General features: G+C 40.7%; 1 protein-coding gene and 2 pseudogenes across 1 annotated transcript; all 3 read right to left on the minus strand.

The window, feature by feature from the left end:
• Nucleotides 1–40,173: 40,173 nt before the first annotated feature.
• LOC100765894 lies at nucleotides 40,174–42,969 on the minus strand (annotated as a pseudogene).
• Nucleotides 42,970–52,518: 9,549 nt separating this feature from the next.
• Nucleotides 52,519–53,080, minus strand: LOC100768123 (annotated as a pseudogene).
• Nucleotides 53,081–55,423: 2,343 nt separating this feature from the next.
• LOC113838764 (zinc finger protein 431-like) lies at nucleotides 55,424–57,371 on the minus strand (the record flags this gene model as incomplete). Its single annotated transcript, XM_027434300.2, has 3 exons — nucleotides 57,263–57,371; nucleotides 57,004–57,064; nucleotides 55,424–55,619 (listed from the first exon to the last, which is right to left on the minus strand). Coding segments are annotated over exons 1-3 (291 nt in total), but the record flags the coding sequence as incomplete, so codon positions are not given.
• Between the last annotated feature and the right edge of the window lie 7,807 nt (nucleotides 57,372–65,178).

Genomic DNA, 65,178 nt, shown 5'->3' on the forward strand with positions numbered 1-65,178 from the left:
TCTGTTCGTTTAATCTCTTGTCTCATCATTTCAGGCCCTGTGAGGGTCAGGCTCCCGTTGATGCCCTGTTGGTCAGGGCAAATTTTTGTTACAACGCACTATATATTGTTTCTACTCTTGCTTATTTTTCTATATTGATAAAAATTCAAATTTTTGGTTAAAACATTTTGTATTCATGTTTTCACTTATGTTGTTTTGAATTTCTAATTTTGTTTTAGCTATTTCATCCATAAAGATAATTGATTGTATCTCTGAGTAAATTTTCTATTCCAGTCTGAATTGCAACCAAGTACTCATTTCTAGGTTTCTTGTTTTGTCAAACAATAACGATTTTAACAATATTCGTTATAGTATTACCTGTGGCCTTTAATTGGTGAACTCTGAAGAAATGACGTTGTGCTCCTACTGCAGGAAAATATTAATGGAGGAACCCATCCTATGCTAGTCATTGGATGCTTCTATACTTTTAAACAGGAAATACTTTGTGATATGTGTATGTCCCTCACTCACTGAAAAATCAACTTCACAGGCTCTCTCAGATTTCTTGTATATGACCTGAAATCACTCAATGAATGTGTCTTGAAGATTTCTGCAAGCTGCTATGGTAACATATTTGCATCTTAATTATAGTTCCATTACCCTCTTCAAAGACAGCATATTTTGCAAGTGAACCCTGTATTGTGAATATTATGTGTCTGCTCATTTTTATTATTATTGATTACATTGTTTATAGAGGGTATATAAATAATGTTCATATAGCTATAGGATACCTTAAAATAAAGTTGCATGTTTATGTGATTTTCTTGAAGTTAGATACCACATTAAAAAATACCCATCTAGTTGCTGTAAATAATAAGGTTAAGTAACTCGACACCTTTAATTTTAACGTATAATCATTTATCTATTTATTTATTTGTGGGCTTGCACACATATGCATGCGTGTGTGTGTGTGTGTGTGTGTGTGTGTGTGTGTGTGTGTGTGTACACCAGAATACAGCCCTCAAGAATCAATTTGCTTTTCGACCAACATAGGTTCAAACTCAGGTAGGAAGGCTTGAGAGCAACTACCATCATCCACTCAACCATCTCCAAATACTCTTTAATATTAGCTAGATAAAAGTGTTAAATTTAACATATTAAAAGTAACAAATCACACGACTGTTTTGCAATCTGTGGGTTTTAACACATTTGGCAAACCTGTATCTCCAAAAATTTTTGCATTACAATTCATAGCAGTGCCGAAATTGCAGTAATTAAGTAGCCACAAGAATAACTTTATGGTTAAGCATGACCACAACATGAAGGTTTATAAGCATTGATCTAGGAAAGTTGCCCGTCATTTTATCTTTACTTTTCTTTTTTTTATCGAGACAGGGTTTTTCTGTGGCTTTGGAGGCTGTCCTGGAACTAGCTCTTGTAGACCATGTTGGTCTCAAACTCACAGAGATTCACCTGCCTCTGCCTCCCTGGTACTGAGATTAAAGGTGTGTGCCACCAATGCCAGTCTTTACTTTTCATTGTTTAACCAAAACACGGTCAGTGTGAGCACACTTTTAGTTACATATAATTATAAATTTAGCAATTTATTCTTACTACTATTTAAAATTTATTTGTTGTTATGCCTATGTACAAGTATCTAAGTTATAGACATTGAGTTTGAGACGTACCCCTATCTGTGCACATATTTAACTCTTCTGATGATAATCTCTAGTACCCAGCTTATATTTCATAACAATGTACTCTTAATAATTTAATATGAAATGCATATCCAAGGTTTGAATAATTTATAAATGTAAGTAACACACTCTTTAGATCTAATTTATCTCACATGAATTTCACAGTTCTATTTTCCTTTTAAGGATGAGAACAGATTCTCCTTTTTATGGTTTTATATATTTTTACAATTTCAGGATATGATATTTAGTCATTATCTTTGTTTTTTTAACATTTAGAATCTAGATGTGAGCACAGATGATGTAATGTGGAAGGTTTGGGATAGAACCAATAGTTAGATAAGGTGAACATGCAAGGAGAGAAAGAATTGCTGAAGGTAAATTGTTCCTTCAGACTTCTGGTTGCGGTGAATTTAAGGGTTCTACAATTTGATGAATATTATCTTTTTATGTATTCTAATTTTTAAAATTTGAATTAGAAACATTCTTACTTTATATACCAATCCTAGTTCAATGTCCTTCCCATCCACAAATACGCCACATAGAACCCAATCCCTCTTCTATCCAACAGAATAGGTGAGGCCTTCCATGAGGGAGATCATCAAGGTTCATCACATCGTTTGGGACAGAGCCTAGGCCCTCCATAGTGTGTCTAGATGGAGAGAGTTTATGGGGAGTTGCCTACTAATGTCCATTCCTACACTAGGGAAAATACTGTTCCATAACTAGAGGCCCCAAAGACTGTTCAACATTTCTAACTGAGACCCACATTCAGGAGGCCTAGTTATGTCATATTCTCATTATGAAGTCTGAAGTCAATGAGCTCCTGTTTTTTAATATCAACCGATTCTGTGGGTTTCCCCATCCTGGTCATGAATACATTGCTCATTACACCTCAGACTCTACGACTGGATTTCTTGCATTCAGCTCAGTGCGTAGCTGTGCTTGTCTGCTTCTGCTTCCATCAACTGCTGGCTGAAGGATCTAGGATGGCATATAAGGTAGTCATCCATCTTGTTATCTGGGAAGGACATTTAGGATAGCCTCTTCACCATAGCTTAGAGTATTACTTGGGGTCATCCTTGTATATCTCTGGACATTTCCCTAATGCCAGGAAACAGGAGAGCATATCACACAAATTGAACTTTACAAGACTCATAGAGGATCAGATAAAGTGAAGCAGCTATCATGGAGCCTGCAAGGTATTGTGGCAGGAACTCTGAAAAAATGCTTTGGTTGTTTAACTTGGTTTGTATGTGGAATTCCTACCAATATCTCCTGTGGTGTCTCTGACTCTTCTGCCTGCTCTTGGGACACTTCCTTCTACTGAGTTACCTTGGTGAGGCTTGCATGAGGGTTTGTGTCTGGTCTTATTGCACCTTGTCATTATGTGTTTGGTTGGTATCCCTGGGAGGCCTTCTCTATTCTCAAGGGAAACAGAGTATCAGTGGATTTAGGGGTATGAATATTGGAGAGAGTGCTGGAAGGATTGGAGGTAGGTAAAGCTGTGAATGTATAATAATTTCATTGATTCTCATAACATATAACAGCCCAAAAAGCACAAGTTTCCAAATACTATTCTGATAATCAGTACAATGCCTTGATTGACACATATTGTATAATCAAATAAGTAATTAAGGACATACTTCTGGACCAGAGTTCATGTCAGCTATGCAAAATACATATTGGTTCCTCTCTAGTGGATCTTCTCCATTCTTTCAATAACCCTAAACTTTATTTGCAATCATATTTCCTCCTCATGTCTATGTTGTAGCCTCCAACTTAAGAGGATAACCTGTGGTCAAACAAAGGATACACCATCTTCCAGAAGTCCATAAGGGCCACCAGACCACAGAACACTCCCACTATTTCCATGCTTTCTCAACACTCTCACCAGGGTCTGTCCTCTCTTCCCTTCTTACAATTTCAAGCTTTGGCAGATACACCCTGCTAGAACAAAGACTACACCTACAGCAAGATTTCCACCCCTCAATGTGGGGTGAGAAGCTGTGTTAAACAAAAGGACCTCAGATCAGAAGATCAGAGAGCAAATAGAAGTCAAAGAAAAAAACACACTTCCAACAAAGAAAAACAGAGAAATCAGCACTTAGACCCACAATCAGCTCAAAGCAAGATAACTGGACACCAGTATAAAAACACAAACAACCACCAGAGCAATAAGTCATTACCAGATTCCAGTGATCCTACTACAGAAAGTCATGAGTATACCAACACAGTTGAAGCATAATTTATTAAGATTATAGAAGTCCTGAAATTTGAAATGAATTAATCCATGAAATATCTCTAGGAAAGGATGAATGAAATACTGTTGCTGTGATTAAATTATCTAAGTAAAAGCTACTCTGGTAATTTACTGATTTTGTTGATACACTTAGGCCATTGTCTATCTTTTGGGGATCTTAGGAGAGAAACTCAAGTTAGGCACTGAAAGAAAACATGTCGTACCATTGTTTTTTTTTTAATTTACTCTTTTGCCTTTTCACTGTATTGTATTCAGCTAGTTCTCTTTAGCATCAAGGGCCCATTTGCTAAGGGACATTTCTAACTCAGTAGAATTCTTCTTCCCACATAAATCTTCAGTCAATACAATGTTTTCCAGGCAGAAATCAGACATTCTGATCTAAGAACACACTCAACTGATGTTTGCTCAGATGGCCCTAGGGTGGGTCATGTTGATACCTGAGGTTAACTACGAGACAGAGACAGTAATATATGAGAAGGTAATAAAAAATCCAAATCCAATGAATTAATCATATGAAGTCATTTAAGCAGCAAAGACTCAAAAATTAAGATAGCAAAAACTGGAAAACACAGTATGCCAGGCAATAGGAAGAGGCAAGCATCTAAGATAACGACAAAAAACCTAAAACTGTCTCTCCACAGCAACTTCGCCCAAAATAAAACCTTCAGGAACTGATAACATAAGAAATTGTATGAAGACAAACTGGGGAAGGTCCAATATTTTTAAGAAAATGAATATAACTAGGTCACCATTATATATTACAGAAAATCAGTACACAAATTCACATAATATGATGTGTATATTTGTCATAAAGATACAAAAATCAAAAGTGTGTAAAATATTTTCAAAGAATGACTCGGTAGGGTAGAAAAAAGGCAAAAAATAAGGCAGGAAAAATATTGTCAACTTTTAATCAAAAGAGCAAAGAAAACATAGGATAGGAAAAAGGTGATGTTGAAAATATTACCCAAATACCTATAATCCCATGGGTATGAAAGAATAAATAAACACAGACCTCACAATTTTCATAAAATTACCTCAGATGACTCTTGAACTGTTGTTTCTGACCCCTGGGCTACTGATATTTGTTCTAAATCAGAAGCACCATGATCCAGAGCTCTATCCAGAAGTGGAGGTGACCTCTTTCTATGGATCTGCATTTCCTTATAATTCCCTTTGTTTCAGGTAAATACATCCCCACTGATGCTCAATCACAAAAAAATATGGACCCACATACCTACAAACACCGGATGTAGGACAATGAATCTAAAATTATACAAATGTTACAGGTATAACTAGATGAAGGCATGTTATAAAGACTGCAGAGTGTTAAATAATTATCATCATGCAGAAAACATAAGTCAAAATGGATCAAAATGTTGGTGCATTCCTTTAATCCCAGCACTCGGGAGGCATGGGGAGACAGAACTCTGTGAGATCAAAGCCAGCCTGGTGTACTGAGCTAGTTCCAGGAGAGGTTCCAACACAATACAGGGGAACCCTGTCTTTAAAAACCAAAAACAGCCAGGTGGTCGTGGCACACACCTTTAATCCTAGCACTAGGGAGACAGAGGCAGGTGTAACTCTGTGAGTTTGAGACCAGCCTGGTCTAAAAAAGCTAGTTCCATGACAGCCTCCAACGCCATAGGGATTCTAGAACTGCAATGATATGCATTTCAAACGCACTGGCCCCTAGCTCAGATTGCAGACCCTGCTATCTTCCTGGTCTCCATAAGAATATCCCCTTGTCCTCCTGGATAGAACTGACAAGTTTTTACACCCAAATAAAACCATCTGAGGATGCAGGGATCCAAATCAGAATAAATCAAAACTAATTACAAAAAGCTCATGTGGGAGATGGAGCGTGGGAACAGATTGGAGGGCTTGCAATCCACAGCTTCCCTTTGCTTACTCCCCTCCCTTCCTGTCTTTACTGACCGAGGTTCTAATACCATTGCTTGGTAGGCAGAGCCAGGCAGATCTCTTATGAGTTTGAGGCTAGCTTGTTCTACAGAGCAAGTTGCAAATAAGGATCCAAAGCTATACAGAAAAATTTAGTGTCAAAAAACCAAAAGTGGGGCTGGAGAGATGGCTCAGTGGTTAAGAGCACTGCCTGGTGTTCCAAAGGTCCTGAGTTCAATTCCCAGCAACCACATGGTGGCTCAAAACCATCTGTAGTGAAATCTGGCGCCCTCTTCTGGCCTGCATATATACATGCAGACAGAACACTGTGTACATAATAAATAAATCTTAAAAAAAATGGAAAGTATCCAGGCAGTGGTGGTGTACGCCTTTAATCCCAGCACTTAGGCAGAGGCAGGCACATCTCTGAGTTCCAGACCAGTCTGCTATACAAGATGTAGTTCCAGGACAGTCTCCAATAACCACAGAGAAACCCTGTCTCAAAAACAATTCATTTAGAACATGGACAAAATGAACTTCAAATGGCTCTTATCCCTAAATGTTAAATGTGAATTGCAAGACTTCTAGAAGACACTGGAGAAATTAGGTCTCTCCAAATTAGGCAAGTCTCCCTCCATATGGGACAAAATGACATTGGTGATGAGTACAAAGATGTTTGTACAGAAGTCTTAATTATTCACACGCCAGGTGTTGGTGGCACAGGCCTTTAATCCCAGGTCTCGAGAGGCAGAGGCAGGTGGATCTTTGTCAATTCCGGACCACCCTGGTCTACAAGAGCTAGATCCAGAACAGCCTCCAAAGCCACAGAGAAACCCTGTCTCTAAAAACCAAAAAAAAGAAGAAAAGAAATTATGATGCTGGAATAGATATTTGTTCAACATCATTATCTACACATTTGGCTGTAAGCAATTACAAATGAGCCACCCCTGATTTACAACCAACCATGAGACCCATGTTCATGTAAAAGAATAGGACTGTAACAAGCTGCTCAAGGAGCCATTACAAGGTCACAGAAAACCTTAAAGCAGACTGTGCCATAAATTTCCAGTTTTCTTCTAGAGAAAGGCAGAGTTCTACCAGGAGGGGAATAGGACATCAGGTGACAAATACTTGAAATTTAGAACTCAGTAGTGTTAAGGATTTTCTAATCCAGCAAGGCTTTAATTTAGGCCACAAGGCAGGGAAAGGGAACATTCTTGGGTTAGTTAGTGACAACGTGGGGCCTAGGCTTTGGGAGCTTTCCATAAAAGCCTGATATATTGACAATAAAACAGAAGGCCTTGTCTAAAACCAGGAAATCGCTTGGTGGAGCTAGTCATTTGCTGGAGCAAAGCCATTGTGGAGAGGTTGCTTCAGATCTGGTGACAAGGTTATGTAATATTGACATTCTTGTCTCTGTAGTTTTTTAAATGCCTCAGTCTGGAGTAGAAGTCAGGGCCACGGACCTCCAAAAATTGGGGTAATCTCTTGTTATGGTTCTGCAAATTCTCATGTCCTCTTTTGGTTTGAGCAAATCCAGCACAACTGATGCACACACAGAAAATAACATAGAAGAATAATTTAATGTCCAATTTCTGACACATGTATCATAATACAACATGTGGAATCTGCTCTGTCAACACACCCAATACCATGCACACCTTCTACAGATCATTAATTCCTTTTCTTCCCTGGAACTCAACTTGCCTGAGTGATGCCATTGTAGCTAGAGGTTGCAGAAAGTTTAAAGCACTCTGATCATGTGTTAATGAATAATGAAAACCATCACCTCAGTAGGATCCATATGGCACTAATTTTTTGGACACTATAAACAGTTTCTCCAACAGTGGTTGTATTTTGTTTCTGCTTTAAAAATGAAGCTTTTCAGGTGGTGGTAACACACGCCTTTAATCACAGCACTTGAGAGGCAGAGGCAGCTGGATCACTGTGAATTCAAGCAAGTTCTTGATTAGGATCCAAAGCTACACAGAGAAATCATGTCTCAAAACAAAATAAACAAAAAACCCACCAAAAAAGAAAACAGAAACACAACAATTGCCTGAAGACACGAGTGTACAGTTAAGCAGTAGTTGGCCATAGAAGCCAGGCCACGGTGGGGCAAAACTTTATACCTTTTACTTTGGAGGCAGAGGCAAGTGGATCTCTCTGATTTCAATGCATCCCCGGACTACACCAGAATGATCCAGTCTAAAAGAGAAACAATGCCAGGGGGTCGTGGTGACTCCCAGTACTTGAGAGCTTGGGACATGAGTAATATGACTGGGTGGAGAGGGGAATACGATGTGGGAGGAGACTTTGTGTATTCAGTATGAAGGTTCCTAGACAGCATCTTCCCTTTTGTCTGAGGTTTCATTAGAGGTAACAACTAGGGGCTGCTTTCTCTGCTTCTCTGATCTTTCAACATTAACCCCTCTATCTGAATCCAGGTTTTCATTATTAAGACCAACTAGAATTAAAGCTACACTATCCTGTCAGGAGAAGTGTGCCATAGCAAAACTGTGGGGTAGTAGATTTGAAGTGATGTCAATAGAATTTATATAAGGATTTACAAATTTTCCTAGTTTATTGCTATATTTTGCATATGTTTGAGCATGAGTGAGAATGTTTTCTACACAAATACATGATATGGAATGAAGATAATATCTTCTTGAGTGTAGGTAACTGAACTCTGGTCATTGCCTAAAACAAGATGTGCTGAGCAATCAGCCAAGATCCACAATATGTTTTATCCAATGAGCCAAAACTCTATCATGGCTTAAAAACAACAAGAAAAATAGAACCCAAATAAATAAAGAAGTAAATGAGTGTTCCTTGGGAACATGGAGCATCAGAATTAAGGTGTTGTGTGTGGTAAATCTGCAGCATAAAATGAATACAATCCAATGGTATTGCTCAACAATTTATGACAAAATATATTTTAAAACAAAATTAAAAAGAAACATTGCGTGGTTTGTATTATGCACCCAAAGTCACAGGTTTTGTATTCATTTCTCTATAAGTAACAAGGATTTTGAAAAATAGTGTACCTTTTTCTGTACAGACATTTTTTGTGTGAGAAAGGTTTTCCATGTATGTACATGTGACATACCAGAGAAGAATGAATCGGATAACCTGGGTCTGGAGTAGCAGCTAGTTGGGAGCCTCCCTATTTGGGTGTTGGAATTTTAACTCAGTTCATCCTCAAGAAGAATATGTGCTTAGTCATCAGCCAAGCCCCCTAGTCCTCTATAGGCAAAACACTAAAAGTCTTTCACAGATTAAACACAACAAGAACAAAAGAACCTCCATAAATAAAGAAGTAAATAATCATTGGCAAATGGATCCATTGATATTAAGATAGAGTATAAGTTCAATTTGCAACATGATCTGAATATAATCCAAAAAAATCCCAACAATTTATAACAGAATATCTGAATCCAAAGTTATATGCAAAGTGGAAACACAAAGAATCCCCAAAGGGGTTAACAAAAATAGGTCTCACATTGACAAAGTATGACAAGATAGAATCAGCTTCTCATTAAAAGACTAAAGGAAACTCATCTAGATAAACTGAAATATTGACCAATATTACCCAGCTACCCATGATTATATGTGTTTAGAAATTTTAAAAAACAGACTTCACAACACCCCCAAAATTAAATCACATGGACCCTTAAACTGTTCTGCTTTTGACACTCCAGCTATTGTTATTTCTTCCAAACAGAGATGCCCTATTGTCCAGAACTCTCACCAAAAACAGGAGTAATCTCTTGCTATGGTTCTATAAACTCTCATGTCCTGTTGAATTTTGAGGCAAACCCAGCGCCTTTCATGACCACACAGAAAATAAGGTAGAAGGATAATTTAATATCCACTTCTTTCCACATGTATCATGTCACAGCATGTGGAATCTGCCCTACTCCCCCAATTCCATGCACACCTGAGAAACTTCTGCAGAGCACACATTACTTTTTTTCACCTACAGCTCAACTTTACTGATTCACATCATTGTAGCTGGATGTAGCAGAAAGTTAAAAGCATTCTGATCACATATTGCTGAAAGATGATCCCCATCACTTCCTTCAACCACTTTCTAAACTATGTGCAACATGTGTAAAACAAATCTGAAAATTGAAAGAAATTCATAAATTCCAGAAACCAATCTTTCAGATTTCCAATGGATGCACCCAGGACATACCCAATGAAACCCTTAGATGCACACTGGACACTGATATTAAAAGTATCACATCTTCACACAGCCAGGGCTCTAAGCTTTCCTCTCTTTCCCTAGGGAACCTACAATCAAGGAGGCTTAAAGGACAAGGGACACTGTACAGTAGAGCACATGGCTAACTGTCCTTCCCCATCATAGCATCAATGACAGGCAGATCTTCTGCTCCAGCTCTGAATCCCCAACATTCACCATGCTGTGACTGTCATCTTCATTATAGCTCCTACAAAAAGCCAGCAGAAAAACCTGGCTAATATTCTGTTCAGCTTCCTACAGAATTGAAAGCTTACTCGGTGGTGGCGTGGAGACACATGGCTTTAATAACTGCACCAGAGAGGCCGATGCAGTAAGATCTCTGTGAGTTCAAGACCAGATTGCTCTATATGGTGAGTCCCAGTAGGACATGACTTTTGAAGAGTGAAACCCAGTCTGGAAAAACAAGCAGCCAATAACTAACTAAATAAATAAATGAAATGATGGCTCAGCAGACCTGCTACGAACACCATACACTCACTTTGGTATAGATCATGATCTTTCTTATAACTCATTTCAGCAAAGGCAGAAGAAACCATGACAAGAACCCACAAATTACCTGACCCTAGTACTCCTGAAGGCTAACACCTGCCCCCAAAGAAAACCCACATTGGCTAAAGCCAACCAGGCAGGACTCATATTAGCAGCTTCCCTACTGGTTGATCAGAGATCCAATGACTCAGACAGCACAGTCCTTCCATCTCTGCCCTTAGAGCAGAGTAGACCAAGCCTAAGTCTAAAAAGTTTGTATTTTAGTATCAACTCCTACTCTCTCATATAGTGCACCCTGTTCCTCATCAAAAGCACAGGGTCTTATGTGCACATTCCATTAGACACTTAATATCCTGTGCAAGAAACCCATTGCCCCAGAGCTTGGAAAACCTGAGAGCAAACACAGGTTACATCATACAGTAACAGTTTTCTCTGTGTAACTGAGTTAAAGGAAAACCGGCCACAGAATAGAAAACAATGGAGTATTGATAGTGCTTAGAGGCAGAAAACACAAGGTGAACATGATGCATTTAAAATGTGAAAAATTATTTTGAAAACGTGAAATACATTTTATGATGGTGCGTTCCAGAGACTACAGACTAGGAATAGGGCAGATGAAAGGTTTCTCATATCTTCCTATAAAGATGATCGCCATAAATCAGACAGATTCCAGTCCTTAGAAGTAGATACTAGTAGTTAAGTAAAATACCATCAGACAGCCATGATATTCCTTAAGTAAATTCTTAAGTACAGCATTGACCTGAAACAATGGGTCATTTTTCAGGGACAATGTCCTGAGGTGAAGGTCATGCAGATTTGAAAGATATCACAAGAAGAAGGTAGCAAAGATAAATGCTAGGTTTGTGAGGGATTGCAGATGATATGCCCCAGACTAACTAAGCTTCTTGAAAAGAATAGCATCCTGTACACCATATAAATTGAGTGGGAGGTTAGAAGTATATGGGAGAATCATATGAAGTCATCAAAATATCATATAATTGGAGAAATTCAGGTAGAGACTAGTCAAACAATTCCACACAACAGAAACAAAGTATCTCAAGAACATTACTGACTTAAGACACAGTGGCCTTAGGACAGAAAACAATAGCTCCAATGCTAGTAAGAGTTTGGTTCTCAGGATTTGAAGAGACACTTCCAAAAGTTCCTTACCCAGGCCATTAACTACTCTCCCAAACATATTGCAGATTTTAGAAAGGAGTCCTGTTTATTGTCAAAACATCAGGGCCCAATGAAAGCTCCCAATCCCAAACCCCAGGTTGTTACTGAGTCATCCCAGCCTGAGGGCTTAAATGAAAAGCCTTGCTTGATGAGGTGAGTTCTTTACACAACTGTGTTATATTTTCAAATAATTGTAACCTGGTCTCTCATTGTACCCCTGACAAAATTATGGTTTTTCTCAAGAAAAATAAAAACTTAGAATTTTATGACACCAGGGTTTGGGATTTTTGTAACCCTGTAATGCCTCCATGAGCAGCTTTCAGAGGCTTGTTCTTGATATGGGGATGGGATTCGTGTTTATTATAATTCAGGCGTGGCTTCCTTGTAACATTTTTGCTGACAAATGTCTAGACAATCCTGGTGAAGAAATGTGTATCCTAGCATCCAAAATAGGCTGGTTAGCTTGTGCTTAAATTTTGGGTGTTTCAGATACAGTCTTTGTCAGCTCAATTCTATTTAGGGAGACATACTATTTTCCTAAGCATTGGTAAATCATTTGTATCACCAATTCTACTCTTTTAAATTAGGGCATCATGGGGAAATGGTACTCAACATATGAGATGCATCGGTATAACCTGAACACAATTAACTAATGATGTGTATTACTTGTAAATGTTGAATGCAAAGTGTTGAATTTTAAGATGCTAGTTGAAAAATACGTCAGACTTAGGAAACCTGCTTTCCATATATGCATCAATATTGTTGAAGTTGACTAGAAAAGTGTTCCTAAATACATCTCCCTCCTGCCAATTTTCTGATCAGATGAAGACCACGGAACAAATTATTGAGAAACCTCCCTCTAGGTGAAATAATTCACAGAGACTAGATGGCACTTCACAAACAGGGAATCTGGTTGCAGTTTCCCAGCCAGATACAGGGAGGACCCACCACACTATCTGCCACACCTCACTATCTGCTTCTCCCCATTTACAGATAATATCCCGTAGCTCAGCATCTTCTGGTTTCCTAGATCACTGAAACTCAGCACAGCTCCCTGCAGCAACTGTACCACAGCACACAAAACCACTGTTTCCTGTTCAAAGTCAAGCCTGAAGGCAGGTAACAGGAAGATCCCTGTACCTCTTCTGACAGGCAGATCACATGGAAGGCCTGTTTGGATAGTGAGTCTTGAGTGACAAAAATACCTCCCACAGGGTTAGAGTGTGCTTAAAGACACAGTATTGTGGTTCCTGGCCTTACCACCCACACATGAAAAAAGTCTTTTCTAGATCTGCAATAATATGCATTTCAATAGCACTGCCCCTGGCTCAGATTGCAGACCCTGCTATTTTCCTGGTCTCCATAGGAACATCCCCTTGTACTCCTGGATACAACTGAAAAGTTTCTACACACATATAAAACTATGGGAGGAGGCAGGGATTCAAATCAGACCAAATCAAAACAAATTAGAAAAACCTCATGTGGGAGATGAAGTGTGGGGACATATTGGAGGCTTGTGATCCACAGCCTCCCTTTGCTCCCTTCTCTCCCTTCCATCCCTTCCTACCCTCCCTTCCCCCCTCCCTTCCCGTCTTTACTGACCCAGGCATTTAATCCCAGGGCTTTGGAGGCAGAGCCTCCTTTGACTTTGAGTCTAGCTTGTTCTACAGAGCAAGTTCCAGGTAAGGCTCCAAAGCTATACAGAGAAACAATGTCTCAAAAAACAAAATGTAGGGGCTGGAGAGATGGGTCAGTTGTTAAGAGACCTGCCTGCTCTTCCAAAGGTCATGAGTTCAATTCAATTCAATTCCCAGCAAACACATGATAGCTCATAATCATCTGTAGTGAAATCTGGTGCCCACTTCTGTCTTGCAGACATACATGCAGGCAGAACCCTGTGCACATAATAAATAAATAAATCTTAAAACAATGAAAAGTAGCCAGGCAGTGGTGGTGCATGCCTTTAATCCCGGCATTTGGAAGGCAGAGGCTGGCAGATCTCTATGAATTCACTAACCAGCTTGCTCTACAAGAGCTAGTTGCAGGACAGCCTCCAAAGCCACAGAGAAACTCTGACAAGAAACAAACCAAAAAGTGAAAAATAATAAATACAGAAAAGGAAGAAAATGATGGGTGGTGGTGGTGAAGGCCTTTAATCCCAGAACCTGGGAGGCAGAGGGAGGCAGACCTCTGTGAGTCTGAGACCAGCCTATTCTAAAAGACACAGTTCCAGAACAGCCTCCAAAACCACAGAGAAACCCTGTCTCAAAAAACAATGCCATTTACAACATGGACAAAATTAACTCCACCTAGATCTTATACCTAAATTTTAAATGTGGCTGTCTGTTTTATTGTCAATACATCAGGCTTTAATGGAAATCTCCCAAACCCTAGGCTCCAGGCTTTCCCTAGCTATCCCAAGAATGTTCCCCCTCCCTGCCTTGTGACCTAAATTAAAGTGTTGCTTCATTAGACAAGTCCTTAACACAACAAAGCTTTACATTTCAAATAGTTTTCACCTAGTGTCCTATTGCCCAGCTGGTAGAACTCTGCCTTCTCAAGAAGAAAACTGGAACTTTATGGCACAACCTGCTTTCAGGTTGCTTTTGACTCTTTAATGGCTCCTTGAGCAGCTTCTTACAGTCATATTCTTTCATATAAAAATGGGTCTGATGGCTGGATGTAAATCAGGGGTTGCCCATTTGTAATTGTTTGCAGCCAAATGTCTAGACAATGCTCTCGAAAGAATATCTATCCCAGCATCATAATTTCTAACAGACCTGGTTATCATATACTTATCTTTGTGTGTTTTAAAAGCAGCACTCCCTCAGTTAAATTCTTCTTAGTGAGACTTACAATCTCTTAAGTATTGGTAAATTTTTATTAGCAATTTTACTCTTCTAGATCACAGATTAGTAGTGGGGTGCTACCCAACACACGAGATATCTTTTACAATCTATAACAATAAATGGATCAGTCATGTAAAGCTGAAATGCAAAGCCAGGCATTAGTTGTACACAACTTTAATCCCAGCACTTGGTAGGCAGATGCAGGTGGATATATGTGAGTTCCAGGCCAGACTTGTCTACAAGATCTAGTTCCAGGACAGCCTCCAAAGCCACACAGAAACCCTGTCTCCAAAAACCCCCCAAAATAGCTGAAATTCAAAGTTATGAACCTCTCTAGACGGTAATGAAGAAACCAGACCTCTTCAAGTTGAGCAATCTGCTTTCCATGTATGCATCAAAAGCAGGTTGAAGTTGGCTACAAAAATGTTTCTACACACTTCTCCCTGTTCCCAATGTTCAGAGCAGACTCTTTCCAGAGAGGAAGGTTATTGAGTCACGTGCCTCTGGTTGCAGGCCGTTTCAAGTACTACATGAGACATCACAGGACAGGGAGTCTGGCTGCAGCTTTCCACACAGTTCCAGGGAATACCCACCACACTGGCTCCAGCACTTCACCACCTGCCACTCTCCATTTGCAAACAGCAACCCCTTCCTCACCATGTTGTGGTTTTCCAGTTTGTCTTTCTCAAAGCACAGCACACAAAACCATTGGAGCCATTTTCTCTTCAAAGCTCAGCTTGAATCCAGCAGCCAGAAGGGACCTCCAGCACTTCTGACTCCTAAGTCACCTAGGGGTCTGAGTTGCTAATAAGTCCTGAGTGACAAGAGCACCTCCCATAGTGTGTCAGTGTGCTTAAAGACAGAGAACAATGGTTCCTGATCCTGACTTCCACCACAGATAAAAAACAGTCTTCATAAATGCCATAAAATTAACTTAAAATAACCTTAAACTATTCTGCTTCTGACCGTCCTGCTACTGATATTTCTTCAAAAGAGAGAGGATCAATTGTCTAGAGCACTCCAAAAAATGAGGGTAAACTCTTGCCCTGGTTCTGCACACTCTCATTTCCTCTTGGGGTTTGAACAAACCAAGAACCACTGATGCACACACAGAAAATAACATAGTAGGATAATTTAATGTCCACTTCCTGCCACATGTACCATGACACAACCTGTGGAATCTGAACTATCCATCCACCCAATACCATGCATACCTTTGCTTCCCTGGAACTCAACTTTCCTTAATCATGCTATTGGAGCTGGAGGTAGCAGAAAGTTAATAGTACTCTGATCATTTATTAATGAAGAATGAAAACCATCATCTCAGTAGGATCATTATGGAATTAAATTTGTGGAGACTGTAAACAATTCCTCCAAGTGTGCTGGTATTTGTTTCTTCATTAAAAATGAAGCTTGCCACCTATGGGTGTCACATGACTTTAATCACAGGACGGCAGAGCCAGAGGCAGGTAGATCACCATGAATTTGAGTGAGTTTCCGATCAGGCTACAAAGCTACAGAGAGAAACCCTATCTCCAAAAAGAAGTAATCAAACAAAAAAACCTACAGAAAATCAAAACCAAGCAAAACATAAAGACAAAACTTTCCCGAAGACCAGAATATGGATCCATGCAGTAGTTAGCCACAGAGGTTAGGCCATGGTTAAGCAAATCTTTAATCCCAACACTTGGGAGGGAGAGGCAGTTGGATCTCTGTGATTTCAAGGCTACCCAGGGCTATACCAGATTGACCCAGTCTAAAGAGAAACAGCAAAATGGTGGTGACTCAAACCATTATCCCAGTAATTGGAAGGTGGAGAGAGGAGTAATAATCCTCTGTATAGATATATGCTCAGAGGAGACAGAAGCTCATTGTGTTCTGTCTGAAGCTTCCTAGGTACAGGATCACCCCTTTCACACCTTTTATCTGAGGATTCAGTGAGGAAAGAAGGAGGTCTGGCTACTCTGCTTTTCTGATCTTTTACCATTAACACCTCTATCTGACTCCAAGTTATTATCATTAAGATGAACTATAATTAGTGCTACAATCTCCATTGTACACTAGTGTGTCATAGAGTAGAATGGATGGTAATAGAATTGATGGTATAAGGATTTGCCAATTTACCAAATTTCTTGATATATTTTGCATATGTTTTTGCACCTGATAGAATGTTTTCTAAATGTATACAGGATATGGAATGGAGATAATTATGAGCCACGTGAGTGTTGGTTTCTGAATTCTGGTCATCTCCCAAATGCAGATGTGCTCAGCTAGCTGCCAAGATCCACAACATTTATTATCTTATAAACCAAAAATGTTTCACAGTTTAACAGAAATGAGAAAAACTGAACTGGCTGGGTGTTGGAAGCACACGACTTTAATCCCAGCACTCAGAAGGCAGAGGCAGGCAGATCTCTGTGAGTTTGAGGCCAGCGTGATCTATAGAGTGCCAGGATAGGTTCCAAAGCTACAAAGAGAAACCCTGTGTCGAAAAACCAAAAAAAGAAAAACCAAACCTAAATAAAGATGTAAATAAGTCATAGTTGGGAACATGATGCATTAGAATTAATATGCTGTATATGAAAAATTTGCAACATAAAATAAATACAATACAATGATAATGAATAACAATTTAACAAAATGCTGATTAAAAAGCTACATTTACAAAAATAAAATAAAAAGCTATATTCACAGTGGAAATACTCAGAATATTCAATGGAATTATACAAACATAGTACACAGAATGATGTAATATGACTTCTATACTTACCTCAAATCTACAACAATAAACGTGTATAATATTTGTAAAAAAATGATTATAGAGATCATTTTTAGAGCATGGAGTCACAGCCTGCCCCTGCCTGGATTTAGGCCTCTTACCTGTGTCCAGATCAGGATATTTATTCCTACAAACCTTCATAATAGGAGGCCACATCCCACCACCCACTCCAGCAGCTTGCAAAGAGAGCACAATGAAGAAGGAGGCCTTGGCCATTTCTGCTCTGGATGCCCTGCCCAGGTTCCTACCCCAAGCAATGTTTGCAGTGGCCTTCAAGAACACACATACAAATATCCTATGGGCCATGGTACCTGCCTGGCCCTTCCCATGCCCTCCTGATGCATTTCATTCCTTTTTTGTTGGTTTTTCGAGGCAGGGTTTCTCTGTGTAGCTTTGGAGCCTATCCTGGCACTCTCTCTGGAGACCAGGCTGGCCTTGAACTCACAGAGATCCACCTGCCTCTGCCTCCCGACTGCTGGGATTAAAGGCGTGCACCACCAACACCTGGCTCCTTTTGGATTTCTAATAAAAATCCCACACCTGGATACACTGAAGGCTCTGCTTGATGGACGATAAGTGCTTACTACACAGAAGGTTTGACCCAGCATGGTGAAAGTCAGATTGCTGGATTTGATGGCTGTACTCTGAGACTTTTAGGAGTATATGCCCTGCAAACTATGAAGGTGACTGCTCCCATGAGGTCCAGAGACAAAAGCAGCCAATGTAGTCCTGCCTGACTCAGGGGAGAAAAATATTTGAACATGGTAACCGACCTCAACATTGTGAGTGGCAAGCTGGTTTAATGTGCCACGTACTTGTTGCAGGAGGCTCAGTGGAGAAAACACCTGATTCATCTATGTTGTTTCAAGCTTCAGATTTTGATGTCTCGTGTCTCCCCTGTCATAGAGATCTTACAATATTAGATCTCCACTGTATCCAGGAACTGCAAATCACTAATTTCTGGAGACCAGAAATGTTGTTTTTGGACATTGTCTGGGGCATATGAGAAACCCTCATGCACTCTTGCTAGGGGCCATGTTAACTACCATCACTATGAATGAATTTGAAGAGCTGGAAGAAGGGTGGTTAAGCACATTGCATTCAACATCACCCAAATTCCACTGAGTCCAGCATCTCTACATAATGACTATGTTTCAGTATGCTACATGACATTGTGCCTCAGTTATCTGGAGAAGCCCTTGGAGACCCTGTCCATCACTTCCTGCCACATCTCATGGTCAGACTTAGATTACCTGCCAAAGTGCCTGGACCTTTCTGATCTCAAACATCTGTTGCTGAGTTCCTTACTTTGACTTGATTTGGTTAGGCCATTTGGAAATCTCCTTGAGTGAGCCAAAGTCGCCTTGAAAACTCTGGAAATGAAGAAATGTTGGCTGGAGGTTTCTGAATCATGTACTTTCATTCCTGTCCTGAGCCAATATATTTATTCCAAAGACAGAAGTCCATATTCTAGAGCTCTCTCTGCCAAAGGATGAGATTTCTTGCTATGGCTCTGAAGCCCTTTATGGCTCCTGTGATATTAGGTAAACCCAGACCCACTGATTCCCAATCCTGAAACAACATGAAGAATGGTGCAAGCTGTGGTTCCTTCCCTAAGTATTTGCCTAATATCATGTAAACCTGAAAACACTGCACACCATAAACTTCTTTTGACCCCTAGATCTGAGCTACACTTAATCACACTATTATGGCTGGTGGCAAAAGAAAGTCAAAAACATTCCAATCATGTGTTCCTAGGAGACAATCCATATCACCATCTTTCTACCATTTTCTAAATTATTTGTAATATTTGTATGACCAAACTGAAAGTGGAATGCAATATTCAAAAATTCTAGAAAGCAGACTGTTTTCCAATACTGCATTCCAAGTGCAATGCCTGTGAGTGCACAGCAGACAATGATACTACAAGCATCATATACTCACACACTAGTGCTGCAGAGTCTCCTGCTATCCAAAACATTCCATATACAGGGAGGTTCAGAGGACAAGGACAACAGCCCATGTCATCACATTGAGCAAGATTACCACAGTCTGTCTCATGGCTCATTTAAATCCGAGCAGAAATAACAGCTCATCAGACCTGCTCTGGACATCTCCACACACACACCATAGTATAGCTTATGTTCTTCCTTACATCTCCCTAGAGCAGAAGGAGAAGAGACTCCTGGATAGAAACTGCAAGCTACTTGCCATGGGTACTCCTGATTGCTAAGCTTTCCCAGAGTCCCTCAGCAGCTAGGACCACCCAGCTGGGACTACAATATTAGCAGTCCTCCTACCAGGTGATCAGAGATCAAATGACACAGATAGCACAGTCATTCCAGCTCTGCACTTCCAGTCAGATAAAATTGGCCTAGTCAAGCATGAAAAACAATGCCATTTACAGCATGCACAAAATTGACTCTAAATGGATCTTACACCTAAGTATGAAATGTGAAGTGTATAACTTATAGAAGACATTAGAATAACTAGGCCTCTCCAAGTTTAGCAACTTGACTTCCACATGCACCAAAAGGACATTGGTGATGAATATAAAGTAATTTCTACACAAAGCTCCCTCACCCAAATGCTTTCTGCAGATGCTGGCCACAGAGTGAAGTATTCATCATCCCAGCACCAGGGTCTTTGGATTTGCTAGGAACACATGGGACCTCACAGAACACAGAATTTGACAGGAGATTCCCACCCAGCCTCTCGGAGGTCCTGCCACACCATCTCCCATGCCTCTCCATCCTGTACTCCCCATCTTGGGATTCCATCCCCTCACTCATTATGCTGTTGCTTCTGTGCTTATCCATGCTCTCCTCACAATCCCCTACAGTAGCACTCATAGTGCTGTAATCAATAATACACTTGGGCCTGTTCTGGGGTAAAACCAAGACTGCACCATGGCTCCAGCAAATGTCCTGCAAGACTCACAACTGCTGTTCTAGCTGGGTGTCACTGATTGGCTCTTGTTGCATGTGTTACAAGATCACTTCCTTAAGGGCTAGAGTGTGCTTAAAGACACAGCACAGGTGTCATGGCCCTGACTTCTAATCCAGATTCAGACTTCTGTGCATATGTTGTCTACAGAGCTCTGTAACCTGACACAAAGTTTCAATCAATGACCTGCTTCTCAAACCTCTTAGCTAACATAACTTTGTCAAGCAGTATAGATCATATTTGCACAGGAGAGTTACTTAATTGCAAATTCAAAATGCATTGGCTTAAGATAACTTTCGCCACTGTAAACACACACAATATGGTCTGTTTATACACATTACATGAATTAAAACATTCTGGGAGCCAGGCATGTGTGGCACGAGCCTTTAATCCCAGCACTCGGGAGGCAGAGGAGGGCAGATCTCTGTGAGTTTGGGACCAGTGAGGTCTACATGTAGAGCTAGTTTTAGGACAGCCTCCAAAGCCACAGAGAATCCCTGTCTCAAAAAAAATAAAAACATTATAGGAAATTACAAAATCACTACCAATGCCAAAATCAGGTCTGTTTCCATAACTGTGACTACAGCAGCTGGTTGCCTATCCTGAATCCTACTGCAGTGTAAACTGTTCCTCCTGTATTCTGAAGGCAGAAGCAATGCTCCCCCATGGGAACCCTTTTCCTGTGACTGCATTGGATATTTGACTACATGACTTAAATGGACAATTTGAAAAATCTGAGTTGGTGAGTGATTTAAGAATTTTGAAGGTGTAGTACAGAAGACAGGAAGGTCATTGCCCTCGAGAGCAACAGACTGGAATCAAAGCCACCTGAGACTCAAAACAGAGCTTGTTTGAGAAAAAAAATTGTAACAGAATGGAAATGCAGCTGCTCTAGCATTAATACATCTTACCAGGGGAAAATCACTTCACACACTTAGGAGACCAATAAAGAAAATGCATTTAGTGACATCATGCATCCATCTGCAGCTACTGCTCCAGAGGAGCCAGTCTAGACACATTTTTCATTTCATATATTCTGTCAACATTAAATGAATTTTAGCTTCATACTTCAGGTAACACTTTGAACAAATTAAATAGAGGAGAAAGCATGTATAGCTTCATGGGCAGATGGGAGACTTACAAGGCAAAAATATTCCCAGAATAGGTTAAGTACACCAGAGAGCTGAAAGAGCAGGATCTTCTTCACTGACCAGAACCTGAGGTGAAGGTGGTGGGGGATGAGAAAGATAGGCAAGGTAAAAGGTATAAAAGTTTAAAGCAGGGATGAGGAGGTCTTGAGCAGGATATGCCACATGTAAGTAAGTTTAAGAAGCATATCATATTGTATACTACTTCCAGGGGGAAAAGGGAAGAAAATGGAAGACTTCTATTAAGTCAGTAGAAACCACCATGCAATGGGACAAACTCAGGTAGGAACCTAAATAAATAATGCTGAACAAGGGAACACAGAGTATCTCAAGATCATTGCTGACTAAGCCTAGAGTGCCCTTGGATCAAAAACCATAGCTCCATGTAGTCGGAAGAGTTGGGTTCTCCATATCTGAAGCAACCTCTCCACAATTGCTTTGTTCGAGATCATTACCAGCTCTCACAAGAAAATTCCTAGTTTTAGATAAGCCTCTTTATGTTTTGTTTTTTGAGATAGGGTTTCTCTGTGGCTTTGGAGGCTGTCCTGGAAGTAGCTCTTGTAGACCAGTCTGATCTGGAACTCACAGAGATCTGCCTACCTCTGCCTCCCAGTGCTGCGATTAAAGGCATGGGCCATCACCTCCCGGCAAGGTTATTTTGTTTTTAATTGTCAGTACATCAGACCCTTAGGGAAAACACCCAAGGCCAAGACCACAGACTGTTACTAGCTATTCCAAGAATGTTCCTCCTCCCTGACTTAGGGCCTAAATAAAATCCTTGGTAACATAAAGGATTTTACAAATGCTTAGGAGATAGTAAGTCTCAAGAAGTAGCTGAGGGAGGACTGCCTCAAAAATCATGCCTCTTAGAGATTAGCATGCTAGGATATACATTTGTTCACAGGAGTGTCTAGACTCAACAGGAGTGTCTAGACTCTAGACTTTAAACCATTACAAATGAGCCACCCCTGATTTACAACCAGCCACTGGACCCATGGACATATCAAAGTACAGCCCTGTAATAGGATACTCAAGGAGGCATTACAGGGTCTCTAGGAACCTTAAGGCGTGGTGTGCTATAAAGTTCCAGTTTCCTACTTGAGTAAAGCATAATTCTGCCAGAGGGACAAAAGGACACCAGGACAACTATTTGAAAATTAAACATTATTGTACTTAGGACTTTCCTGATCAAACAAGGCTTTCTTTTTCTTTTCTTTCCTTTTCTCTTCCTTCCTTCCTTCCTTCTTTCTTTCATTCTTTCTTGCTTTCTTTCTTCCTTTCTTTTTTTGAGACAGTGCAACAGCTCTGGGTTTGGGATGGTGCCGCTCACTGGGGACACGCATTTTATCCCACTTTTTTTCTTTGTGGTTTTTGAGAGGGTTTCTCTGTATAGCTTTGGAACCTGTTCTGGTACTCACTCTGTAATCCAGAGATCCTACTGGCTCTGCCTCCCGAGTGTGGGATTAAAGGTGTATGCCACCAAAGCCCAGGTTTTCTGCTTTTTTAAATAGAAAAACCCACATTTTGCTGGGCGTTGGTGGCACACGCCTTTAATCCCAGCACTCAGGAGGTATAAGCAGGCAGATCTCTTAGATGTCGAGGCCAGCCTGGTCTCCAGAGCGAGTGCCAGGATAGGCTCCAAAGCTACACAGAGAAACCCTGTCTCGAAAATTAAAAAAAAAACCCGCATTTCTTCACCCTGTCGCTACCTGCATGCGTGCAGCAGGGGGAGGGGGAACCGGATTCCTAACGAGTCTATGCCACGCCCAGGTCACATGTTTGAAACCAAAGAGAGAACCAAATTATCCTTTAGTTTTTCTTCTGTTCATCGTTTTGAGAAATTTTTAAATGTAAATCTGCTGGTTTTTCTTTTCAGGTCCGTGTAAACAGACCCGGGTAGTTCTGATACATTTCGATCCTCAGTTTCCCCATACAGTGGGGGGCGGGGAGGCTACAACTGGTTTTTCATCTTTTTTTCCAGTTTTTTTAAAGCAGTCACATCTACAACCACCCGTGACGTCCCTGCAGGGGATGTGCTGAGTCCTGGGGCCGTGAAGTATTCATGTTCCAGCCCCAGAACTGAGGAGTTTGCTGGGACCACATGGGACCTCACAGAACACTGAATGCGGCAGGAGGTTCACACACAGCCTGCTGTAGCGACTGCCAAACCATCTCCCATGCCCCCCCATCCCGTCCTCCCCATCTTGGGGTAGCATCCCATCACTCACCATGCTGTGGATTCTGCGCTCATCCATGTTCTCCTCACAGTCCCATACAGTAGCACTCACAGAGCAGCAATCAATCCTCTGGTGCCTCTTCTGCTGTAAAACAAAGCCTGCAGCATGGCTCCAGGAAGTGTTCTGGAAGACTTGAGATTGGCGGGTTGGCCTGCTGCCTCTGATAGGCTAGTGATGCTTGAATGACAGCAGCACTTCCTTAAGACTTATAGTGTGCTTAAAGACACAGCACGGGGTCAGGGCCCTGGACTGGACTCCAGACAGGGAACTTTTAGAGATCTGCAGAGACAAGGATTTCATTATCACTTACCCCTGTCTCCAGTAGATGACAAGCTCTCCTCCTGTAGTTCACAGGTGCATCCTCGTCTTCCTCCTCCACACAATGTGCTTGCTTGCCCAGACCATTGCAAAATATGGACCTGAGTGATTCTCTTATTCAACAAATGAAGGGTGTCTAGGATATTAAAAAATAGATTTTTAGGACACAAATGAAGATTATTCTACAGGGTGGTGGTGGCACACACCGTTAATCCCAGCACTGGGAAGGCAGAGGCAGGTGGTTCTCTGTGAGTTCAAGGACAGCATGGTTTACAGAGTGATGGATTTTTCCCATGACTTTTTTTTTAATTTTTGTGTGTAGCCCTGCATCACATTCTGTAGACCAGGCAGTCCTGAAACTCAGGAAATCCAACTGCTTCTGATTCCTGGGATTAAAGATGTGCACCAACACCAAGCTGTTAAAGTTGGATTTTATCACCTCCAAAGATCTATATTAAAGATATGTGTTCCTATATTAAAAACTTTAATAAGAAAATACCTGCTGGGAATTGGTGGTGTACACCTTTAAATCCACCACTTGAGAGGCAGAAGCAGTCGGATCCCAGATCCCTGTGAGTTCGAGGCTAGCTGGTGTACAAAGCAAGTTGCAGGACTGGATCCACATGTACTGTGATATCCTGTCTCAAAAAAAATCCAGAAAACAAACAAAAACAATGCCCAACCTCATTGAATTTTTGGTGTTTTCAGAGGTAGTCAGTTTTACTGCCTAGAATAGCCATCACCACAAGCAAGACAGCAATCCTGGTTGGTTATTATTCATATGAAAAAGCAGACTGCCTTTCAAGGTCGTTAATGAATTGTGCTGGAATGTTGATGGGGTTTGTTCTGAATCTGTGGACTGCTGTTAGTTGGATGGATTTTTTACAGTGTTCATTCTACTGATCTAGGAGCATTGGAGATCTTTCCATCTCCTCAAATCTTCTGCAATTTCTTTCTTCAAACACTTAAAGTATTTTTAATTAAACAAGTTAGAGTTACTTGAATATATTTTATATTATTTGAAGCTATTGTGATTGCTGTTGCTTCCTTTATTTCTTTCTCAAGTTGTTTGCCATTTTTGTATAGGAGGACTAATGATTTTTTTAGTTACTCTTGTATCCCATCACTTTGCTGAAAGTTTTAATCACCTGTACCTCCATTGATGAATTTTTAGTGTCACTTAGGTGGTACCACTGTATCATCAACAAGTAACAGCATTTCTACTTCTTCCTTTCCAAATTATATTCCATTGTTGTCCTTTAGCTGTTTATCAGTCTATCTAGAACTTCAAGTACTGTATTGAGTAGATATAGACTTCACAACCTTGTCAAGTTACAGATTTTATTGGAATTCCTTTGGTTTTTCTCTCCATTGTATTTGATGTTGTCTATAGGTTTGCTGTAAATGTCCTTCATTATGTGTGTACGTAAATTGTATCCCTAATATCTCCAAGACTTTTATGATATTTGTGCTTTGTCAATGATTTATTTATCTATTTATTTATTTATTTATTTATTTATTTATTTTTCAAGACAGGGTTTGTCTGTGCATCTTTGGAGCCTATCCTGGCACTCACTCTGGAGACCAGGCTGGCCTTGAACTCACAGAGATCTGCCTGCCTCTGCCTCCCAAGTGCTGGGATTAAAGGCATGCACCCCCAATACCAAGCTTATCAATGACTTTGTAAGAATGTAAAGGGATAATAAGAGTGTTTTTTAAAGTTTATTTTTATGGTGGATTACAGTTACTGATTTTTGTATGTTGAACCATCACTCCCTATCTGAGATGAAGCCTACTGGATCAGTTTGGATGACAAAGTTACTCAGTGGCTTTTGGTACTGGGACTCCCTCTGTAGACCAGGTTGGCCTCAAACTCATAGAGATGCATCTGCCTGTGTCTCCCAAGTGCTGGGGTTAATACCAACTGCCACCACTGCCCGGCTCTTTGTAACTTTATATAACTCAAATATTTTGTAAGTAACAGCAGAAATAATAGGACACAGAAAAGGTAGTACTGAAAAGTATCAATAATTGTTGATAACCTGGATTCTCCCTCTCCCTAGGTTCTGTGCAACCTGGCCCTGATTCTGCTCCCAATTCCTCTCCTCCCACCCTGGTGTTTTCTCTTTAGCCCCCACATGTCACTCCACATCAGCCCTCTTTTGGGCCTGTCACTTCCTTAGAGATCCTTTCCTGGTCTAGTGGCGTCTCTAACACTTGGATTCCCTGCCTGCTCTGGGATCAATCTTCTCTTCTCTTTTCCAGGTGACCTTCCCTTGCCCTGGGATCTGTTTTTCACAGGTGATTGTTCCTTCTGACATCTCAAAGACTGTCAAAGTTTGCATGGCTGTGTGGTTCATGTGTTAATTGACTGAATTAGGATTCTGCATACAGAGACCATGTAAATCTTGGCCAAAGGCAGTTCTGTGATTCTGGTTTCTAAGGTCCCAACTACTGAGCCTCAGTCTTAACTGTTCCCTTTGCCTTTATAAGCAAGTGCCTGCCACACGTTTCCTCTCTTTCCATTTCTGCTCCATATTGGTTAACACCTACCCCTCCCTTTATTCCCTTTTCCAATAAACTCCATGTGGATTTGTTGAGTGTATTGGATCATGTTTTATCACCCAAATGCACAGCAAAAGACAACAACAACATTATCTTTAGAATAACTGTGAATAGTGTATCTATTGAGCTAGAACCATAGCTCAGGTTAAGAGTACTTCTTGTTCTATCATTGTACTACAGTTCTATTTCTATCCCACAACCCTGGTGGCTTTCACCCACCAGTAACTACAGCTCTTAGAGAACACAATTTCTCCTGATCTCCATGGGCTCTTGCATATGCTTGTACATTTATAGACATAATTTAAAATAACTAACACACACACACTCACTCACATATATATAATTTTTGAGACAGTTTTTCTCTTTGTAGCCCTGGCTATCTTTCAGCTCAGAGATTCTTTTGCCTCTATCTCCAGGGTGCTGAGATTAAATACTTGAACCAACGCTGCCTGCCTAAATTCTTTTTTTAAGTTTATTTGATTTCCTGTTGATTAAAAAGAAATCCCCAAATTACATAACTAAAGTGAAGATCCAGAGTGCAATGGTTAACTGTCTTTGGCTAGACTGGAGTTCACTGCTACACTTCCTCTGGGACACCTAGATTAAAAACTTGGTATCAGCAGGGACTGTTAGCTCAATATTAAACTGCCCATAAATGCCGGACTATGGAGGCTAGAGCTGGGAGATAGCCAGAGTTTGAGGCTAGTCTGGGCAACATAGTAAGACTCTTTCTAAAATAACCAACAAAATGTCACAGTGTCACACACTTGTCACTCAACACTTAAGAATTAGCAACTGGATAATCAAGCCTGCAAGGTCCTCTTGTGCTATGTAGAGAGCTCAAGATGAGTGTGCACTACCTGAAAAATTGTGTAAAGAAAGGAGCCCACAGAAACTACACATCAAAACAGAACTACTGAAAACTGTATCGTCTTTGATATCTACCCTTAGTCACTAGAGCTTAGGAAACAATAACCTAAAAGATTTTAAAAAGAGCCGGGCATTGGTGGTGCATGCCTTTAATCTCAGCACTTGAGAGGCAGAGGCATTCAGATATCTGTGAGTTTGAGGCCAGCCTGGGCAGCATTGAACAACATCAATTGTAGATGAAAGATAAATGCCACTAATACACAGGGAAAATCTCTAAAATGGGATTAGGGAAGAAATCAATCCCTAGCCATAACAATTATCATCCTTTCACTACAATTACACTTTAAAATTGGGTTGTGAGTTACCTGTCACCATGATCCAGCAATCCCAGCTACCCCAGAGGCTTAGACAGTAAAAAAGGCTACAGTATATCCAGGAGTTCCAGAACATCAATGACATCTTCTCAAGAAATAAAAAATTATTAAAAACTAGGGGAGCTGTTAGGATATCTGTCAGGCAAATAGATGAACCCCCACACCCTCCCTTTACTCACAATTGCCTTTTGACAAAGGCAGATGGATGAGAGAATCACATTGCACTGCTAGATGCCAGATGGCTGGACTCCATCTTGGCTCAAGGGCAGAGAGTTCACAACTGTCCTTAAGAAATCATAAAACCTAAAGGTCAAAGATGTGGCTACAGTAAGATGTTGCATCATGGCATGGGCTGTCTTATGCTAAATAAATACAGACTTGGTCTAAGATGTGCTGACACCTGTCCCTAAAGAACATGTAGCTAGAATTTGAATCTAAGGTGTGGTTACCAAATCTGTGAAGAATTCAGCAAGAAAAGAATGTTTGCTCTGTATGAAGCAACCCATGTTCACCTTTTGGTTAAGGCATATGAGAGTGGTGAGAAATAAACTTGTGGTGTTCAGTATTAACTGAATCTGCCCTCCTGATTTTATTCTATGTCTTTCTAGCCTTCCTTTAGTCCATACTCCCCTTTTCAGGAACAAACCTCAGGATGCTCAGTTGGCTGCCACTGCAGCTCTGAAAAGTCAGCTTCTCACATTGCACAAGCATGTGAACTTCATAAACCTGCTTGATAGCTTACCTTCCAATGTTTGAATCCAGTGAAGTCTACTTGATTATTTACAGGCTGATAATCCATTGCATTCAGAATAAAGAAAACTAATGATAGATCTTCCTGAGGTGCAAATAATCCCAAGGCAAATACCAAAGTGCCTGCAAAGTAGGAATGAACTTTATTTCCAAACTGACAGCAGCAGCTGCTGTGGTGGAAGCTGGTGCACACACTGTATCCCTCGAGAGTCAATCAGCTGATCTCCTGTTGCTAACAGTGAGACTGATGAGAGCTGGAACCCATCATTGGAGTTCGAGGCCTCATTCCAAGATCAAGTATTGTGCCAGGTTCACAGATCCCCAGAGAGACCACCCCAATCACCTGAAAGATACAATGCAAATGCCACCTCCACTGCAATCACAAATATTTTTTTTAATTCATACTACCTTGGACTTCTACACTTGTAAGCGGCAGAAGCCTTGAACAATAACTGAGAAGGGTTTCTATAGGGAAAGACAGTAAAGCTGAAAGTCACAAATTACCAAGTCTCTGTGGTTACCTAAGGTCATACAAAATCCAGAGTAAGGCAACAACCATATATTTCAAGAAAGATACATTTGAGTATTATAAGACAGGGGATGGGGTTGCAAGTTTCCAGAGTCACAGGTTCTGTCAGTTATCCCAAGGACTGAGGGACCTTTACAACCAGCAATTAGCAGACAATGGAATGTTGGCATGGGAGGCGGCAGTCATTTCCTTTTCTCTGAGAGCTTGGCTTAGGTGCCAGCCAAGGCATTCCTAACTGAGTAGACATTAGAATTTCCCTCTTTTGGGCCTAAGTTTTTAAAAATGTATTAATTTTAATATTTGGTCCTTCACAAGGAGGATTTTAATAAACTGCCTCAGAGCAGTGGCTGGGTGTGTGTTCCTGGAAGAACTGGTAGAAAGAAATTGGAGATGGGAGGTGCCTCCAGAGGGGTTTGTTTTTAGGGCAGGAGAAATTGTGTGGCTGGTACAAGGAAGTGGGAAAATCAATGAGAAATAATTACACAAGGGAAACACCTTTCCTGAAGCTGGAGGGCTGGACTCCTTTGGATTGAATGCAATGGATGGTCAAGGAGCCCAGGGAGCAACAGGAATTCTGTGCTGGATGTTTTCATGAGCACCCATAGGGCTGGCAGCTTTACCCATCCTGGGTATGTGTTCCAGGTGCTATCACATAGCAACACCAGCTGGGCTCTGCCAGGATGGATGCTGGGACCTGTAGTTCAGAGCTTGCCTCTCCGGGAATGCATCTTGGGATTGGCTAGTTATGGCTCTGGCCATGGATTGGCAGCCTCATGAAGCAGCCACTTTCAGAGGGCCTGTGTCCTGCAAGGTGTGAGGTGCCAAGTACCCATTTCCCACCCCAGGCTTCTCCATGCTCATAATCTGTTTGCTCTGCTTGGTCCCACCTGCCCTTGTGTCCTACTCCTGCCACACCCATGCTGATGATGAGCAGATTCAGAAAATAATTGTAGAAAACCAAGGGGCCTTGGAGAATAATAAGGACACACAAGATGTTTAATTTACAACTTTGAGAGATAACTAAAAAGATGTTCATTACAGTGGTTTTTTGTTTGCTTTTCTTTTTTTGTTTTTCAAGAGAGGGTTACACTTTGTAGCTTTGGAGCCTATCCTGGCACTTGCTCTGGAGACCAGGATGGCCTCAAACTCACAGAGATCCACCTGCCTCTGCCTCCAGAGTGATGGGACTAAAGGCTTGCACCACCAATGCCCGGATCACAATTGCCTTTTGACAAAGGCAGATAAATGAGAAAATCATGTTGCACTGTTGATGCCCATAAAGATGGCTGTTCTCCATCTTGGCTCGAGGGCAGAGAGTTTCAAACTGTCATCAGATAAAGGACATAAAATCTAAAGGTGAATGGTGTGGCTATAGTAGGATGTTGGATCTTGGACTCAGCTGTCTAATTCTAAATAACAACAGACCTGGTCTCAGGTGTGTTTACTCCTGAACCTCAAGGCTAGATAATGAAGACTTGAATCTAAGGTGTGGTTACCGAATCCTTAGAGAATTGAGGAAGAAAATTCTGTTTGCTCCGTATACATGTTCAACTTTTGGTTAAGGTATATGAGACTGGTAAGAAATAAACTCATGGTGTTCATTGTTAACTGAATCTTCCCTCCTGATTTTGTTCTGTGTTTTTGTCTTTTCTTTATCCACTTTACTAGACTTTCTATAGTTCACACACACCCTCTCAGGAATTAACCTCAGTCTGCTCTGCTGGTTCCTACTGCAGCCCCACACATCATAAATGCGCTTTATAGCTTAGTTTCTAATACTTAAATCCAGTGATGTCTACTTGTTTAATTAAAGGCTGATAAGATATTGCATCTAGAATAAAGAAAACTAGCGATTGCTCATTCTGACGTGCAAATGATCCCAAATCAAGCACCAAAGTGCCTGCAAAATAGGTATGAACTTTATTCCCAATCTGACAGCAGCAGCCTCTTTGGAGGAATAGGGTGCATACACTATCACTTGAGAGGTAGTCAGCTGGGTATCCTATTGCTAACAGTGAAACAGATGAGAGCTGAAAAACATCATTGAATTTAGCAGCTCACTCCAAGTGTGGTCCCAGGGTCGCCATACCCATAAAGACCACCCCAAGGACCTGGCAGATACAATGCAAACGCAAATGTTTATTTTAATTGAACCTAGCTTGGACTTCTTCACTTGCAAGTGGTAGAAGCCTTGATCAGTAACTGAGAGGGGTTTTATAGGGCAAGAATTTAAGGCTGAAAGTCACAAATTACAAAGTCTCTATGGTTACTTAAGTAATACAAAGCAAAGAGTAAGGCAATAACCATATATTTTAAGGAAGATATATTTGAGTAAGATAAGACAGGGGATGGGATTTTGGAGTTACAGAGCCACTGGGTCTGAGAGTTATCCCTTGGGCCAAGGAAAATTTACAACCAACAATTAGTAGAGGAAGGAATGTTGACATAGGTGTTAGACATTCACATCTCCTTCTCTGAGAGCAGAGACAGGTGACAGCCATGGCATTTCCAGTTGAGGAGTCATCAGAAGTTCCCTTTTTAGGGCCCCAGTTTTTCAACTTTTATTAACTTTAATGTTTTGTCCTTCACAAGGAGGCCTTTGATAAAGTGCTTCAGAGCAGTGGCTGGTAGTGTGTCCCAGAAAGAACAGGAGGAAAGGACATGGAGACAGAGCTACATATAAACTGGTTTGCTTTTTAGGGCAGGAAAGATTGTGTGGCTTGTGAAAGAATCAATCAGAAATCACAACACAAGGGAACGATCTCTGCCTGGTCTGGGTTCTGCCCTCCTGTACTGCCCATGCCACACCATCAGGGACGGGTTACAGAAGTGGCTGTAGAAAGCCAAGTGATCCCAAGAACAAAGCTTCTTTGTTATGTATAAAATTCCAGATGAATGGAAATGAAATTTGAAACCCACAGTTGTCAATGAGTTAAATCAATTACAAGGAATTAATAAATCCATGTTTCATCTGAGCAAATCATTCCTGGTTGGCCCAGTGGGGACAGAATACCAGAAACCCTAGGGTGAATCCTGATGTGGAGGATTTTAGTGCTCACTGGGTGGATCCACCAATGATGGGCATCTTTAGGGTGGAGTCTGGACTGGGGTGAATCCAGGGGTGGGCCTGCCCTTTGCATCTTGAGGGCCAGGCTTGGAAAAATGTGTTCTATCAGTTAGGGGATGGATCCTAGAAAATGGAATTGTAAATAAATATGGTTTAATGTTGGTATTTGTAATTTGTAGCTCTGAAGTTTCATAGAAGGTGGAACTCTCTACTTGGCAGCATGAGGAATCTTCACACTACAGGAGTTATTTGATAATACATATATTCTGTATTTTTTAAAGTTTAAGGATTTCCCAGTCACCTGACTATACTAAAGAGTGGTATTATAAGTTGTATGCACCTGAAGTTTCAAACTTCATGTTGTGGCAAAGGCTTTTCTGTAATATTTAACAATAGAGAAGTTTCAAACTGATGTAAGTAAATATATAGAACAGTGTATATTTTGAATATTGCTAATTGAAGCAATTGTTGCTTTTGATAAAATTACTTTGAAAACTAAAATCCCCTCAACCATGAGGTTGACCTAAGCAGGTTCAATATTAAAGTTGACTTACTTCTTGTATCTTTGAAAAGCAACCACACAGCACAGTATGTTTGTATTGACTTTAGGTGCCTGCCATTATTTTATGAAGTTTAATTGCATGTGCTTGTGACTCACCAGGTAAAAATTGTTGCTGTACCAGTACAATGAGCTTGTTACAGAGAAAGCATGGTAGAGATAATCAAGTCCTGAAAGTTGTCTTTGGTCACTACATGTGTGGTATACTATGTACATGCACTCACAAAATACACACCTCTCTGTCATACATAGACATAAATTCACACGCAATATACACATAAACATAAATCCCCCTCACACATATTCACACATACTTTGCAAAAACACACACAAACATTAATACATAAACATAGACACACAAATAAAAATAGACACATCATATAAATCACAATACCACACACACAAATATACAAATGTTCACACACAAACACATTCACACAAGTACACCAAAAAACACACTTTCAAAATCTTAAAGAAATATATATATATATATATATATATATATATATATATATATATATGATTTATTTTTTTCATTTTGTTAGTTATCATTTGTGTGATATAGCAGCATGTTCTGAAAAAATCTGACCGCATAGACCTCTAGTTTTTCTGTGAGCATAAATTTACATTTTTGCCTGGTGGTGGTGGCACATGCCTTTAATCCCAGCACTTGCGGGGCAGAGGTAGGCAGATCTCTGTGAGTTTGAGACCAGCCTGATCTACAAGAGCTAGTTCCAGAGCAGTCTTCAAAGCCACAGAGAAACCCTGTCTCGAGAAACAAAAAAATAAACACATTTTCTAAGTATAAACTTGGAATATGTTGGTTCCTGAGGAGGAGATGAATAAAATGTTTTTCCATTTAATATCAGTGTCATAGAAGAATAGTTTTTAGTCTGTATCAGCACCATGTTAAGTTGCAACTGTTGGGGACACAGGCAGACTCTTTAGTTATAAATAATAAAAGACTTTAATACTTTGATGTAATGAAAATAGAGGTTGTTTCGATTTTTTGGCACTCTCTCTTTTTATAACCCTCATGCCCTGACCTTGAACTAACAGACAGAACCTCCTGCCTCTTACTCCTAAGTGATGGGATTTAAAGCTCACTTCAAAATGTCTGGCCTTTCATGAGGTTCTTTGAATCAGTCTCAACTCTTATCCTTGCTTGGCCTGGCACTGATGAGTAGAGCAGGCTGGCTGCAAGCTCAGAGGTATGTTTGCCTCTGACTCCAGATTCCTAGGGTTAAATTATATTCTGACTTACCTGGCTGAGATCTTTTTTATATGACTACTTAATGTTAATGTTGGTTGTGTTTTAAAAAGTGATAACACATGTTGGCTAAATATTTTGGAGCAGGCTTCCTTATTTTGTGAATTGATCTTTAGGAGGCCAAGGTGGCTTGATGCTATTACCCACAACCAAGCTTCTGTCCAGCTTATGACTTATATATGTTAAATCTATAAATATAGTTCATTTTTACATAATGCATAGGTTTTTGATTCATAATTGAAGAATACTCTTGTTTTTAATTCAGACTTGTGTGAATTATATTTGGTTTTTGTTCCTTTGTACCCTGTCTAATGAATTAATTTAAATCATCATTATTACTCATCTTTCCTTTAAAAAAGCTTATTTGGTTTTAGAATTGTGATTTGTTGCATATCATAGATTCCCCATTATTCTAGACAATTTTCATCACAGAGAAAACCCCTGCTGGGCTCATGCCAGAGAGTTGTTCTACCACTGAGCTGTTCCCTTCCTTAGAAATGCTTGTTTGATATGTGACAATATTTGTCTTTGGCATGACTTCAGTAAACAGATCAAGACTTCTGCTTAATAAAAACAATTTGGTGTTTGCTGTGAAAGTAGGGGCCCAAAATAAATATGAGGTGAGCAAGAAATTAAGCTGAAAGACCCCAAGACCTCTAAGGGCCTCACGATCCCAAGGAGCCCCTGAGACTCAGAAACCAGACCAAGAGCTGCAAAAGCATGAGGGTTTATTGAACGAATGTGCATTCAGGTGTCAGGAATATCAGGGAAGCTGCACACCCCAGCAAGTGTTATAGGCTCCTTATATAGGAAAAAAACCACAGGTCACCATACAGACAAGGGCCACAGAGTGATTGATTGCAAAGTATGATCTCATGTTAGAGTGGTCATTCAGGTGTGACCTGCTTTTTTTTTACAAAGGAAAAAACATAGAATGTACCCTAGAAAGTCTCAGATTGTCTGTTGGCCAGGTGTGACCCACAAAGGCTTGTTTGTCTGCCCTCAGGTCAGGGGCAACTTCCTTGTCCTGGGCCAAGACCTGTGGGAAACTTTTTCTCTCAGCAAACTAAAATCTTTCAAAGCATAGCTAGAATCCAATAGTTCCCTTATATCTCATTCAGCCAATTTAAACATCAATGTTTAAATATGAGCTATGGGGGATGGAGAGATGGCTCAGATGTTAAGACCACTGACTGCTCTTCCAGAGGTCCTGAGTTCAATTGCCAGCAACCACATGGTGGCTCACAACCATCTGTAATGAGATCTGGTGCCCTTTTCTGGTGTGCAGATATACATAGAAGCAGAATGTTGTATACATAATAAATAAAACAATCTTTAAAAATATGAGCTATGCAATCCATTTGTTATTTCTTTAGTTCATATGCTAACAGGGCAGACCATTTTGCTGTGATTAACTGAACATGATCATGCCAGGCAAAGCTATTCTCCCTTTACCAATAGTCATTAGTTTCCTGTAGTATTTTTTCATGGAAGGTTTCATTAGGTCCTTCCACCAATTTTCGCAGAGGACATCTACTGGCAATGTTTTCTGCCTCACTGGAAATCTTCTTGCAGGGTTCAGGATCTGTCTACCCTGCCATTTGTGCCTTTCCCTCGACAATTTCAGACACAGCCTGATTTTTCACCAGTGAGGTTACTGGATGCTGCCACGATTCTCTTCCCAGAAGACTAAAGTGTCTTTTTTGGTGGTGCCTGTAAATTGGCTCAGAGATGTGCGAACAGCTGTGAGTAATTCATGAATCCTGTCATCAAATTGTGATTAAAATCCTGTGACTCACAGCCACCACCTCCTCAGCTACAGCATTTAGCCTGCCCTACACACTTGCAGGATCAGTCCTTCACTCAAAAAATAGGTATTTGTTAGAGAAAAAATTACACAGATAAGATTAAATAACCACTGAGGCATTCCTGCTCCAGAACATGCAGTCTCTGCCCTCCACATGCTCTGGAACCTAAGAGAGAAAGAGCCAGCCCCTCCTCTACCTTACAATGGGTCATGTCTCCATTTGAAACCAAGACCAAAGGTAGTGGCCACCACTTCAGGTTCACTGACAAGGCAAGAAGCCCCTATACTCTCCCTTGTGAAGATCCAGAATGGGTTCCTGGCCTAAGCCTAGTCTTACATGGTGCTTCCTGAGACTCAACCACATTTAAAAAGTAATCTGATTATCTGCCTTCCTTTTACCCTGTAGTCTTAATAAATAGTGTTTCTATGTATTGCACATAGCCAGGCACTGTCTCACAAACACTATTTCCACTGCACTATGCAATGACAGTCCATTTACAGGTAGAGTAATAGAGCATACACACCTGGCCAGGATTGTTGCCAGTTAGTCATGATAAGGACAGTACCAAATGGCAGAGCAGGGATTCCCATTTTGTACTCCAATTTGTTCTTTACAGGGACAATCAATAGTGATCACCTCTATGCCTTTTTTGTTGGTTTTTCGAAACAAGGTTTCCCTGTATAGCTTTGGAGCCTATCCTGGCACTCGCTCTGGAGACCAAGCTGCCCTTGTACTCACAGAGATCCACCTGCCTTTTCCTCCCGAGTGCTGGGATTAAAGGCCTGCGCCACCAATGCCCAGCCACGTCTATGCCTTTTGCATGATCAGGACCCAGTGTCCCTGCAAAGAGAGAGCTGGGCCCAAGGTCATTCATCTAGGAAACATTCCAGTTTCTAGAAGTCCCATGAGAACTACAGTAGCAATGTGGGCACACAGGTCAGTAGACAGGAGAGCAAATCATACACTGTCCTATTCTAGCCCAGCCCCTTTTCTAAGATCCTACACCGATCTGGATGCATCCTCTCAATTGGAATAGGGAGGCAAATACTTGGGAGTAATTTTCTTAACTGAAGCAAATAGAAGTAGAGAGATGCAAACAAGAAGCACATATACTGGAGTATTTGCATCTCCAGCATCACCAGCTGGGGCTGGGAGTTGATCACCCGTGTGTGTTGTGGAATATTATTTTTAAAGTTTGTTTATCCTTTGAAACATTTGTTTTATGGTGAAAGGATGTGATTCATTCCTTTATGTTGTACTTTTTAACTCGGTGAAGCTGTGCTATATTGTCTGTCTAAAGCACCTGATTGCTCTATTAGCTTAATGTCCAGGAAAAAGAAAGGATAGGTGGGGCTGGCATGAAGAGAGACAGAAATCTGAGAAGTAAAGAGATCTATCAGTGAGAGAAGAAGCGAGAAAAAGAGAACAGCCACACAGCCAGGCACAGAATAAGGATAGAAAAGAAATAGAGAACGGTAAAAGCCCAGAGACACAAGTAGATTGGATAATTAGTTAAGAAAACCTGGGTAGAAAGCATCCAAGCTAAAGCAAGGCATTCATGTGAAAGATTAAGACCCTGTGTGATTTACCTGGGAGTTGGCTGTCAGGCTCCTCAAAGAGTACAACGTATACGAGTCAAAATTTTAAAAACCAGCACCAGAGGCTGTTGCAAGCACGACTGCTTGTCTTGCTTCTCCTTTAATTGTTCCTTGAGTGTGTGTGGGGAGACTGCCCGGGCACTTTCATTGGGATACAGGATACATTAACAACCTGTTACCTTCTATGTAGTGTAGCTTTTTACCTCAACTGTTCCTCATTCACATCATTGACTTAGCTGTAAATGCCCTCTGATGATACAGAAGTGGGAAGTTCTGCAGCAGGCAGAATGCAGGATGCTGTGAATAGAGAAGGGAAGAACCTGAGGGCTTTCCTAAGTATGATGATGAAGGAGAAATGGGTGTGATGGGCACTCCAGTGAGAAATCGATCCATTAGACATCTTGTCCCCTTTCCAATCACAGAAATCTCATGTGGTTGTCATTGTCATTTACCTCTCCCCATCCTTATTGGTAACTCCTCCCATAGTTATCACAGAGAGTCCACTGGGAAAGTATAGAGGATATTCTACTCCAGGGAGTCACCCTGATTTGTGCTGTTTGTCACTCATTCTTATGCTTAGGCTGAGACAACATTTTCTTTCCATTCATGGGATCTACCTTTTACTCAAAGTGTATTGGGACCTTGATGTCTGTTGACTTTGTTAGAAGGCTCTACTACCAAAGTCATTTTAATGAAGAGGAAACTGTGGTCCATGCCAAGCAAGTATTCACTTAAGACTACCCATAACTCCAAGCAAATTAAAGCACAATGTTCCCTCAATCTATTCTTATAATCCACTTCTTTTTCCCCCTTTTTGTTAAGTTAGTTGCCTTATAAAATATTGCAGATGTCATAATTGTTAACATAATAATTTGCCAAACTGTGGTTAACTGGTACAGTTTGCTCAGCATGTTTTACAAAGAAAATGAAAGGCCAAAACCCTGTTAAGTTTTTCCATTGCAGACTAGAGCAATATTTGTTTCTCAGACACTTGAATCAGGCAAAATAGGAACAGTTCCCTCCCAGATCTGATGTTCTCCGTCAGTAGAAATAGCTGATAATAAAATATTTTTAAAAATCCTTGAAAGCCAGGCAGTGGTGGACCACACTTTTAATCTCAGCATTCGGGAGGCAAAGGAAGGCAGATCTCTGTGAGTTCAAGACCAGCCTGTTCTACAAGAGCTAGTTAGAGGATAGCCTCCAAAGTCATAGGAAAACCCTGTCTCCGAAAAAAAAGAAATAGCTGATAAATAACTAGACATCAATGCACTGGAGCATACACCACCTGCACTGTAATAATAGGGAGGTTTACTTTCTTGAGCTTCAAAAAAAGGGTTTGGGTCACTAAATTCTTAAATATCTAACTAGTATTTTTCAGCAGCAGTATCTTCATTCTGAGAAAAGCAGTCTCCTTCACAACATGTTTTTAATTGAAACACCCCAGACCCCTAAGGGCCTCAGGATCCCGAGGAGCCCCCGAGACTCAGAAACCAAACCAAGCGCTGCAAAAGCAAGAGAGAGTTTATTGAATGAATTTTCATTTGGGTGTCAGCAATACCGGGAATGCTGCACACCTAGCAAAGGTTATGGGCTTTTTTAAATAGGGAAAAACCGCAAATCATCATACATGCTTGGGGTACAGAGCATTTGGTTACAAAGTTACTGATTACAAAGTATGATTTCATATTAATGGGGTCACCTAGGTATGACCTGGTTTTCTACAAAGGAAAAATCCACAGAATGTACTCTGGAAAGTCCTTGATTGTTTGCTGTCCAGCCAGGTGTGAGCCAAAGAGGGTTGCCTTGGTGATTGCCCCTGTCTAAACCATAGAATGTACCCAGGGTTGAGGCCAACTCCCTTGTAATGGGCCAAGGCCTGTGGGAAACATTTTTCTTTTTGGACTAAAATCTTTCATTCCCTCATTTATTTCTGGGGTTTTAATCCTAAAACCTATGCTCCTTTCTGTTGTTTAAGAGCCTGATATTGCTGGGTAAGAACTAGGGCTTGGGTAATGGACAAGCATTCTTTAAAACATCGGAGTAGGTGATTAAGAATGCATGGCCCAAAAGTAAGCAGCAGTAAAAGAATAAGCAGGGGTCATAAATGGGTGGAGATTAGGGTAGTAAGACAAGGGGAGCTGTTAAACCATCCATCAAACCAGTCTTGTGACTCCTGTTCCCTTTGCCACTGGTTGAGTCTTTCCGTGATGTTTGCCATGGAATCCCTAATAACTTCAGAATGGTTAACATAGAAACAGCACTCCTCTTTTAGGGCAGCACAGAGTCCACCTTCCTTAAGGAAAAGGAGATCAAGTCCCCTTCGATTTTGGAGGACAGCTTCTGCTAGATAAGCCAAAGACTTTTCCAATTTAGTCATGGGTCCTTCTATGGCTTTAATGTTCTCATCCATGGCTGTTTTTAGATCATTATAGTAGCGGGACCCCTGAACCAGCGCAACAGTTCCTGTGCCAACCCCCACTGCCATACCTGCCCTTATGAGGATAGCTAAAGTGAGGGATATTGGCTCTCTTTTAATTCTGACAGGATACCCCTCAGGCATCTCATAGGCCTGCTCAAGATAATTAGCAGGATGATAAAACACCCGGGGCAGGAGGCGATTCAGGACGCAGGAGTCCTTGGTAGCATCCAAGGTTTGAGTATGTATACATGGTGTCAGGCCGGTGTTACATGCCCACCAAAGTCCAGGCTCGGGGATCAGGTAGGTGGATGAGCCTAGACTAGAATTGGTCTGGTGACAGAGGGGTTGATGTGTAGGTGGGGTCTGCCCAGGCAAATTCCCTGTCCCGAGATTTGAGTCAGGGTCAGCTTATGGGCAGCTTTCCAGTCACATCCATTAGCTGAGGTGGTACTATTATATTTCCCTATGGTGGCTATCCCTACATAGTAAGGGGGACCAGAAGTCAGACATAACCAAGAATGGTTGGTGAGGTTGGGCTGAGTCTGGTTGAGAACCAGAAAGGCTCCCAGAACCAAATTGAGTATTCGTTGCCCGGTAGTCGGAGACTTTAATGTGGGTGTGGGAGGAGTGTCAAGTAAAGGGGTTGGGGCAATGTGACCGGCACCGGGAGTTAATGTAACAGAGGGTTTAGGCCCAGTAGGGATTTTTATGCCAACAAAGCTTGGCAGGCCTTGGTTTATCATGACAACATTAGGTCCTATTGGACGGGTTTCCTTGGGGCTACCAAGGACTTTTGCGTCCTGACCTGAGGAGGGCACTGTTGTAGCGGCGAAGCCTTCCCCCTCGTCCTCACCCTCTCCACTGCTCCCCCAGAGCAGTTTATGCAGCAGCAAAGAAGCATCTCTCTGTAAAATGACATTGATGATGTCAATGAGGCAGGTGAGATTGTTGAAAACATGCTCCTTGAGGGTCTGGCTATCCTCAAAATAGAGCAGCTTGCCTCTCTCATGCTGGTATGAAAGGGCACTCTGCAGCTGGTCCTCCTTCAGACCTGCCTGCAGACCAAGGCGGGCAGAGTCCCATGAGATTAACCAGTCTTTGTGCCTGAGGTGTCTGGAAGTGCAGTTCCTGTAGCACCTGCCAGGGTCCAGGAAGGACTCTGTGTAGATTGGGGAAGATTTCTCAGTTCTAGCTACAGAGAGCAGCTTGTTTCCAAGGCGTTGCAATTGGTGGGGGTCCTTGCAGCTAACAGGCAACATGGGTGAGAGGATCTGCAGCCGGTGGTTAGGCAGGTATTGCAAATGGGCCTTGCGCCTCCAAAGGTTCTTGTCTGAAGCACTGTAGTAGGCTGCATGGGGGCTGGCAGAACACAGCTAGAAATCCCAAGCCAGGGCCTCATTAACCACCTTGGCTAGATGGCTTAGGCCCACTGTATCGTACTTTTCCTGTAGGGCAATCTTGTGGTGAATGTACAGACACTTCTCAAGTTCCCACTCCCCACACAGGTCCACATGTGTGCCTACAATGCAGACCATAGCCTGAGGCACTCGGGCCCCCACATGATGCAAGAAGGTGCCCACAGTAGCAGGAAAGCAGCGAGGTTGATAAGTGGCTAAGCTGGCCACCAGCACATACAGGGCTCCTGGGGAGAGGAAGAAGGGCTGTGTCGCTTCATATATTTCATGACCAGGTAAGTCATACACAGTGAACCACAGGCCTCAGGAAGCATCAGCAGTCCAGCTGATCACTTCGATGCCCTTGCTCCCAAAGGGAGGAAAAAGTAGGTGGCTCTTTTTGTCCCCTCCTCCTTGGTCTCCGTCCAGTTTGTCCTCAGTGAGGCAGCATCAAAGCAGGGTCTTTCTGGCAGCCTTGTGGCCCATCAGGAGCAACTTGAGGCAGGGCTGCACAGCTGGCTGGGACTGAGACCATTCCTTCTGGTAGGCTGCGATGTAGGGGATCCCCTCCATGCAGACTTCGTAAGGGGGCTGAATCAGTGGGTTGTCCTTGATTTTCCACAAGGCCACCTGGGAGAGGTGGCCAAAGTTTTCTGGCAGAACAGCGATCTGGTTGCCCTGAAGCACCAGCTCCTCCAGGCGAGTCAGTTCCACAATGGAGTCCGGGAAGTAGCAGATGCGGTTATTGTCCAGCCACAGGGTGAGAAGCCTGCCCAATCCAGCGATTAGATATGGCACTGAGGTCAACTTGTTGCGAATAATGTGGAGCTCCTCCAGACCAGCCAGGGGCAGCAACACTTCAGGAAACTCCTCAAAGAGGTTGGACAAAAGGTTGAGCATTTTGAGTCCTTGCAGGCAGCTGAACTCAGGGGGCAGAGTCTGCAGGCTTGTTGTTGTCTATCATGAGGCTCTCCAAACTGGCCAGCTCACAGAAGCCGCTGGGAAGGGTGCCAAGCTCAGCCCCACTCAGCCAGAGAATCTTGAGGGCACGCAGGGCACTGATTTTCTCAGGGAGGCCTCGCAGCCGATTGCTGGGTGCTTCCAGCTCCTCCAGGCCAGGCAGCTGCAGCAGCTGCCTGGGAAAGGCCATGAGTTGTTTGTGGTCCACGTCGAGCGTGTGCAGGTGGTTGAGGCAGGAGAAGGAATCTGGCAGATGCGCTAGACCGTTGAAGCTGACATCCAGCTCCTCCAGGTGGCGAGAGCACCCAGCTGGACAGGCAGAGCTGGCAGCTGGATGTGTCTCAAGTTCAGCTTGCTCAGCTCCCTTAGGGCGCTCACCACCGGGGCACCCAGGACTGTCAACCAGGTGTGGCTCACGTCCAGCTCTATAAGGTGATGTCCTAGCTCCGCCACAGCAGGGGGCAGCCGGACAAAGCGGTTCCTGCTCAAGACCAAGACACAAAGGCTGCCCAGATCCCACCCCAGACCTTCAGGAAAATCGTCCAAGCCATTGTTCCCCAAGTTCAGCACCTCAATGTCACTGATGTTGGACGGCAGCACCAGCTGGGGGTCGTCTATGGACTAGAGTGGCTCACCTCTAGACCCCGGGCAGCCAAGCATGAGCTGGGGCAGGTTGCTCCACAGCTTCCTGGCGCACAGGGCAGCGTCCCGCCACAGTGTTGTCGTGTTCAAGTTGCCACAGTCCTTGCCAGCCATGGCAGGACCCCGCGCCGACAATCCTCCCCCCTGCTCCTGAGCCTGAAGCTGCATGCTGCACTGCACCCCAGCTGGCTCCTTGGCCCTCTCGCTCCCACTGCCCCGGGCCACCACACCTGTGCGGCGGGTGGCCATGGATCCCAGCTAGCAGCTGGGGAGCGGCGGCAAAGCGGGCAGCTCTAGGGGTCTTTAGGCAAGCAGCAAGGAGCTGGGCTGCAGCCTAGCAATGGGGTTTGCATTCTCCGTGCTCCAGGGCCATGTTCGCATCTGGCAGCAGGGCAGCTGCCCGCTGCACCATGGAGGATGCTCCTCCTCTTCCAGCCCCTCTACCCTCGCAGCAGGGGCGCAGCGTCGCCTGCACTAGCTGCAGGGGGAGGACATCGCTCGGCTCCGCTGCTGGCTGTTGTGGGCGCAAGGCCGGAGGCATATGAACAGCGGCATCTCCTTGTCTCCATTTCTCTGTGGCTCGGGCAGGAGCGCAAGCGCCGCCTCCCAGGCGCTAGGAGGGCACGATCGGAAAGCATAGTTTTCTTTTTTTATATATTGGAATCAAGATTCTTTTACATGTCAATCCCAGTTCCCACACCCTCACCTCCTCCCCTGTTCCCTCGCCCCCATCTCAACCACTTTCTGTCCCCCAGGATGGGTGAGGGCTTCCATGGGGATCTTCAAATTCTGTCATGTCATTTGGAGCAGGGCCTAGACCCTCCCCTGTGTGTCTAGGCAGAGAGTATCCCTCGGGATTATTTTACTAATAATGAACCTGTGTTGAAAGGGCTGACAGATTATTAACACCCCTCTACTGTATAAATTGGGATTTAGTCTTATTGTCATGCAGTCTTATGTTTGGGCTGTGCAGGATGCTGTATCTACAACACTGCTGTATCACAAGGAAGGTTCCCCTTCATTTCTTCCTCTGAACTATTACAGTCCGTAACTGCACAGATGCGATTGCTATCTCCATAGTTTTTCTCACCTTCTGTCTAAATGTCGCTAGGTTGAGAGAATGTTGCTTTATGTGGAATAGACTACGGAAGTCCATTCATATGCTAGGGATAAATACTATTCCACTACTACAGGCCCCATAGATTTTCCAGGCCTTAACTCATGTTAGGAGGGCCTGGAACAGTCCTATGTTGGTTTCCCAGCTTTCAGTCTGTGGTTCATGAGCTCCCCCTTGTTCAGGTCAGCTGTTTCTGTGAGTTTCTCCAGCTTGGTCAGAACTCATTTGCTCATCATTCCTCCCTATCTGATATTAGATTTCAGGAGTTTGACTCAGTGTTTAGCTGTGTCTGCTTCTGCTTTCATCAGCTACAGGATGAAAACTCTAGGATGGCATATAAGGTAGTCATCAATCTCATTATCAGAGGTCATTTATGGTAACCTCTCCACTATCAATTATATTGTCAGTTGGTATCATCCTTGTAGATCTCTGGAAATCTCCCTAGTGCCAGATATCTCCTCTAACCTAAAACTGGCCCTTCTGTTATGATATCTCTCATTCTGCTCTCCTCTATTCTTATCCCGATGCAAGTTTCCTGCTCCTCCATTTCTTTCTCTCCCCTCTACTTCTCCCCCTCTCATTCTCCCAGCACCCTCTCCCCTACCCACATGCCCCCAATTAGTTCAGGAGTTCCTGTCCCCTTCCCCTTTTCTGTGGGACCGTGCATTCTTCTCTTAAGAGTACTCCTTGTTTCCTAGCTTCTCTGGTGGTGAGGACTGTAGACTGGTAATCCTTTGTCCCATGTCTAAAATCCATATGAGAGAGAGTACATACCATATTTTTCTTTTTTGTGACTGGGTCACTTCGCTCAGGATGGTATCTCTTAGTTTCATCCTTTGCCAGGGAATTTCAAGATTCCATTGCTTTTTTTCTGCTTAGTAGTACACCATTGTGTAAATGTACCACATTTTATGTATCCTTTCTTCAGTTGAAGGGCAATTAGGTTGCTTCCATTTTCTGGCTATTACAAACAACACTGCTATGTACATAGTTCCGTGGATATCCTTGTTGTATGAATGTGAATTCTTTGGGTATATGCCCAAGAGAGGAAATTCTTAATCTTAAGGTAGATGGATTTACATTTTCCTGAAAAACAACCATATTGATTTCTAGAGTGGTTGTACAAGTTTGCACTCCCACCCGCAATGTTAGAGTGATCCCTTTTCTCCACATCCTCTCCAGCATAGAATATCATTGGTGTCCTGTGTAAGATGGTATCTCAGAGTTATTTCGGGTTGCATTTCCCTGATGGCTAAAGATTTTGAACATATTCTTAAATGCTCATTTTAGATTCCTCTCTTAGGGGGTGTATATTGAGATCACATATATGCTCAAGCCGTGAACAGTATCCCTGACTTGTTCCAATTGCCAGCGCTCAATATGTACAATGCCAAGCTCCTTCTAAAGCAGTATGTCTGCCTGTATTCTACCATGTTACACCATGATAACACTTGATAAAACCTCTGCAAATTTAAGCCAGCCCAATAACATGTTTTTCCTTTAAACAATTAGCAATGGGCTCAGTTCGTTGGGCCATTCCAGCCCCCACAGAGTGTGGAGAGTACAGAAGTGAGCTGATTCAGCTCCTCACATGAGCCCAACTTCCGCCTGCCTGCCGTGGCAAATCCCACCCCAGGATCTGCAGGCTGAGTGAATCGGTCCCTGCGGACCCTGGGATCCTGTCTCTGCTGAGTTTGCTAGGCCATTCCAGCCCCCACAGAGTGCGGAGAGTCCTGAGGGGAGCTGATTCAGCTCCTAACCTGGGCCCAACATCCGACTGCCCGCCCTGGCAAATCTGGCCCCGGATCAGCAGGCTGACCGAATCAGTCACTGAAGACCCTGGGATCCTATCTCTGCTGAGATCGCTGGGCCATTCCAGCTGCCACAGTGTGCAGAGAGTGCAGAGGGGAGCTGACTCGGCCCCTAACTTGGGCCCAACTTCCACCTGCTCATCCTGGCAAACCCTGCCCAGGGATCTTCCACTGGACGACACGACCCCTGAGGACCAAAATACCCAGAGTTTAGTGACAGCTCTGTGCCAGTGCTGCTCTCACCCACCTGGAGAGCAAGTGCCTCAGCCCTGCCTGCACCCAACTTGAAACCCATCAGAGTAATAAAGTCAATTGCACACACCTGAAGAGAACACCACACCTATATACACCAGGAAAGGAAGTGACACCAACTGTACCCACTAGAACAAGAGATGGGAAAATAACAATAGAAGACCACATCCAACAACAGGAAAACCAATATGTCACCACCAGAGTCTTGGGACTCTAGACCAGCAAGACATGAACATGCCAACACAGAAGAAGCAGAAGAGAGCAACCTTAAAAACAACTCCATGGAGATGATAGAGAACCTAAAAGAGGAAATAAAAAAAAACCTTCAGATAAATGTAAGAAAAGAAACTCAAAAGATGCAAGAAACACAAGGAAAGCCAAAAAAGCCAAGAAAATACAATTAAACAGCTGAAGGAAACAGTTTAGCACCTCAAAACTGAATTAGAGACAATAAAGAAAACACAAACTGAGGGAATGCTGAAAGTGGAAAAACTTAATAAACAATCAGAAACCACAGCTGCAAGCATAACCAATAGAATACAAGAGATGGAAGACAGAATCTCAGTCGCTGAAGACAAACTAGAGGAAATAAACTCATCAAAAAAAGAAAATCTGAAGTCTAACAAATCCACAGCATAAAATATTCAGGAAATTTGGGAAACAGTGAAAAGACGAAACCTAAGGACAATAGGTATAGAAGCAGGAGAAGAAACCCAACTCAAAGGTGCAGAAAACATGTTCAACAAAATCATAGAAGAAAACTTTCCCAACCTAAAGAAAGACATGCCAATGAAACTACAACAAGCCTACAGAATGCCAAATAGAGTGGACCACAAAAGAAAGTCCCCTTGTCACATAATAATTAAAACACCAATCATACAGAATAAAGAAAAAATATTAAGAACAGCTAGGGAAAAAGGCCAAGTACCATATAAAGGCAAACCTCTCAGAATTACACTAGACTTCTCCATGGAAACTCTGAAAGCTAGAAGGACCTGGATAGTTATTCTACCATTTCTGAGAGAACATGGATGCCAGCCCAGACTACTATACTCAGCAAAGCTTTCAATCTCTATAAATGGAGAAAACGAGATATTCCACGACAAAATCAGATTTAAACAATATGTAACCACTAATCCAGCCCAACAGAAAATATTGGAAGAAAAACTCCAACCTAAGGAAATTAACTACACTCACATAAACATAGGCAATAGATAATCCCACTTTTCAAAAACACAAAATAAAAGGCAGGGTAAATCCACATACAATACCAGTACCACCAACAAACAAAAAAAAAAAACAAACAAGAATAAACATTCAATGGGACTTAATTTCCCTCAATATTAATGGTCTTAACTCAACTATAAAAAGACATCGGCTAACAGATTGGATACGAAGTCAGAATCCATCCTTCTGCTGCATACAAGAAACACACCTCAAAATCAAAGACAGACATTACCTCAGAGTAAAGGGTTGGGATAAGATACTCCAATCAAATGGACCCAAGAAATGAGCTGGGGTAGCTATCCTTGTATCTAACAAGATAAACTTCAAACTAAAATCAATCAAAAGAGACTAAGAAGGACATTTCATATTCATCACAGGAAAAATCCATCAGGAAGAAGTCTCAATTCTAAACATTTATACTCCAAATACAAAGGCACCAACAATCGTAAAAGAAACATTATTAAAACTCAAATCACAAATAAGGCCTTACACAGTTTTAGTGGGAGACTTCAACACCCCACTCTCACCACTGGACAGGACCAACAGACAAAAGCTTAACAAAGAGACCAAGGAAATAACAGATGTTATGACCCAATTGGGAATAACAGACATTTATAGAACTTTTTATCCAAACACAAAAGAATATACCTTCTTTTCAGCATCACATGTAACCTTCTCAAAAATCAACCACACTCTCGGCAACATAGCAAACCTCAACAGGTACAAAAAAATGGAATAATATCCTGTGTCTTGTCAGACCACCATGCTTTAAAAATAGAAATCAAAAACAAATCAAAGTGCAAAAAACCTACCAACTCATGGAAATTGAACAACATGCATTTGCAACATTCCTGGGTCAAGGAAGAAATAAAGAAAGAAATTAAAGACTTCCTAGAATTCAATGAAAATGTTGACACAACATAACCAAACTTATGGGACACTTTGAAAGCAGTACTAACAGGAAAGTTCATAGCTCTAAGTGCTCACATGAAGAAACTAGAGAACAGTCACACCAGAGATCTGACATCACAGCTGAAAGCTCAAGAAAACATGGAAGCAAATTCACCCCGGAGGATCAGATGCCAGGAAATAATCAAACCGAGGGCAGAAATCAATAAAGTCGAAACAAAGAAAACAATTCACAAAATCAATATAACAAAGAGTTGGTCCTTTGAGAAAATCAACAAAATAGACAAACGGTTATCCAAATTAACCAAAAGGCAGAGAGAGATCATGCAAATTAACAAAATCAGAAATGAAAACGGCGATATAACCACGGACACTGAAGAAATCCAGAGAATCTTCAGGTCATACTTTGAAAACCTGTACTCTACAAAATGGGAAAATTTAAAGGAAATGGACAATTTTCTGGACAGTTATCACTTACCAAAATTGAATCAAGAACAGATAAGCAACTTAAACAGACCTATAACCTCCAAGGAAATAGAAGCAGTCATCAAAAGTCTCCCAAGCAAAAGAAGCCCGGGGCCAGATGGATTCACTGCAGAATTCTACCAGAAATTCAAAGAAGTGCTAATACCAATACTCTTCAAATTGTTTCACAAAATAGAAGCAGAAGGGACATTGCCAAACTCTTTTTACGAGGCTACAATAACCTTGATACCCAAGCCACATGACTAAGAAAGAGAACTACAGACCAATATCCCTCATGAACATTGATGCAAAAATTCTCAATAAAATACTAGCAAATTGAATACAAGATCATATCAGAGAAATCATCCACCATGATCAAGTAGGCTTTATCCCAAGGATGCAAGGATGGTTCAACATACATAAATCCATCAATGTAATCCACCATATAAACAGACTGAAAAAAAACCCACATTATCATCTCACTAGATGCCGAAAAAGCCTTTGACAAAATCCAACAATCCTTCAAGATAATGGTCTTGAAGAAATCAGGGATAACAGGAACATACCTCAACATAAGAAAAGCAATATACAGCAAGCCAACAGCCAACATCAAATTAAATGGAGAGAAATTTGATGCAATTCTTCTAAAATTGGGGACAAGACAAGGCTGTCCACTCTCTCCATACCTCTTCAATATTGTCCTTGAAGTCCAAGCTAGAGTAATAATACAACAAAAAGAGATGAAGGGAATACAAATCGGAAAGGATGAAGTCAAACTCTCACTATTTGCACACGATATGATAGTCTACATTAGTGTCTCGAAAAACTCAACCAGGGAACTCCTACAGCTGATAAACACCTTCAGCAGACTGGCAGGATACAAGATTAACTCAAAAAATCCATAGCCCTACTATACACCGATGACATATTGGTGGAGAAAGGAATCAGAGAAACATCACCCTTTACAATTGCCACAAACAACATAAAATACCTTGGGATAACACTAACCAAAAATGTGAAAGACCTGTATCATAAGAATTTTGAGTCTCTAAAGAAAGAAATTAAAGAAGATAACAGAAAATGGAAAGCTCTCCCATGGTCTTGGATAGGTAGGATCAACATAGTAAAAATGGCAATCTTGCCAAATGCAATCTACAGATTCAATGCAATCACCATCAAAATCCCAACACAATTCTTCACAGACCTTGAAAGAACAATTCTCAACTCTATATGGATAAACAAAAGACCCAGGATAGCCAAAACATTCATATACAACAAAGGAACTTCTGGAGGCATCACCATCCCTGACTTCAAGCCCTATTACAGAGCTATAGTCCTGAAAATACCTTGGTATTGGCAGAAAAATAGACTGGTAGACCAATGGAATAGAATTGAAAACCCTGATATTACCCACACACTTATGAACACTTGATTTTTGACAAAAAATCCAAATTTATACGATGGAACAAAGAGAACATCTTCAACAAATGGTGCAGGCAAAACTAGTTGCAGACATGTAGAAGACTGCAGTTCGACTCAAGCCTATCGCCTTGCAAAAAACTTAAGTCAAAATGGATCAAACTCTCAACATAAATCCAGCTACACTGAACCTATTAGAAGACAAAGTGGGAAATACCCTTGAATTAGTCTGTACAGGAGACCGCTTCCTGAACATTACACCAGTAGCACAGGCAGGGAGGTAAACAATTGATAAATGAGACCTCCTGAGAAGGTCTCAGATACTGAGAAGCTTCTGTAAGGCAAAGGAGACAGTCAACAAGACAAAACGGCAGCCCACAGACTGGGAAAAGATATTCACCAACCCCACATCTGACAGAGGGCTGATCTCCAAAATATACAAATAACTCAAGAAGCTATTCTCCAAAACACCAAACAATCCAATTAAAAAGTGGGGTATACAACTAAATAGACAGCTCTCAATAGAGGAATCTAAAATGGCTGAAAGACACATAAGAAAGTGTTCAACATCCTTAGCCATCAGGGAAATGGAAATCAAAACAACTCTGAGATACCATCTTACTTCTGTCAGAATGGCCAAAATCAAAAACACCAATGACAGTTCATGTTGGAGAGGATGTGGAGAAAGGGGAACACTTCTCCACTGAAGAAGGTGAGAGTGGCAACTTGTACAGCCACTTTGGAAATCTGTATGGTGACTCCTCAATAAAATGGGAATCAGTCTACCACAAGATCCAGCAATTCCACTCCTAGGCATATACCCAAAAGATGCACATTCATATAACAAGGACATCTGTTTAACCATGTTCATAGCAGCATTATTTGTAATAGCCGGAAACTGGAAGCAGTCTAGATGCCTCTCAGCTGAAGAGTGGATAGATAAATTGTGGTACATTTACACAATGGAGTACTACTCAGCAGAAAAAAACAATGGAATCTTGAAATTTGCAGAAAAATGGATGGAACTCAAAGAAACCATTCTGAGCGAAGTAACCCAATCACAAAAAGACAAACATGATATGTACTCACTCATATGTGGACCTGCCTTATGGCACATAGTAGTGACCATGCTTTATCAGAGCTGTTTTTAATGGTGTTGCTCAGAATGGCTTCCTTCCAGATGATGATTGAGAAGCTAATTTAAAAGAAAATGGTGCCAGGTACGACAAGAGTAACAGAACTGTGCTGTTTTTCTGGGATTTTGTGTTTTACTTCTTTTTTTAATGGAGTGTGCTGGATGTCTCTACAATTTTGTTCAAATGACTGCATAATCTAGAAAAGTTGTTACTGCTATTGATGCATAACATACTGCCATTATTGGTCTTTTTATATAAATTATGTATATATAAATTGAATTTTTGGAAACTTTAGCTGTGTTGTCAACTTTGGAAAAAAATATCCCAGTTCACTGTGTTGAGTTGGCATTGTACAAAAATTAACAGCCATATTGGTCTAGATATGTTGAACTTAATTTTTTTCCATTTGTACAGGGGTAACACACTGTATTAAATATGTAAGCTCTTAACAAAAGAAGGGATTTTGAGAGCCCATCCCTTGTGAAGGGATGCTCTCTTGATCTGGACACATGAGGAAGGGCCTAGGCCTCTCCCAGGATGATGTGGTAGACTTTGGGGAGCCCCTTTTGAGGGCCTTACCCTGCCTGGGTAGTGGAGGGGGGATGGCTAGGGACAGGTGGGCTGTTGCGGGGGAGGGGAGGAAGAGGGAGAAGGGATTGATATGTGAAGCAAGTTTGTTCCTAATTTGAACTTATAAAATAAAAAGAGATGACACATAAAACACAAATATAAAAAAATGGGAAACACACCTATGCACACTGTGAATGATGTTCTTAAATAAATAGCTATTCTGAGCTGTTCTTTCATCAGAATAAGGCTTTCTTGTTTCTGAACAAGCTCTCTCAATGGAAGGCCACACCTGCTCCAGAAAGAATGCATTTTAAATAGTCACAGCATTCTCTGTCTCAAGGCAATGATATTAATGTACGGAATTTCATTTTTAAGCTTTATTTCATGTGTAAGTGTGTTTACTCATATTTGGACATGTGTAGTGCCTGCAGAGAACAGAAGAGGGAATCTGATACCTTGTAACAGAACTTACAAGAGATGGTAAGCAACAATGGTTTCTTGCAATATAACCTGTGTACGATACAACATTATCTGGTGTTCTTAATTGCTAAACACACTCTGTAGCCACATTTTTATGTAAAATTTATTGTTTTATTTTTATTTTTATTCAAAACACCCATTTACTTACTGGAAGTGGTCAAAGTAGGAAAGGCAGTTTTTGTTTTCTTACATGATCTTCCGTTCTATTATATCAAATGAACAAAGTAGGCTTAACATATCACTTAAGGTATTATAAGTTTTGAAAGAAGCAGATCTTAGTATTGAATCAAGTCTTCCTCAATAAATTACAATCAAGATAGTGAAAACTTTTCCTTAAGGTCTATGGCTGGCCAGATTTCAAACTTGCAGGGCAATCTTCAAGACCAGAATGTAAAATGTTAAGTTCATTTTAGATATCAATGTCTTCATCATCATCCCCAATGTCATCAAACTGAATTTCATCATCATCTCCAGGACCAAAGGTATCCGTTTCATTGATTTTGGCATGCTCTGGAAGCTCGCCATATGCCTTGAAACTTCTGGCTTCATCTGCGTTGTACTTTAAAATGACATCAGCTTTGTTATCCTGGTAATCTTGAAGCCCCACCAATATGATGTCTTAGATATTTAACCAAACCGTTTTCCTCAATTTCCCTCTGATATGTCACAGTCTCTTTACACAATCGAAACACATTGCTTCTAGTCGTCCATTTCCCAACATTTGATTACCTGAGCATATTCTTGCCCACCCTCTTAGAACAACAGATCTCGCTTTCAAGATTCATTCTCATTCTTTCCTCTATGTCTGTTTTACCTCCTTTTCGTTTATTCTTGGGCATGGCGACAAGCGGATGGAGTGTGAGACTGTGATCCAGATGGCAGCCGGAATGGCGGCCACTCATAGGGGCCACGCTGAGAAAGGCACGGGATGAAAACAGTGCGGGAGGCTGAGAAGCATGCTCGCAAGAGGTTGGTTGCCAGTGCCTCCAAGAGGCGCCTAAACCCACGCTCGGCAGTGGCAAATGGCATCTTGGCTGTGGGAGGTGCTTCCCCCTCCACCCCTCTGTAACATTTATTTTTATACATTTTAAATATATTGTGTCACTTTTCCCATTTCTTCCCCTGCTAATACTTCAACTATGTGTGAATAAAGTATTCTCAAATATTGGAATAAAGTACAGTGTCCATTTTTGTTGGTTATGTGTTATAGCATCAAAATTAAAAATGGAGTTTTGGATAGAAAAATAGGGACATGATTCCAGCCTGATACTATTTGGAACAGTGATGTAGACATAAGGTAATTCATCCATCCTTGGATCCAAACAGGTTTGGATAGAAGGAAAGTGATATGCACAGTTAAGTAATATAACTAAGCCATATATTAAAATTTTTCCATCTCTAAAAGCCTCCCCAAAACCTCAGGTCCTGTCTCTCCAGAAAGATGTTCAGAGAAGTCATTTATATTTCTACAGTGCAGAAATTCTCATCTGGAGCAATTGGTCTTATCCCACAATGAACTTCCCAGGGAATTTAGAAATTCATGGTGTCTACTCTGTCACTAGATGTTACTCAAAGGGAGCGATATAAATGTCACTTAGAATAACCTTATTCCAGTGAATCAGGCAGGTATTAGGAATTGCTGTTGTGTACACTGAGGAGCATTAGAGTCCCAGAAGGGACTGCAGTGTATTGTCACTGACAACAACATGAGTTGCCAAAAATTAAAGAATGGAAGAAGTGAAGGGGGCTGGTCCATCACAGCTGACTGGAAACAAAATACAGTATATGCCAACTTGTCCTCAGTTACAACCAAAGAGCCCTCTGTGGCATTTGATGCTCAAGCAATCAAAACCTAAGATACCTCCCTAAAAATTCTTCCATTATGCACACCTCTTTGTAAATACCATATATACTAAGCCATAGAGTGACTTCAATCTCAGGGTCTCGCCACAATCTGTATGTCATCTCAAGTCACTGTAGTTCTCCCGATCCACGGAATGGCAAACTAAGGCAAGATATCCAGGGAGAGGAATGGGGACAAGTGAGGATAGAGAATGACCACAAGACAGGATTCTGATCAAGTGGCAAATTTTATTTTTTCCAGGCTAGTTTACATAGTTAGTAGTATGGGGTAAAGGCGGAGGGGGAGAAGAGGCCAAGAGCTAGGTGTTAATTTAAGCAGGATGTTAGAAAATTACAGAAAGATGCTGGCAGGGTAAAAATTTCATGGGTGGTGGGGAGAGGCAGGGTTACCTAGGTAAATGGTGAAACGACGGAGAGTTGCTTAGGTAAGTGGGCCTGTGGTTGGAACAAAGGATTGACATCTCGGTCATGTTGGTCCTTCTGGGTGCTCATGCTTCTGAAAGCCATTTATAACCAAAGGCAGTTCTATAAACACGTGGCCTGACAAGTTTGACCCTAAAGGTTCACACAAAGCAGTATGGCTCCCAACAGGTCACCACCATTCAGAGCTCCAAACAGAATGTTTGTAGGTATCAGGGAAGCAGAATATGAGTCCATTCAGACAAGTCAGACTTCGTGCCTGAAAGTTCCTATTCTCTCCTAACAGGAGGTATAAAATCAAGCAGGGGTACATCTCACATGTGAGCTTGTGGGCTCCCATTGATGCCTATTATCATACGGGAAACAAATTTACTCTTGTGGTTTTGGTTAGACAACAATCTTGTAAAGACTAATTGTCAGCTAACTTCCTGATCATTTATTTTGTACTTTTCCCTCAGTTTGAGGAGATTTGGCCTTGGAAATTTTCATAATCACCAAGTCTAAGTTAGTTTCTGATGAAATCAATGACTGTGCTATGAAAAATCTTCACAATGCTGATTACTTTCACAGGGTTTCTCTCTGGTATGTGTCCTTTTATGCATTTGAAGGTGACTGTGCTGAGAAAAGGCTCTACCACACTGATTACATTTATAGGGTTTCTCTCCAGTATGTGTTCTTTCATGCACATGGAGGGCACTGGAATAAGCAAAGGCTTTACCACACTGCTTACATTCATAGGGTTTCTCTCCAGTATGTGTCCTTTTATGCCGTTGAAGGTAACTGTGCCAAGAAAAGACTTTACCACACTGATTGCATTCATAGGGTTTCTCTCCAGTATGTGTTCGTTCATGCACATGGAGGGCTCTGGAATAAGCAAAGGCTTTACCACACTGCTTACATTCATAGGGTTTCTCTCCAGTATGTGTCCTTTGATGCACTTGAAGATGACTGTGCTGAGAAAAGGCTTTACCACATTGCTTACATTCATAGGGTTTCTCTCCAGTATGTGTCCTTTTATGAATTTTAAGGTAACTGTGCTGAGAAAAGACTTTACCACATTGATTACATTCATTGGGTTTCTCCCCTGTATGTTTTCTTTGATAAATAAGAAGACAACTGTCATCTGCAAAGATTTTACCACATTGGCTGCATTCATAGGGTTTATCCCCACTATGTGTTCTTTGATGAATAAGAAGATAATGGTGATCGGCAAAGGTTTTACCACATTGGTTGCATTCATAGGGTTTCTCTCTAGTGTGTGTTCTTTTATGTGTTTGAATATGAATGGTATTTTCAAAGTCTTTATCACATTGTGTATATAGGGAAGACTTCTCTCCGGTTTGAATTCTTTCAAGCCTGCAAAGAAAATGGGCACAAGGTAATGCTTTACCATATTCAAAACAATGTTGAATCTTGGTACCTGCCTAAATTAATATTACAATTTATTTCAATTGTGAAGAAGAATCAGATATTATAGACTTATCACTGTTTTTACACTTTTCTTTTCCCCTTCTTTAAGGGATGCATGCATCTTTAAGGATAGCTGGGAACGTATAATCTTTTACTACATGATCCTCATTTTCAGAACCTTTTTCCAAATGTAATTTTTCACATAATGAGGAGAAACAGAAAAATTCAGGACTTTATCTCCTTATTGTATTATTAACTTTTCCTACTCTTTGAGTCATACTACATTGAATAATGAACTACATTGAATAAAGAAGTATTTACAGAGTCTTAGAGTCATGTTGCTTTCTGCAGAGTGAACTTGGTGTTTTATCAATGAAGACGGAAAACAAATTACTTCTACACTTGAATCAAATTCAACAAGTATTTTCTAAATGGGGACTACTACATGAATTTTAGATATTCTGCAAGTGAGGTTTACCATGATCTACATATCTCTTTGCTGATATGGCTTGTATGCTGATTAGTGTATGACATTCCTAGTAATGTAAAGATTACAAAGAAGAGCCTTCCTCATTTAATTCAGTTTGGTTTTCTGTTCCTTATACATATGTTATTGAGATTAGACTTTCTCTACAATAACTGCTCCTTGAATCTTGACAATAATTGCCCTTGTCACAGCAAGTACATGAGTAAAAATAATTTTTCTAGGGAATAGTTGCTTAATGGACCTTTTGGAGATATGACTGTCAATTCTGTCTTGCGTACACATTTGGTAATATAGGTAGTATGAAATTAGTGGATTTTCAATTCTACACCATAGTTCTCATGGTGTAATGATTCAAGTGGTAATTTCTCTCAAGGCATTGTTTCCTTGTCTTCTTTCTTTAAATATTGTCTTGCAAATGCAGGTCACCTACCTGAGATTGAGTTATATGGTCTTGTGAGAACTTAATAATCATGAAGGCAATTTAAGCTCTGCTTAATGACAGTGTTGTTTCTGTTTCAAACTTCAGAACATATTTGTATTTCTTCAGAGACACATTTCTATGAATTTGTAAATGAAAATTACCTTTCATGTCCTTTAGAAATTGCACAATGTTCTTCAATAGTATGGTCTTCCCAAATATATCCTAAAATATAGTCCAAGAAAATGTATATTGTATTATTGAGAAATGTGCAAAAAATCATGTTACTGGCCTTAGTGAACTTTAGAACTTTGATTTATTTACTACAGTTTTTATCTCTCTCAATCAATTTAAAGAAGAGCACCAATAACCAAGGAAAAGTTGTCCTATTATTTTAAAATGAAAAGAAAAATACACAGTTACCTATATCATTGAGGTTCTTGTAGGTCTCCAGCATCACATCTTTGTAGAGATTCTTCTGAGAAGTATCCAGCAAAGCCCACTCTTCCCAAGTGAAGTCAATATGCACATCTTTATACTTCAGGTCATTCTAAAATATCACATACATGTATGCAATTTAAAGCAAAATACTGACCATATTGTAAATGTGTGTTTCTGTAGAACCTTATTTTAAAATGTGTTACTTTTATGCTATAGAAAATTTGCTTAATGAAGTAACTATGTGCTATTTTTTTCTGATGTATTAGTTTAATTTTATGAAGCTGTTCTTCTTTGCCTGAATACAACAGTTGATATTCTGATGAAGAGGTGTTTATCCAATAGTGAGTCAGGAGAAAGGATAGGCTGTGGTATCAGGAACACAGTATACACAGAAAGATAAATCTGGAAGCAAGGAGAAAGGCTCAAGAAAAAGTACAGGGCCAGCTCCCAGCCACACAACATGTCATGAAGTAGGAAGGAAAGTAAGATACACATAAATGGAGAAATGTAAAAGTCAAGAGGGGAAAGGTAGATTGGATCATTTAACTAGAAAAAAATTGCTAGAAATGAGCCAAGTAAAGAACATGCATTATATAACATGCAACTGTGTATCAATTTGGTACCTGGGAGGTTCCCTCCCCAAAAGGTATAAAGCTAAAGAGCTAAAGGAGTAAAACATTTAAGTAAATTTTACCCAACATGCTATATTTTAATATAAGGCCTGAGAATGCTAAAAAATATTTCCTTAATGAATTTCTCCCTACTGTTTAACTTTGAACAGCCATTACACTAAGTAGCAAAGATAACCTCAGTCAAAATGATTGCCAGAGCACAATCATGTGAATTCTAGAGGTCTAGAAAGGTTGTGTGTTGTTCTTCTCCATCTGTATATGACTATGCTGTGAGTGTTAGTTAGACTTTGCTCCCATGAAATCCTAAGAGGGCATTGGCATCTGGGAGAGCATGATGAAGATCCATGTGTGGCTTAGCAATCTAAAGTTTGCTTTGGCAGTAAAAAGGTTAAAAGACAAACAGTTAAATAGCTGAAGATGTAAATGGAATTGAAAGAGGGATTGTTGAAATAAAGGAATCTATATACTTTACGAATGCCTTAACTTTAAAACAGTAAAATATATTCGTCAAATGAGAATCAAAACTGCTTTGGAGGAGCAATTCTGCTTTTGTTTCCACAGAAAACTAGAGGCTATGGATTTGCTCCTGGATGACATAGATATTGTTATAGCAAGCGAGACCACTTGAAGCTGACAGGCCATGTATATCAACTAAAGTTACTGTTGCTCATCACATGAATTAAACTTAATCCCAAATTTTCTCAGTGACCCCTTAAGGATGCCTTCAGCAGGAAACATCTGGAGAACATGACTCCCACATTCCCAAATTTTGGTGGGTGGGAATCTTAAGATTATTTGATGGGTCATGGATAACTTATATTTAGGAAAATATAGGTATCATAAAATAAAAGGGTAGATTATTGAATCTAATGTAACTTAAAACAATTAGTAATCTCAACTGTTTTGTATATTAATAGAAATTTATGTTAATTTCTTTTACAACACACTGTAGATATGTTTGTAATCTTGCTTAAAAAATCTTTGTGTAGCGATACAAATTTTTGTATATTGATACAAATTTAAGTTTCGCTGTTAAAATGTATTGTATTTATGTTTCCACTCATAGTTTTTGAGTGCATAAATCAATGGCTAATTTTATTTTAGCTTTTCATACATAAAGATAATTGAGGTTATCTCTGAGGAAACTTTCTATTCCAGTCTCAATTGCAACAAAGTAATGATTTCTAAATTTCCTGTTTTTCAAACAATAATGACCTTAACAATAATGGCTACAGTATTACCTATGACCCTAGATACATGAAATTAGGAGTCATGATGTTGTGCTACTACTACAGTAAAATAGGAGCCCATCCTATTGGATGCTTCTATAATTTTTCACTGGAAATATTTTGTGATATGTGTATTTCCAATACTCACTGAAAAAAATCTCAACTTCACAGGCTTTTTGGATTTCTTGTATATGATCTGAACTCGTTCAATGAACTGCTTGTTAACATATTTATGTATGTTAATTACAGTTCTACTACCCTCTTCAAAGATAGCAGATTTTGCAAGTCAAACCAGAATTTTGAAGAGTATGTGTCTGCTCATTTTTATTAATATTGATAACATTGATTATAGAGCGTATATAAATAACATTCATAAAGCTATATGATAGTTTTAAATAATGTTGCATGTTTATATAATTTTCCTGAAGTTAGACACTACCCACTCAGTTGATGTACATAGAAGGGTTAAGTAACTCTTACCCCTTAATTTTAAGTCTTAAACATTTATTTATCTGTGTATATGCATGCACATTCGTGCATGTGTGTGTTTGCGTGTGTGTGTGTGTGTGTGTGTGTGTGTGTGTGTGTGTGTGTGAGTGTGAGTGTGTGTAGATCAGATGACAACCCTTAGGAGTCAATTTGCTTTCACCCCCCCAACATAGGTCCTAAAGATTCAAAGTAAGGTAGGAAGACATGGGAGCAACTACCTTCATCATTCAGCCATTTTACTCACATTTTAATATTAGCTACCTAAAAGGGTTAAATTTAACAGGACAGAAGTCACAGATCACACCATTGGTTCACACACCATGGGTTGAAACTCTTTGCAAACGTCTATATCTAAAAATATTTTCATTACAATTCATAGCACTGCCTAAATTACAGTAATTTACTAGCAATAGAAGTAATTTTATGGTTAGGCATCATCACAACATTAAGGTTTACAACCATTGTTCTAGGAAAATTCCCATCAATTTATCCTTACTTTCCATTGTTAAACCAAAACCCCTTCAGTTTGATCTTTTAGTTATATATACTGATACATTTTCCAATGTATTCCACCTAGTTGTTTTTGATTTATTGGTTGTTATGCCCTATTTAAAAGTATGTAAGTCATAGACACTTGAGTTTGAGGCTTAACGTCAGTCCACACATTTAACATTTATGATGATAATCTCCAGTGTGCAGCTCATATTTAATTGCAATATACACTTCATAATTTAGTATAAAATGCATATCCAAGATTTGAATAACTTATAAATGTAACTAAAACACCCTTTATAGCTCATTTATCTCACATTAATTTCACAGCTCTATTTTCCCTTGAAAGATGAGGTCATAGTCTCCTTTTCATAATATTTATTCGTGTTTTTAATTTCAGTATATGATATTTAGTCATTATCTTCATTGCTTTTAACATTTAAGATCCAAATGTGAGCACATCTGATGTAGTGTGGAAGGAATGTCATAGAACCTATAGTTGGAAAGGTGATCATGAGAGGTGAGAAAGAATTGCTCAAGGTAAATTACTCCTTCAGACATCTGGTCCTGGTAAACTTAAGAGGTACATATTCTGATGAATATTATATTTTATGTTTTCTAATTTTTAAAATTTAAATTAGAAACACTCTTATTTTATACTCCAGTCCCACTTCCGTGCCTCTCTCATCTGTCCATACCCGACATTGAACCCCATCCTATCTCTCTTCTGCTCAATAGAAAAGGAAAAGACTTCCAAGGGGAATCAAAGTCCATCACATTATTTGTGGCAGGGCCTAGTCATTCCCCAGTGTCTATGCTGAAAAGTATCCCTCTAAGGGGAATGGGCTCCCAATGTCCATTCGTAAAATAGAGATAAATAGTGTTCCATGACTAGGCCCCCATAGAGTGCCCACCTCTCCTAACTGACTCCCACATTCAGAGGGCCTTGTTCTATCCTATTCTGGCTCTGAACTGTCAGTCTGAAGTCAATGAGCTCCTCCTTGTTCAAGTAATCTATTTATATGGGTTTCCACAGCCTGGTCATGAATACATTGCTCATTACATCTTACTCTCTACAACAGGATTCCAGGCATTTGACTCAATGCTTAGCTGTGGGTGTCTACTTCTGCTTCCATCAGCTGCTGTATGAAGGCTCTAAGATGGCATATAAGGTAGTCATCAATGTCCTTATTTGACAAGGGCATTTAGGATAGCCTCTTCACTATTCCTTAGGATCTTATTAGGGTTCATCCTTGTATATCTCTGGACATTTCCCTAATGCCAGAAAACAGAACATGTCACACAACATGAACTTAACAAGGTTCATAAAGGCTCAGAGAAAGAGAAGCTGCAATCATGGAGCCGGCATGACACTGTGTCGGGAACTATGCAAAAATGCTTTAGTTGTTTAGCTTGGTTTGTTTGTGGGATTCCTACCAGTAGCTCCTGTGGTGTGTCTGACTCTTTTGCCTGATTTTTGGATAGTTTTCCTTCTACTGAGTTACCTTGATCAGCCTTATATGGGGGTTTTGCCTATTCTTATTGCACCTTGACATGGTGTGTTTTGTTGACATCTGTAAGAGGCCTTCTCTTTTCTGAAGGGAAACAAAGTATTAGCCGATTTGGGGGAATGGATATTGGGGAGAGGGTTGGAAGGAGTGGAGGTAGGGGAAGCTGTGTATTTGTTCTAGGTTCATTGATTCTCATAACATATAACAGAGCCAAAATTGCAAATTTCCATATTCTCTTCTGATACTTAAGACAATGTCTTGACTGTTACCTAGTGTATAATTAAGGATTTCCAACATACACAGCCAAAGGAGATTTTGCCATTCAGATTAAGAGGAATATTGATATATTGCAGCCCCCAACTGAGGGAGACATCTCTTTCTCATGTGCCTGTCACACCAGCCAGAATAACAGGCAAGGTGGAATAGCAGCTCATGAAGCTTCCACAGTACCTACATTCCCAGACAGAGTCCTCCAACATCTCATTAGCTGCCATCCGCAAAGCCATGTCACCATCAACAAATTGGATTAATATCCTCTCCTAAAGTACAGGTCACACAAGCCAGATATACACGTGTGCAAACTGAGGCAAAGACACCCTTCTGGACCAGAGTTCATGCAAGCTATCTGAAATACACATCGGGTCCTCTCCAGTGGATATTCTCCGTTCTTTCAAAAACCCCCAACACTATTTACAATCCTAATCCCTCCTCATCTCTGTTTTGTAGCCTCCAGCTTTAGAGGAATCCCTGAGCTCAAAAAAGTGAAACACAATCTGTCAGAAGTCCATAGGGGCCACCTGACCACAGAACTCTCTCAGTCTCTCCATGGCGCCTCAACACTATCACCAGGTTCTTTCCTCTCTTCCCTTCTTAAAACTTCAAACTTTGGCAGATACCCCCTTCTGGAACAAAGTCAACACCTACAGCAAGATTTCCACCCTCAAATTGGGGTGAGAAAGACTGTTAAACCATATGCCCTCAGATCACAAGATCAGACAGCAAATAGAAGTCAAGGAAAAAAAAAAACTTCCAACAAAGAAACACTGAGAAATCATCACCTAGACCCACAATCACCTCAAAGCAAGATAACTAGACAACAGTATGAAAACACAAACAACCATCAGAGCAATAAGTCACTTTAAGTTTCCAGCGATCCTACTACAGCAAATCATGAGTATTCCAACACAGTTGAAACACAATTAAGACCAACTTTATTAAGATGATAGAGGTCCTGAAAGTTGAAATGAATGAATACCTGCAATATTTCTAGGAAAGGATGAATGAAACATTGTCGCTGTGATTAGATTATCTAAGTAAACCTACTCTCGTAATGTACTGATTTTGTTGTTACCCTTAGGCCACTGTGTATCTTTTTGGAATGTTCGGGGGGAAACTCAAGTTAGTCAGTGAAGGAAAACATGTGGGGCCATTGTTTTTTGATTTTCCCTTTTACTTTTTCAGTCTCTGGTATTCAGCTAGTTGTCTTTAGCAGTCCATGCCCATTTGCTAAAAGACATAGCTAACTCAGTGGAATTCTTCTTCCCAGATCAATCATCAGTCAACACAATGTTTTTCAGGCAGAAATCAGACATTCTGATCTAAGAACACACTCAAGTGATGTTTGATCAGATGACCCTAAGATGGGTCATGTTGATACCGGAGGCTAATTAAGAGATAGAGACAGTAATATATGAGATGGTTATAAAAAAATCCAAAGTCAATGTATTAATCATATAAATTCATTTAAGCAGCAAAGACTCAAATATAAAGATAGACAAAACTGTGAAAAAATGAAATGCCAGTAGGCCAGGCAATAGGAAAGGCGAGCATCTAAGATAAAGACAAAATAACTAAAACTGTCTCTCCACAGCAACTTCCACCCAAAACAAAACCTTCAGGAACTGATAAGAAATTGTATGAAGACAAACTGGGGAAGGTTCAATATTTTTAGGAAGATAAATATAACTAGATTACCATTACAGATTATAGAAAATCAGATCACAGATTCACATAATATGAGGTCTATACTTGTCACAAAGATACAACACTCAAAAGTATGTAAAACATTTTCAAAGAAGATGCAGTTGATGAGACAAGGGCAAGAAAAAGGGGGGAAAATTATTGTCAACTTTTAATCAATAGCCCAAAGAAAACATAGGAAAGGTAACGGGTGATCTTGACGAGTACTGCCCAGATCCCAATAATCCCACCAGTATAAAAGAATAAATAAACACAGACTTTATAATTTTCATAAAATTACTTCAAATGACCCTTGAACTCTGGTTTCTGACACTCGAGCTACTGGTATTTCTTCTAAAACAGAATCACCATGTTCAAGATATCTCTCCAGAAGGGGTGGTGATGTCTTGCTATGGATCAGCATCTCCTTATAACTCCCTTTGTTTCAGGTAAATGCAACCTGTCTGATTCTCAATCACAGAAAAACATAGAAAAATAGTTTAATACAGGTAGCCCAATGTAATCAAATTAAAATCATGATATGAGTCCACATATCTACGAACACCTGATGTTGGGAATGAAGCTTAAATTATACAATGGATAAAAGTAAGCATCTTCAACAAATAGGGCTGGCATAACTAGATGCAGGCATGTAAATGACTGCAGACAGATACATAAATATCGCTATGCACAAACATAAGTCCAAATGGATCAAAGAAGCCGGGCATTGGTGCTGCATGCCTTTAATGCCAGCAATCGGGAGGCTTGGGCAGGTGGAATTCTGTGAGGGCAAAGCTGTCCAGGTCTACAAATGTAGTCCCAGGAGAGGATCCAAAGCAATACAAGAATTACTGTCTTGAAAAAGCAAAAACAACAACAAAAAAATCCCTACAACAACTAGAAAAACAAAATGGATCAAAGACCTGAACATAAATCCAGATACACTGAAACTCTTAGAAGAGAATATAGGAGGGACCCTCATAGAATTTGTATTGTAGATGGTTTCCTCAACATAACAACAGTAGCACCAGCACTGAGATCCAGAATTAATAATTGGGACCTCCTGAAACAGAAATTTCTGAAAGGCAAAGGACATAGTCAACAAGACAGAAAGGCAGCCCCCCAGAATGGAAAAATATATTCATCAACCCTACATTTGACAGAGGTCTGATTTCCAAAATATACAAAGAACTCAAAAGCTCATCACCAAATCACTAAAACATCCAATTAAAAAGTGGGATATAGAGGCATTTAAAATGGCTGAAAGAAACTTAAGAATGTGATCAACATATTTAGCAACCAGTGAAATGCAAATCAAAACAACTGAGGTAGCATACTGCTCGTGTAGAAGAGCTAAAACCAAAAACCCCAATGATAGATTAGGCTGGAGAGGATTGGAGAAAGAGCATTCCTCAACTACTGGTGGAAGTTCGAAGTCATACATCCACTTTGGAAATAAGTAAGGAAATTCCTCAAGAAAATTGGAATCAATCTACCAGAAGATACAACAATTCCACTCATAGGCATATAGTCAAACGATGAACATTCATACAACAAGGACATCTGTTCAATTATATTCATAACAG

The sequence above is a fragment of the Cricetulus griseus genome, unplaced genomic scaffold (genome assembly GCF_003668045.3).
Source record: "Cricetulus griseus strain 17A/GY unplaced genomic scaffold, alternate assembly CriGri-PICRH-1.0 unplaced_scaffold_180, whole genome shotgun sequence".
NCBI lineage: Eukaryota > Metazoa > Chordata > Mammalia > Rodentia > Cricetidae > Cricetulus > Cricetulus griseus.